Genomic DNA, 53,027 nt, shown 5'->3' with positions numbered 1-53,027 from the left:
TTAGCACATTCTAGAGAATCATTTCTCCAACAATAGAGCACCACCTTTACTCATACTTTCTTCGATTTTTCAGGCAAACACGAGTGTAAAAAGATGTTTTGACATATACCTCAGATATTAGAGAAACGCAATATATAAAAATGGGGTAGTATTTTTAAAATTGTTGTAAATTTTTATGCTTTGATTTTTCAACGAACCGTAACTTATACGTAAATAGGAAAGTTCGCAATAATTTTAAAAAATGTTATTTTTTTAAAATATTTAAGTAAGTGATAGAGATACAAGCTTCAATTGTTTATAAAATTAAAACATATAATGAAATAAACTTCGGTTGCTCAAGAATCAAAACTTAAAATTTAACAAATTATTTCAAAAATGTCACTGAAAATTTAAAATATTTTATTTTAGTGGTATAAATTTAAGTTTTTTAAATGACCGAAGCCTATATCATAATAGGCTTCAATTATTTTAGAGAACCAGAGCCTATTGAAGTATAGGCTTTGGTTTAACCTAGATCGGAAGCCTACACCCTTTGTCATGACATTCTTACTACTGCAATTAGACAGTCTGAGCATCTTGGATGAGTGTGTTGTTAGATCAAAAGTAAGTATTCGCCTCTATTTTGGAGGCTTCCGTCGCTAGTCTTCTAGCACCCACAATGTTAAGTATGAAGAAAGGTTGACAGAGAAAATCACTCACAAAAGTCAAAGAGGAACTCTATGATCAAGTCACTAAGCAAGTGACCGAAAGGGTTATCAGCTAGTTATAACAATAGTTCGATAGTTATGTCATTTCTATCTGCTTCATGAGAACCTTGTGTACCTCCCACAGGTAAAATTAAGAATCATTTTGTGCTCAATTATGAATTGAATAATTGTTCTTTAATGAAATAACACTAATCTTGGCAGTAGAAGCTAAAAAGGGAATTGTTCAGGTTCACCCCTACCAAAAGATGACATGGACGACACTCGTCCATTTCAGTTATATGTTGTGGATGGTACAAAGAGAACACTAGTGGCACGTGGAACAATATTTGAGGCAACCACAATTCTTCATGGTATGGAGCTATCAGACAATAAGGTTAATGTCACGATAGAGGAAGTTCTCGTAGCAAATACTTTAGTTTTTGTGCCAACAGATCATGTATATATTGTGACACATACATTTTAATATTTTTTTTGTCTGCCCTATTTGGTTGGCTATATTTCCGACCCCCTAGTACGAAGTCTTAAACACATACATAGGGTATTAATTTTTGTTTTATTAGTAATTTATATATTAATGATTATTTGCATGATTAATTTATATAAAATTGTGAAGATAATAAGCAGAATGTACATTAAATAAAACTCAACTCATTGCAATAGTCATCAAAACATTTTGTGTGAAGAAAACAAATGAAAACATTTTGTTTGAAGAAAACTCAACTCATTACAACACCAACCATAGCCACACAATAGTGATATACCACGAACAAACTCAAGTACACACCAAGGTAGGGTTTTATAATACACATTCAAATGGAACCCATATGTTGCGGTATTGAGATGTTTTACCTGGTTTTGAAGAAAGAAAACACCAAAGTTGGATATTAAATTATTAATTGAAAATATATTTTGATTAAGTGATACATTATTCTTTCGGTAGAAAAACAAAAGATACTAAGCTAATGAATGAAAAGTGAGTCAATTGATCTAAAATGAAATCTGACATTACAGGAGATTGCAATAGGGTATCAAAGATTCCAAAGATTCATACTTGCAAATAAGTTGATCCAAATGAAAATAGTCATATGCGGTATCAGATGCAACAAAATCAATGTCGCAACAAGCTTGGGTCCTCTATATACTCCACAATTTGTTCAAGCTTCACATTTAGTAGCTCATGGGTATCAACATCCCTAATAGTGGTCATTTCCTAGTCCAAATCGCTCTCCACTAGACTCAAAAATACACCCTTGTATTTACCATCCAACATAAGCACAGGTCCCTCACGTTTTGGAATTACTGTCTCCAATGAATGGAATTGATTCCATGCTCAAGGTAATCGATTCCCAATAGAATTCATGTGCATTGGTTCCAACTTCCTCAAGAACTGATTCCACCTCCTTCACACAATTCCAAAATCGGGTATAACACAACCCATAACTGATTCTAATGCTCAAACGTGGTTGCATCTTAATCCCCATGGAATTGCACAACATGACCCGCCATTCCTCCATTATTGCTATGGGTTCTTCACCATGAACCATGTATCTCAAAGACTCTCTCAACCTCTAGGGAAAGAAAGAAAAATATACATATGCATGAAACATGATATTAAAACAAGGGTATTTTTGCAAAACCTCTTTGGTCACCCTTAAATCTTCACAGATATAGCGGGATGGGATTATGGAGTAATCCTACGATTCATCTCTCACCATCGCCTCAAAATACTGTGAAATGAACACACTTTCACCACACCAATCCGCGCTTCCAAATTTGTTTATACAATAAATCACTTCAAAAGAACACAACATTAGTCCATTATATTGTTGTGTAAGTGTAGTTTATTGACTTGTAATTATAATCTATCATTTTAAAGTATAACAATGAAGTTATTTTCAATTCAGGCGTCATTAACAACTACTTGTGGTTTCTCTAAAGGACAACATTACTATGTAGTTTTGCTCCTTGCAGAAGTCTCCCCCAACCATCTCAAACAAGTAATAGATTGGTAAGAACCTCAATGTTATGAACTTTCTTTGTTATATAAGTGTATCATAAAATATTCCCTTATTCATCGTTCAATTGTTGGACATAACATGTTAGGAAAATCAACTGCTAAGGCAAAAAAACTTGCATGGTTTTCCTTCCAGGTTTGTTATTTTGGTCTATATATAATTGTTTCATTCATTTTCTTCCTCAATTATTTATAATTGTGTTGATATATTATAGTGTAATAAACAAACTGACTCATATGAGTGTAGTTATTATGTAATGCAATGGATGATAATCGTTGTTCATGCTCGTATTACAGCTAGTTGGTAAGCAACAATAATTGCATTGAATCAAATACTTTGCAACTTTATATTTTTATAAACTAATTGAAATTATTATCTTTTTGTGTAGAAATTCAAGGGTCCTACACCTATTCCCGTGACGTCCATATAGTTAATAAGGATGCTTTTTGCAAAATATATAATACAAATGTACAATAATATTTAGCACATTTACTTGTAAATTTTGATTCTGTCTTATTGTAATATTTAGCACATTTTCTTTTCATTATTTATTTGTGGTTTTATGCTTTATGCTTTGGTTCTAAAAGAACTGAAGCCTAATATGAAAGTTTATGTTTCGATTCAACTGAAGCCAAAAAGTTATCTTTTTTACCTTGTCTAAATATGTTTTGATTGTCAAATCGAAGTACAATGTTTAAAATAATCAGTGTTAAAATCTTTTCTTGCATGGGTGAAAGAAATCTTCATCGTCAACGTCATGGAAAGTTTTACAGAAAAGTAACCATCAACAATTCAATATAAAATCACAATGCAAATTCATGGAACAATTCGTAGACAACATACACTCCACTCATTCCCATCCTAAATTCAATAAATTAATTCAAACAAAAAAATTACACATATATTGTTATAAGAATGCACAACTTCATTTCTAAATTCAATAGAAATCGTTACTTCATTTCATTTTTTTATGAATCAATAAATATTTTAGAGATGTCAAAATCTTTATATAAATATATGAAAAATTTTGTAGGTGCCAAATATATAAAATATAATAAACTTTTAAAAAAATATTTTAAATTATATATTAATTTATATATATTAAAAAATTTGGGGGTCATTTAGAGCTGTCAAAATGAGTTGGAACCCGCAAGCCAAACCGGCTCATCATGGGTTCGAACCGGATTGTGTTGAAATTTTCTTACAAATTTCAATACGGATTGATTTTTGACCTGACTCACCTAGAACCCGACTCACCCGGGTTGAACCCATGGTGAGCAGGGTTGGATTTTGCATTTGGATCATGCTAGGTTGTTTTTTTTAGCCAACACATAGATAATTTTTATTTTTGTGATTTTAGTTTTTATTTGGATTGTATTAAAATTTATTTAGATTTTAATTAAAATTATAATTTTGTTTTGACTAAAACATAAATAAATAATTGTACTTTTTTTAATTAAGTGAATCTTCGAGCCAACTCGTTTAACCCACCAACTCGTGGTGAGTCGGACCAAATTCATTTTTTTTGACTCGCTAATAAATGATTCGGATTAGATTGACTTATTAAATAATCAACCCATAATAAATTAAATTAGGTCGGGTCGGATTATCCATTTTAAAAACTCTAAATCAATACCTCCCTCGATCTCCATTCGGTTGTCCCAATACACGACTTCACATAAAAAAATATATATAAACAAAGTCTGCTAAATGAACATGATTAGGGATGTCAACGAGGCGCGTCGGATATCCATTATGCGGGTACCCGCCTATTTTTTTCATATCCGCGGGTATCCATGGGTACCCGCGGGTATTTGTAAAATTATTTAAAAAATAAATATTTAATCATAAATTTAATTAAAATAAAATAAAATATATCATTGTCATAAATTTTAAATAAAGTTCAAATAAACTCAAGTTGATACAAGTCCAAATAATTGTAAAAGTAAATATAAAATGATGTTAAACAAAATAAACAAACTCACTCTCTTAGATTGATTTCTGAAAAATAAACAAAATAAACAAATAATAAACCTCAATTGTCACGTGTCAAGTATTCTTATTTTAATTCCATCATTTAACAACAAACATACCATAAACGTCATTGTCTATATAAGGTTTGATGTATATGTCCAATTTCAAAGAAAGAAAAGAGAATAATGTCAAGGGGTGTAAGTTTAGCGGGTACGGGTATCCACGGGTACAGATATTATGATACCCGTACCTGCCCCGTTAACATGCAAGTATCAAAAATATCTGTACCCGCGGATAACGGGTATCCATTTTTAATATCCATTTTCTACCCATTGCGGATTTTATCCGCAGAAGGTTACGGATTTTTTTGACATCCCTGAACATGATTTCCTTTGTCACAAAAATCGTCTCTCGCTTGACTTATTTATTTATTTATTTTAAATTGAAACTGAAATTATCAATTAGGTACATTACATCCAAAGTTCTTCGTGCTCAAAACTCATTATTTTTTTTTTCAAATTTATCTATTCTCATAATATTTAATAAAAACACCTAATAATAGACACACAAGTTAAAGTTACTCATTTTAAATTATAAAATTAAAATGTCCAAAAAACAAATGGAAACTTTTTTTTGTTAATCATATAAAATAGACAAAGTTAACCGTATCAGTGTTAAACAAATGAAAACAATAAAGTAAACCAATAAATAACTTTAAGAACATACAGTAATATATATATATATATATATATATATATATATATATATATATATATATATATATATATATATATATATATATCATATACAAACTATGAAAATATTCCAACGACACTATTCGATGTGATTTTATTTATTTAGGTATAATTACTCGGATCATACCAGTTTGGTTCCAAAATTTCAAAATAGTATCCACTTTTAAGTTTGTCTCAATTTAGTACTCAAATTCGTAATGTGCATCAACTTAGTACCCTCCGTTAAGTTTTCGCAAACACCGTTAAGTACTTTGTCATGTATCAGCCTCTATTTTTTTTTTTTGTTTTTCTTAATTTTTTCTAATTTAAAATAAATTGCCATGTGTCAAATCCTTGATGTGACACGTGGCATTGTCAGTGACACGTGGCAAGGTACCGTCACAGTGCCATTATCTTGATTTCAATCTAGTCCCCACATGTATCTATTTGTAATTTAGTACCTATATTTGTTTATTTGTTTCAATTTAGTCTCTGCCATATTTGTTTGAATTTTGTTTAAATATATATATTTTTTAAATAGAGAAATATTATATCTCTTTTAAGACAAAATTTATTATTTATATAAATGTTATATTGATATTTGTTACTAAAAATGACTTATAAAATTAAGTATTGAAAATTATATTAAAGTTAATGATAAAAGTCATGAATAACATATTTATGTTTTGTTACATTGATATTTGTTATACTCATGAATAATACAGTTTGGGTAAATTTGTTATTCATGACTTTTACCATTAACTTTGATATAAATTTCAATATTTAATTTTATAAGTCATTTTTAATAACAAATATAAATATAACATTTATATCAATAATAAATTTGGTCTTAAGGGAGCACAATATTTTTCTGTTTTGTAAAAAAATATTCAGACAAAATTCAAACAAATCGAACGGGTACTAAATTGAAATAAATAAACATATATGGGTACTTGAAACAAATAGATATATATGAGACAAACAAATAAACATATACGGGTACTAAATTGAGACAAACTTAAAAGTGGGTATCATTTTAAAATTTTGGAACCAAACTGAGTATGATCGGAATAATTAAGCCATTTATTTATTATGTGTTTTTTTTATTGTTTTTATTACTAGAAAACTCATTTTTATGATCATTTTATATCTATTGTTTAACGCTGCTCTTTTATTGGATACAATTGCTTATCAATTAATTTTTACTTTATTATTTTTTTCAAAACTCAAATAAATCTATAAAAATTATTTATTTAAAAACTATTTTTTATTAAAATATTTTTTTTAATAATTATGATAAAAATTATTTTCTTATCATCATAAAAAAATATAAATACACATGTATATGTGTTTTAACTAATTTATAATACAAGTGTTGGATTTAAATATTGAGTTTGCTTTCTATCATACCAAATATATGGATCTTTCTCCATATACATAATACGAAATATATACTATTAAGTGTGCTTTTTATTCAGCTACCAAATTGGGCCAAATAGTTACTTATAAGATGAAAAAGTAATTGGAATAGAACAACTTTTTTCAAATTTAGAATACGATATTTCACGGATACATTAACCAAAATTTTAAAAGTATTTTATAGTAATATAAAATATTAATAAATAAAGAAACACTGTTACTTCCATATTAATCCATAATGGCGATTATTACAATATAAAAAGGTATTATTTGTGATTATATTATAACAAAGAAATATAATTATTTATATTATTATAGTAATAATTAATTTTCAATAAGTATCAATAAAAAAATTATTGGAGAACTTTAAAAAATATTAACTTATATAATAACTCTTAATTTAGAGATATTATTAAATTTCATAATTATACCTTTCATTCATCGTAAGTTACTACTATTTAAAGGAAAACTAATAATTCTAAAAGTTTAATTATCAAGAAAGAATTCTACTAATACCATTATCATATATCTCATTAAAATTCCACAATCTTTTCTCTACTTTTCTATGCAATAGTACCCTTAAATCCATCTAAAGAAAAATAAAAAGTTTTGGATACCACAAAGAAAATATTAAGTTACATCTTAAAGAAATAAAAAAACAAATGGATAATGATTGAATATTTTTAGATTCTGGTCTTCAAGTGTTCCAAAATATACATGTATACTAGAAAAAAAAAATTGAATACTTTGAAATTACTGGAAGTATTTAAGGAATATTGGTGTGATAGAAGGGTTGGTTATACGGTTTTTAAGGAGGAGAAAACAAGGATCATATATGGTTTGAAAATCAATTATGGAGAATTAAACGGAATCCTGGGAAGCACTTGCTGTGTAATGCCGCCCTATACAGAAGAATCAAAATATTGCACAATCCGCAAACAGTTATCTAGACCAGGATTAGAAGTACGTCAAGATATACTTACTTGACAGCATTTTTCCCCTTTATTTGGGTGTAGAATTTTTATTTGTTGGTCTTCTACAAGATAGTGCACTGACAAGGATTGGAAACTATAGGTAGAACGTTGCCGCTCCCTCTTATCGTTGTAGGAGATCGAGCGGTTGTAATGCTGGATTCATCTATATATAGGCTCGGATCTATATTGTCAACGTTCTCACCTGGCTGCACAATAACAGGCCACTTCACCTTAAAGTTCATTGCCCTGAATGGTGCATCCTCTAGACCTGTCTTTGACCTCAACATTTCAAGTGCAGCCTTGCTCTTGCCTCTTATCTGTCTGTTTCTTTCAAACATTTCATCTATAGCCTTGTCCTCTCTTGCTCTGCTGCTCTCACCTCCTACTATTTCTTTACATAGCACTTTCGACACGTCATTTCTTGTTCCGCTCCCACTTTCTACTTCTTTCTCTTCAGATATACGTATACCTGCTCCTGTCGCTACATCTCCCTGTTTCCTTGCCTCTGCAACTTCTTTAGGTGCCTCCTCTACAGCCTTGCCCTTGCCTTTTATCTGTCTTTTTCGCAGCTCATTCTCGCTTTCAGACATTTCATCTACAGCCTTGCCCCTGTCCTCTTCTGCTCCGCTGCTCTCAGCTCCTACCGTTTCTTCACATGGCCCCTTGGACTCCTCATCTCTTGTTCCGCTCCCACTTTCTACCATTTTTTCAGATTTCTCTTCGCCCTTGTCCTGTCTTGCTCCACACCCAGCTTCTACTTCTTTCTCTTCAGATATACGTATACCTGCTACACTCGTTGCCTTTTGCTTCACCTCTCCTAGTTTCTGTGCCTCGCTCTTGCCTTCTGCAACTTCTTTAGGTGCCTCCACCGCTTCCTCGCTCGTATTCCGTTTTCGGCGGTTTAACAGTGCTACATTTTCGTCGTCTTCTTCTTCATCATCATTATCCAACACCATGTTCAAAAACTGGGTCGTCGAGCTCTCGCTTTGTCTTTGTACTTGTAATTCAGCTGCTTGTGATCCTGAAGCTTCTACCGATGAGGAGGGAATAATAGAAAAGATAACTTCTCCAGTAGTGCTACGTATGTTGATTCTCCTTTTACGACAAAGATCAACCATCTCTTGATAACAGGCCTTAAGATCCTCCTAGAAGAACAGGATAGTATAAAAATATAATTTGGCATAATTTACTAATCAAGACAACAGGTCATAAGCTCCCACAAGAAGAACAGGATAGTATAAAGTTTCCGTTGCATGTACCGAAATGCGAAGTGATCTCTCAATTGAGGTAAATTCTGAGGAATATCCAAGGTAAGTAGCAGCCAGTAAAGCGGACATTGCAATCTCAGAAGGTTTGAATTGAGCGAAGTAGACCTCTGTAGACATATGAGAAAAAAATGTTCACTCAGCACCACTACTAGCGAATATACAGATTCAAACAAATTCTTGTTATGTTACCTCCTTGAGACTGGACTATGATCTCATTAATGCATCGGCGTTTAAAACCCCCGATTCTTTTGAAGGTGGGATAATAGTGATCCAGGAAGTGAAAGGGAGTTATAGATCGCATTCGCCAGTCAAGTCCGCTGAGAATGCGAAATTCCATTCTCATTACAACTTCGCTTTTGTAAACCGCTTCTCTTCTCGTCTGCGCAAAAGATCAGTGCATTTTGTGGTGTAATTTTCGTTAACTAATGTGAGCTTAGAATTCAACGTCATTTTAATTTCAGTGGAAATTGTGGTTTACCAGAATGTCCTTTTGGAAGAAATTCTTTGTCCTCATCTTGGCGGAAAGTGTGTAGCAACATATTGCAACCAAACGAATTTTATCAAGTAAAGAAGACCCTTGTAATTCCTTGAGAAAAACAAGGACTTTAACACAACAAATCAAAGAAAATACAATGAAAAATTTCAAAACTTCTTAAAGAAAGCCTTAAAGAAAGAAATATATTTACTGAAAGCGAATTCGTTGAAATAAAGCGATCGAAGTAATTCACTGCAACATACGGAATGTACGTATCCATAGTTTCGGTGCTAGCGAGCTGTGGCAAAACATGGAAAAGAAATCAGCGCAGACAGTAAAATTTCAATCCACGGTGACAGATCTATAAACAAGATTAAAAAACAGTGCAAGTTATGTCCAATTCTCTTCGTGTTTTAACGCGAAAATTAAACAAACATTCAGTTTTCCTCGTGTTTTCTAGGTAACCAAACAGGGAGGAAAATGAGTTCATAACACAGCCAATAAAACAGAGAGAAAAAAGAATCCGACAATAATTAAGCAAATTTGGAAACAGACATGCTTGGACGAAAGAACCGGTTTCGCTTCCGAAAATTATCCAAGAACTTAAAGAGTAGCGGATAGTTAAATTTTACTTCACAGCAGTTACACAGATCCATTAATAAGATTAAAAGATCTACGCAAAGATAATACATTATGTTTTCCTCCTGTTTCACGGATGAAATTAAACGAGCATTCAAATTCTTTAGTATTTTCTAAGAATCCAATCAGAGACAAAAGCTCGCTTATAAACGCTGCCTAGAAAAAGGAGAGCAAAACGAAACGAACAATGACGGATCAGATTCTTGCACAAAAGAACAAAACCGTAGCCAGACAGATTGAACGAGAAAGCCAAAAACCCAGCGTTGAAAATGAAAGCTGAAAGAAATGGATTAACTGCCGAGAAAGTAAAATCTGAGAAACAAACAGAAAATTCATTGATGCAAGAATTTAAGATTCTCATAAAAGCAAAGCAAAAAGAAAGGAAAAAAGAATCTCGGATTTTCGCTTACCTTAGCTATCGTCGAAACCGCGTGCATCCGATTCCGAGCGTTGGATGATAATGTGTAAAACGACCTAGGAGCCATGAATTCGTGCTCGACTCTGAGGAAATCGGTTATAGCTTCTAGTTGTCTTCTAGAAAGCATGGGGAACTCGGTATCGAAATCCATCGTGAGAAGAAGCTTCTGAAGATTCAGGGAAGTAAAGGGTTGTGTGTTTCTCAAGAAAGTGGAAAGAAAACGAAGGAGAAAGATTGAGCGAAGTTTGAAGAATCTGAAGCGTTCACCCTCTCTTTTATCGGTTCTTTGTTTCTAACGGAAACTCGCTCGGAAGCGCGCCAGTTTTGAACTTTGCAATACGTCGTCGTAATGGGAGAGTAACTTTGCAAAATAAGTTCATAAGGGTTATTTGTGGATTTTTCATTTTTTTTTTTGGTATAACTATTAACGAAGATATTAATTTACTTTTAATTTGTGAAGAGCAATTAATTAAGAAGTTAAACTGGTTTGGTTAGTGGGACAGCACGTGGTGACAGCATGCATCATCACAGTTCTTTGAAGGTCTTATCTTAATTAGATGGCAACTAGCATGAGACCCGTGCATACGCACGGGTCGTTTTTTTTATATATTTTGTAATTTTTAAAACAAAATTTTTGTTATTATATATAAATTAATTATTTGAATATTTATTATTAATTTAATTATTTTAATATATATTATAGTAAAATGTAAATAGTCTATAAAATATTATATAATATGAAATTGATATTAAATTTTTTAAATAGAAACACATATAAATATAAATACAAATATATTTTATATTAAAATAAGATAGGTATCTATGGATCGTTATAGGAAATAATTAAAGAAATTTATAATATTTAAAGAAGTCAACAAATAGGAATGTATAAACTCAAAATCTTCAATTTAATGTTAAAGAAATTTAAAATATTTAAAGAAAACAAATAAGAATGTATAAACTCAAAATCTCCAATTTAATGTTAACAAAATTTAAAATAATTAATGAAATCAACTAATTGATAAGAAATCTTTACATACTAAATATGTAATTATTAATTACAACTATATAAATTTAAAAGATTTCAAAACCTATGAAATAAATTATAAAATTAAAATAATTAATAGAACTAATTGGTCAATTGATGAAAATATTTAAAAACAGATCATATAATTGATTGCAAAAATAAATATTTTAATATTTTAAATATTGAAATCCGGTTTTGAAATAAAATAATTATTACTTTGAAAATATTAAATTTTTAAATTTTTTAAATTAAAAATAACCAAATACACTTTTATTATTTTCGCAATACGAAGGGCAAGAAATCATGAAAGTAAAAGTGGAAAGGACCAATATTTATTTGATCAACCGAATCTGAAATAACAGAGTAAATCACATTTTTGTTATAATTATTTAACTTGTTATCATATAGTACTTGTTTAAACTACAATTTTTTGTCAAGTCTTATATAAATAGCCTATTCATACAGTAAAATGCTTATAATACAAAATCATCACATAATCTCCTCAAGAAAAACTATTGTTGAGAGAAAATACATAAAAAAATTTATTAACTTTCTTTTATTTTGTAAAAAAAAAAACATTGTTATGAAAACATTGATATTTTAATTGTCCGAAGAATAACACAATTATAATGTTTTAAAGCAGTGTTTTACAATATAATGTTTTACAATGTTTTACTAACACATTTACAATGTTTTACTATAGCTTCGTAACCATATACAATATAATGTTGTTACTTATTTTTTTTTTGGTGAAAAACAATATGATGTTGTTACTCATATTTTTTTTTTGGTCAAAAACAGACTATGGTAAGTCTTTATGTTCACATCATATTATTTTACTTTTAAGTTAAAAATTAACGTTAATTATATTTTTTTGTCTCAAATATATTATATAAAATATATGTGTTATATTTTATTTTATGACTTTGTTTATTATAGTTGTAACAATATTTAGTACAATTTTAAAAGATGTATAAATTGATTGAAATTATATTAATGGTTAAAAATATGTATAAATTGAAAAAGCAACACTACCGAATAAAATAAACATCACAACCTTCTTGATCCTATATGGTGCCAAGCAAGTATGCATATAACATCGCTAAACAAACACCCCAACCTTCTTCATGACGTCAATGTCAATATGTGTAATTTAATGTTCCAATAAAGTCTCATAATTATAACTCAATCGATTATACACCACTCACTCAACTATGTTTACCATTACTCTCTCCACACAACCAAAAAAATAAAAAGGGACATAAAATGCTTAGGCTCTACCAAAGAAAATAAAATGGAGTACATGCTACTATTTAAGTTAATAACAATACACCCTTTTTTCATTGATATCTTTCTTCAATACTATCTTTTCTTCTTTAGTAACGCAACTTATCTTTTGATAAAATGTATAATAACAATAATATAAATAGTTAACAATTATAATGATAATATTAGCAAAAGTAATACCAATTATACTAATAGTAATATAATACAATAATATTAATAATATGCGCGGGTGGTTGCTGTTTTTTTTTTATATTTCAAAAATAAATAATATTGTTATTATATTTAAATTGGCAATTTTTTTGGAATAATCATATTTATACGGTTTAATTATTTAGTGTATGAGATTAATAGCTATCAAGCTAAATCAAAATTTTCAACCGTAAGTTGTCTAGATTAAGTAACTAAATATGACTACAAACAATTTGAATATAAAATAATTGAAATAAAGTAAATCAAATACCACAAAATATATGACTTACCATCACCCTCCAACAACAACATTAACACACGTCCAATTAAACATTAGCATAGGAGAAAAAAAGTAAAGAGAACCACACACCTAATGTTATTCGTAGCTGACATTGATTTTCATAACAATAATATTTAATAAAGATAATTTCTTTTTAAGTCTCTTCATAAGAATAATATTTAAAGAAACATTATTTTATATATTTATCTATATTATTTTTAAGAATAACCATATTATTTTTTGAGATATAAATCGTAAAATTACATTAACATAAATATAATTTAATAATATAAACGTAAATTTAAATTTAGTAATTAAATGTATCAATTTAAAATGATGATTGTGTATCTTTTAGATTATAAATATATATTATATTATAAGTTATTTAGGTATTTCGCAACAGGTGCTAAGAAGATAGATCGTTTATTTTATAAATGGTCTGAAATTGTTATTCTACTAAATTAATTGTTCAAGTTTTATGTATTTACCGGTCTAATTTTTCAATTTCAGGTACTTATGCTTAGTTCAGTGTCAAAAAATAATACTAATACTATTAATATTAATACCAATATTAACAACAACACTAATAACAATATTAACTATTATAATAATAATAATTATTATTATTATTATTATAATGATAAAATAACAACAACAATAATAGTAATAATAATCTATAACAATATATAAAGACGATATCTTTTTTGTATGCACATTTTGTTTTTTCAGTTTTATCCTCAATTATTATTTTAAATATTAATTATTTTATAAAGAGTTTACTTTTAACAGTTATTCTAAAATTCTCTTACGTCTTTAACAGTTATTTTAACAGTTTCTTTTGTGTATATAATTTTTTTTTCTAATTTTACATTTAACAACTATTTAAAAATTATTTATATATTTTTTATTGATCTTTAACTCAAATTTCTATAAAAGTTATAAAATGCTAACATAAGTCGCGCATGTGTTTTCAATAATAATAATAATAAAAGATAAATAATAAATTATGAGTATTTTTATTTAATAAATTAAATAAAATTAAATATTTTTTTTAATATTGATTTTATTATGTTAAAATAATACATTATTAAAAATAGAATTAATAATTCCAATAATAATAATACAAATAAGATTAAAAAATAACATTTGGATATGATTTTTTGTTTTGTTTTAAATTATAAATTGACACAACAATTGGTTAGTGATGCGTAAAGAACAATATTGTTATATAATTAAAATTTACAATAAAATTTTTAAGTTATATATTATATTAAAATGAAATTTCTATGTATTGGTAATTGTTAATAAGAAGGAAGGCATATTTTGCTAAAGGATCTCTTTCAAAATAAATCTAACATGTTGATGTTAAAGTTTTTAAATAGAAACGTAAAATATTTTAAATAAAAGTAACGTGTATATATATATATATATATATATATATATATATATATATATATATATATATATATATATATATATATATATATATATATATATATATATATATATATATATATATATATATATATATATATATATATATATATATATATATATATATATAATATCTTTTTAATATATTTTAAAACGTCAAAATTAGTGACAATTAATGTATTATGGAGACACAGTAAAAAAACAGTATCAAAAAAATTCAACATAGAATCCAAATTCATAAACAACTTAAAACATAGACAAAAAATATCGAAAATGTATTGACCATATGAAATAAAAAAAATGAATTAAACTTCAAATATTTAAACAAAAGTGACATGTATATGTGAATAAAATGCAACATATTATGAAATGTAATCCATATTAAAAAAGTTATAATAATTTGAATTTGAGGTTAAAATAATTTTTTTCAAATAGAAATAAATAGAGATATTATTATTAACGTATACATTGACATTATAATAACTAATTATTATTGCATATATAAATTTTTTTTTATCCTAAATTATGGATTTAACATAGTGATTGAATAGTGATGTGTAATAATACAATATTATTATAGATTATATTAAAATAAAGTGTCTATTCATAGGTCGATGTTAAACTAAAATGTAAGTAAATTGAAATTGACTTTGTGATTGAAAGTAATAAAATGTAATAAATATTTTTAATAAATATTACTTCAAATTGTTTAAGTCATAAATGAATGAATAATTTCAAATCAAATATTTTATTGATTCAAATAATAATAATAAAAATAATAGTTATATAATAGTATTACCAACTACTAATAGAAAACTCCGGTCATAATTAAAGGAATTTAAAATAATTAATAAAATTAACTAATTAATAAAAAATATTTAAAAATTAATCATATAATTATTAATTGTAAATATTTAAATTTAAAAGATTTCAAAACCTATAGAATAAAAAACAAACGTTTCACAATTAGAAAATTAAAAATAGTTAATGACATGATTAATCAATTAATAAAATAAATTTAGAAACAAATGATATAATTATTGATCCCAAAATAAATGTTTTAATTCTATAAAAATATGACAGTTAAAGATACTTTATTTTGAATAATAATAATAATAATAATAATAATAATAATAATAATAATAATAATAATAATAATAATAATAATAATAAAAAATAACACCAATGCTAATATCAATACTAAGGGTAATGTTACTATTATTATTAATATCACCAATATTAATATTATGTATTATGGATATCGTATATCATAAATACAACATCAAAATTGAAATTGAGCTTAAAATGTGATAATATGAACATAAATAGATACAAACGACTTAAAATAATATTTAAAAAGAATATACTATTACCTTATTGTATTTGTAGTAGACTAAATTACAATTTTTTGACGTGTATTAGGTAGTATTGAATATTAATAATATAGGAAATAAATATTAATATTTATGTAATTCATATTTTTGTAAATAAATATTTTTAATATATAATTATATCATGATTAAAATTCATAATAAATGCCTTTTCCAATTTTAAGTATATATTTTTTAAATGGTTATATTGAAAAAAAATCTATTACCTTGTATGGTGCCAAGCAATTCTTAATAGTCGATTTAAAATGGTTATTCAATTGGAAAAATTGATCTGAACTTAGTAAACATGTTAGACAACTGGTACATTGGTACGCACAATTTATGAGAAAATGCAAATTACTAAGGGGTACATTTCTTTAGCAAACTGAAGCGCGATATTTAGAAATTTATACATTTTGCTCTTTAATGTTTCTATTTTCACCGTTTTCAACAGTTACCGTAGTACTAAAGTCTCATAAAAAACAGTACATTGTAATAGAGTTCTACTAAAAAAAAGTGCAACGGTCATATAAAAATATTGCCCTCTATATTACTAAGCAATGTTTAATACCAGTATCATAGTATAAGAAGAAAATATGAAAGACCTGCATCAAAGTTCAAAAAAACAAAAGACATTCAAAAGTTCAAGACGTGCAATGATAGCCCATGAAACCTAATCAAATTACATATTCAAATGTCATATTAATGCATTTTGTATTTTGATATACTTGAATACAATTTTTTTGTTTTTCCATATTGTGTTTATATTTTGGTTATAGACATTGGAAATAAAAATATAAAGCATTACTTATTTTTAATATGAAAACATGAAAAACAACTTGATCTGCTTTTTTCAAAATTTTTATTTCAAGTTTTTCTAGACAAAGATGCAAACCAACATGAGTGAAGTATGCGTTAATGATTGGAAACATATTCAATTCTTCTATGTAAAAAAATCACCACAATCTAATGTCTCTTGGATGGGTAAATCCAAGGAAGTAAAATTGGCTAGAATCATTAACACAAACTGCTCTATCAGTGTAAATTTATAGTCTAACAAAACCTTTGAGAGCAAGGGTCATTTCATTTCCACAGCATCCATAAAGCATATATGTACATAATATATGGTAGAAAAATTATGAAACATGAAACAGCCATAGAAGATGAAGATAAAAAGCCTTTGCTTTTGTGGCCACCTAGCAGTGTCAAATATCTCTTATAGTACATCACGCTCAATGCATGATTGGATGTTCTACCAGTAAATGTAAATTTGCTCATCCATCATCATCACCTCAGAATAGATAGAACATAAGACCATAAAATCTTCTGTATTTAAATATAACCCCGTCAATACATGTGCACCTATCAGTACATAAAAAGATGAAAGAAAAAATTTAATAGTTAACACAAAGCATTTGAGTGATGAATACATATAATATAGTAGTATATACTCAAATAGATACTAACATGAAAAGAGATGAAAAAAGGAGTTGTGTTTGGCATTTGATAACAGGGGGCACTTAAGGGAATTTCCTATTCTAACATACCAGATAGTCGAATAAAGGAACAATTTCACATAAAAAATGTATAATATACATACACAGTTTCAATTCAACCTAGTTGTTATCCAAACTACAAATTTTTTATAGTTACTAAATTCATTAATTGTGGAAGAGGAGGGAAGTAAAAGTTTATAGGAAATATCTAATAGAATACAAAATAAAAAGCCTCTAACTATTAATCAATGAAATAAATTTCATTCATCTCAATGAATAACTAAAAGAATACAATATAAAATAAGTTTCATTTATCTCAATGAATATAAATGACGTCATGTGAGCACCAATATTCATAATACATGTTGATAATCCATTTACATGACTGCTGCAATATCGGTCAAGTCAAATAAAATAACACCTTATGAAAATGTTAGAAACTAATTAAGAAATCCTGACAAAGAAATCATTTCCAATTTTGTCAGATATTGTATTGATTGTTCTCCACCAACCCCGTCCTACAAATAAATTTCATAATCCATCATAATCACAATTCCAGATATAGATTAAAGATATCATGACCATTATAGCACAAAGGATTTCTAAATCAAGAGAATAAAGTTTGAGAGTACGAAAATATGAACAAAGTGGTATGCAACAACTTCCCATTGTAACACTTGGTTTTATTTGGAAAGTAAGGTTACTGTTATAAAATAAAGGTAATAAGAGAGACAAAGGAGAGGAAGAATAGAGAATGAGAGAGTAGGGAGCAACTTCTGTTTGTATGTGTGTCTTATTACTGATAGGACGAGTCCTATTTATAGATACAATATGGTAACCCAGAAAGGATATAAAATCAAATAGTAAATACAAAATATTACATAAAGAGTAATGAATAATATGATTATCAATCATATGAGTAATTGTATAAATCAATGGACGACCATTAATTCATAACACTCCCCCTTGGGTGTCCATTGATAAAAGAATGTGCCTCGTTAAAATCTTACTAGGAAAAACCCTTTGGGATAAAAACCTAGTGAAGGAAAAAGAGTACATCATTCTATATAATATTGTTCTTTGCATCTTCTATTTCTCCCCCTCATGTAAACTTACATCATTAAGATGTCGGAGTCCAATCCTGTGAACCAATTGCTCAAAAGTTCTCCTTGGCAAAGACTTTGTAAATAAATCTGCTAGATTTTCACATGAGCGAATCTTTTGGATCTCTACATCACCATTTCTTTGAAGATCATGAGTGAAAAAGAATTTTGGAAGAATATGTTTTGTTCTGTCTCCTTTAATATATCCTTCTTTCAATTGAGCAATGCATGCACTATTGTCTTCATATATCATTGTTGGTTTCATTTTTCCCAAGGATAAACCACAAGTTTGTCGCACATGTTGAATTATAGACCTTAACCAAATGCATTCACGACTTGCCTCATGTAATGCTAAAATTTCTGCATGATTTGACGATGTTACTGTTATTGTTTGTTTCACAGATCGCCATGAAATCGCTGTGCCACCACATGTGAACAAATATCCTGTTTGTGATCGACCATTATGAGGATCTGATAAATAACCTGCATCTGCATAACCCATTAGATATAATTTTGAATCATTTGGGTAAAACAAGCCCATATTCATAGTGCCTTTAAGGTAACGAAGTATTTGTTTTACTCCATTCCAATGTCTTCTTGTAGGTGAAGAACTATATCTTGCTAACAAATTTACAGCAAATGCTATATCGGGTCGAGTATAATTAGCAAGATACATTAGTGCTCCTATAGCACTAAGATATGGTACTTCAGGACCAAGTAGTTCTTCATCTTTTTCTTGAGGTCTAAAAGGGTCTTTATCAACATCTAATGACCTCACCACCATTGGAGTGCATAGTGAATGTGATTTGTCCATATAGAACTTTTTAAGCACTTTCGTTATATAAGCTTCTTGATGTACAAGAACACCTTTGTTTAAATACTCAATTTGTAATCCCAAACAAAACTTTGTCCTTCCAAGATCCTTCATCTCAAATTCTTTCTTTAAACAATCAATTGCCTTTGTGAGCTCATTAGGAGTTCCAACTATGTTTATGTCATCTACATAAACAGCAATTATGGCAAATTCATTCTCGGATCTTTTCATATAAATACAAGGACAAATAGGGTCATTTTTATACCCTTCCTTTAATAAGTACTCACTTAGACGGTTATACCACATACGTCCTGATTGTTTCAATCCATAAAGGGACTTATTCAATTTTATTGAATAATCCTTTTTAGAATTTGCTTTGTTGGGCACATTAAATCCTTCAGGGAGTTTCATATAAATATCATTTTCCAAAGAGCCATACAAATAGGCTGTAACAACATCCATGAGGTGCAAATTCAAACCTTCTTGTGCAACAAGGCTAATTAAATATCTAAATGTTGTTGCATCCAATACTGGAGAATATGTCTCCTCAAAATCAATACCAGGTCTTTGTGAAAAACCTTGAGCAACTAACCGTGCTTTGTATCTAACAATTTCACCATTCTCATTTCGTTTTTGTACAAAAACCCATCTGTACCCAATAGGTTTTACACCCTCAGGTGTGCGAACTACAGGTCCAAAAACCTTTCGTTTAGCAAGCGAATCTAATTCTGCTTGGATTGCATCTTTCCATTTTGGCCAATCATTTCTTTGCCGACAATCTTCAATTGTCATTGGTTCTTGATCATCATTGTCACTTATAACATCCTTTGCTACATTATATGCAAAAACCTCGTCAATATTGACTTTATTTCGATTCCATATTTTATGATTCATGACATAATTTATTGAGATCTCATCATTTTCAACAATTTCAGGTACCTGAGGTTCTTCTGGAACCGAATCATTGATTATGTCAAAAGAATCTTTTAGGACTTTTACCCCATCGATTAGGCCATCTTGCCTTTTTTCCCTTTTTCTCACACGAGGATTTTTATCTTTGGAACCCAAAGGCCTACCACGCTTTAGGCGTGTTTGAGATTCATTTGCTATATTAGATTGTCCAACAGGAATATCAATTATGATTGGAGTATTAGCAGCGGGTATATGCGACTTAGTTACCCTTTTTGTGTCAGTAAAAGCATCTGGTAATTGGTTGGCCAATTTTTGTAAATGAATTATCCGTTGAACTTCTAGTTCACACTCTTTTGTACAAGGATCAAGATGAGATAATGATAATTCATTCCAACCAATATCCTTTTCCAATTTCTTTCTTTCTCCCCCTAACGTTGGAAAAATTGATTCATCAAAATGACTATCAGCAAATCGAGCTGTAAATAAGTCACCTGTTGATGGTTCAAGATATTTTATTATCGATGGAGAATCATATCCAACATATATTCCCAAACGTCTTTGAGGACCCATCATAGTCCTTTTTGGTGGGGAAATTGGGACATATACAGCACACCCAAAAATTCTTAAATGAGAAATATTTGGTTGTTGACCAAACACCAACTGTAAAGGAGAGTATTTGTGATAACTTGTTGGTCTGATGCGAATCAATACTGCAGCATGCAGAATTGCATACCCCAAGTAGTCATTGGAAGATTAGCTTTCATAAGTAAAGGTCGTGCAATCAATTTTAGACGTTTTATCAATGATTCTGCAAGTCCATTTTGAGTATGAACATGTGCTACTGGATGTTCAACTTCAATTCCAATTGACATACAATACTCATTAAAAGCATGAGATGTAAATTCACCAGCATTATCAAGACGAATTTTCTTAATTGGATAATCTGGGAAGTGGGCTCTTAACTTGATCAATTGTGCTAATAACTTAGCAAATGCTTGATTTCGAGTTGATAGTAAACAAATATGTGACCATCTAGTGGACGCATCAATTAATACCATGAAATATCTAAATGATCCACATGGTGGGTGTATTGGACCACAAATATCACCTTGTATTCGTTCTAAAAATGAGATTGACTCATTTCTAATTTTTTCTGGTGATGGTCTTATTATCAATTTTCCCTGCGAACATGCAGTACATGAGAAATCATTGGACTGAAGAAGCTTTTGACTTTTAAGTGGATGTCCACATGAGTTTTCAGCTATTTTTCGCATCATGATATATCCAGGATGACCCAACCGATCATGCCAAACAAGGAATTCATTCTTATTTGTAAGCTTCTGGCTTACAATAACATGCGTCTCAATCGCATTAATATATGTGTAGTACAAGCCATAAGAGAAGGCTGATAATTTCTCCAATACACATTTTTTATTTGACTCAATTTGAGTGATATAAAGATATTCAACATCTCCTTCATTATTTGTCTCAATATGATATCCATTTAGACGAATATCCTTGAAACTTAATAAGTTTCTATTGGACTTAGGAGAATAAAATGCATTTTTAATATGCAATCTTGTACCTCTTGGCAGAAGTACTGTAGCTCTTCCAGAGCCTTCAATTATATTTGTAGTACCAGAAATAGTACTAACATTGACTTCTCGCATTACCAAAGTAGAGAAAAATTTATTACTCTTGAGAATTGTATGAGTTGTTGCACTATCAGCAAGGCACAGATCCTCATCATTGGTGTTAATGCCAATATTCATTCTTCATATAAACATAAATATCAATATTAGAGATTACTTTGTAAGAGGAGAGAAAAAAAAATAAAAAAATAAAATAGAGGATTTTATTCATAAAAACATAAAAACTTGTACATATAAAAGCAACATGAATTAAATATAAAACATTGTCTTAAAATTTAATCATAAAATAAAACTATTTTCTAACACTCCCATCACCAATAAGGTGATCAATGCTTCCATCGGGTTTAGAAAAGAAATCACCAATATCAAGATGAGTAGTATCCATATGACCATAATCAGAATCACCATCTTCATAAGCAAAGTGTGTTTCTACATTCTTCTTTTTAAGTGATTCTTGGTAGAGTTCAACAAGATGCTTTGGTGTATAACAGGCACGGGTCCAATGACCTTTACTACCACAACGGTAACATATATTTTCAGCCTTTTTGCCATTATTTTCACCCCTTTCTTTTTCCTTTTTCGCATTCTTGTTCCACTTCTGTTGATGAAGTTTCTCTTTGAAATTTCCTTTATAACCATGTCCACGACCATGATTAATAGCACGACCACGACCACGACCATGGCTACGACCACGGCCAAAATTACGACCACGATTATTATTATGGTCTTGACCTCGTCCATGATTATATGGATCAGATGTTGCTGCATTCACTTCTGGGAATGGAGCAGAACCAGTTGGTCGGGCCTCATGATTTTTCATCAAGAGCTCATTATTTTGTTCAGCCACAAGAAGGCATGAAATCAATTCAGAATATTTGTGAAAACCTTTTTCACGATACTGTTGTTGCAAAAGCAAATTAGTTGCATGAAAAGTTGAGAATGTTTTTTCCAACATATCCTCATCAGTAATTCTTTCTCCACATAGAGTCAATTGAGAAGTAATTCTAAACATTGCAGAATTATATTCACTTACAGTTTTAAAATCTTGCAACCGTAAATGCATCCAATCATAACGAGCTTTTGGCAAAATCACGGTCTTTTGGTGGTCATATCTTTCTTTTAAATTTTTCCATAATACAGAAGGGTCTTTTATAGTAAGGTATTCAATTTTCAACCCTTCATGAAGATGGCGACGAAGGAAAATCATAGCTTTAGCTTTATCTTGTTCAGATGCTTTATTTCCTTCTTTAATAGCATCACCCAGACCCATTGCATCTAGATGAATCTCAACATCTAAAATCCATGATAAATAATTCTCCCCCGAAATATCAAGGGCCGCAAATTCAAGCTTTGCAAGATTTGACATGTTTTAGAACTAGCACATAAAATATTAATATAATCAAATTTCATGTATGAAATTATTAAAATCAAATAATAATAATAATAATATGACAGAGAAAAATAAATCAAACAATTATCATTACACAAAAAAAAATGAGATAAAGTTTGTGAATGAGAAAAAGATTAGAAAGAACCTCGGTTAAGGAATGTAGAGCGTTGTTCTTAGGGAGAAAAAAAATATGCCTTCACGCTCAGTTGGATAACCCTCGTGCTGATAACGTATTATAAAATAAAGGTAATAAGAGAGACAAAGGAGAGGAAGAATAGAGAATGAGAGAGTAGGGAGCAACTTCTATTTGTATGTGTGTCTTATTACTGATAGGACGAGTCCTATTTATAGATACAATATGGTAACCCAGAAAGGATATAAAATCAAATAGTAAATACAAAATATTACATAAAGAGTAATGAATAATATGATTATCAATCATATGAGTAATTGTATAAATCAATGGACGACCATTAATTCATAACAGTTACAATATTATCAAGAGCAGCAACAAAACAATTACAACCACAATGATGAATGTGTATCATCTCAGTCATTAATATTAATAGTCATTTATACCTGCAATCATCATATGAAGTTATAACAGCAAGTCCCTATATGGGACAAAAATTAAGTTTGGGTCCATTCTAAAATGAATTCAAATAAAAAAAGAAAGTCATTAATTGATGTTAATAACCATGTCTACCAAATAAAAAATAGCTATAAAAGTAGCAACAAAACAATAAAAAAAATGAAAAGAGAATAATAAAATACTGATATGATCATTAAATTATACTTACTTTCAAATCATTAGCAAGTTTTAAATTTTCTTCAAGATAACCTTTTCTTGAAGCCAAATCATTAGACGCACAGAGAGATAACTTCATTTTGCTCCTCATCAATTGCCTAATAAAAATGTAACATTCAAAGTTTAAGATTGATATCATATAAGTAAGATGGTAAAATACAACAATAATTTACAAACATATTTACTAATCATTTTTAGTTTAGAGAATTGTCTCTCTAGTTTGCATTTCTATTCAATAGCTGTAGTTCCTGCTACCATTAAATTTAGTTAATTTCCTTAAACATAAGTGACACATTTATATTTTTTGTACCTTCGTGCGGGAAAAAACAATTTTTTCATGGAGGGATCTCCTATTCTTGCCTGCTTGCCTGTGAATAAAGAATTTTTGGGATCTTTTTAGAGTATATCTATCATTGCATTCATACATATTAAGAATATATATGAATTTAGAGTGATTTCAATCTAAAACCATGAAGGAAAAATATGGAGAAGGCAAACTTACAGTAAACCTTCAGCAACTCCAAACACGCAGATCAAGGATTATGCTCCCTAAGGTTTCATAAGGACAAAGAAAGGAAAAACATTAGATACACATTCACATGGAAAGGCTTTTTTGGATTATAAAACATATTCAAGATACAAAACAAATAGAAACATCAAGATAGAAAACAAAACCTTAACAAAAAAAGCCAAAGCAAACCTTAACTGCAAAAGCTAAAACAAACCTTAACAACAATCATCTCATGAAAGAAAACAAAACCTTAATAACAAAACCAACAAACAAACCAACCATCAATATAATAAACAAATATACAAAAATAAAAACAAACCACAAACCCATTTGATAGATCCACGAAAATACGGTAATAGGAAATGGAAACAAAACAATCAGTTGATTAAGGAGAACAAAACCTTAACAGAAAAAAGCCAAAGGAAAAATATATAAATTTGGGGTTTCAAAAATATGAGCAGGAGAGAAAGGAGAGACTGTTCGCAAGTTCATTCCACAAAAGCACCACAAAATATAAAATTTCAGTCGTGGCTAGAAGCTTCCTCGACAATTGATCTGCAAAGGGCCTTAGATCCTTATCCATGAGTCTTATTTTCTTTGACGTCAAAGCACTTCAATCTGCAAAAAAATCAAAACTTTCATAAAAAACAGTCACCACAAAGTAAAAAAAAAATAACAGAACACAAAGTAAAGAAAAAATAACAGAGTATGAAGAAAAAGAAAGAAGAAGGATCCACAAAGAAGAAGAAAAAAAAGAAAAAAGGATGAAGAACAGCAAAAACTTCTGTAAACCTTCAACAACAACAACAATCACAAAAAAAAAAGACCAACAAAAAAAATAAATAGAAGAAAAACTTACCTACACCAACCAAAACTTCTGTCAACATGCAACAACAACAATCAACCCAAAAAAAGCATTAAAAAAATATCTTCCACCCAAAACTTCTGTTAACATTCAATAACAACAATCAGCCAAAAAAAATAAACAACCAAAAGAATATTTAAAACACTTACGGTGTTGGTATGAAGTAGAAGAAAGAAGAAGCAATGGACTTGAAGAAGAAGAAGAAGGAAAGCAAAAGACGGAGAGGAAGAAAGATAATGGAAGAAGAAAAAAAATCAAATACCTCGATCAACTGCAATGGCTTGAAGAAGAAGGCTCCGCCTGTCAGCAAACGTCAATCACCATTTAATGCTTTCAGCTGAAAAAAAATAAAACCCAAAAGACAAAATTACCCTCAATTTGAGACAGGTGTCAATTAATTACGATGTCTATCTCAGTAAATTACCTATACTAAGAATTTCTTAGATATATAGTAGATAGTGTATTTTAGTTACAGTATCAAAACTGTGCAGTGAGTGGAACGAATTTTGATGGTTTTCAATATATTTACAAAGGAAAAAACAGAAATTGATACAAGAAATTTAAGAAAACGGTGATTAAAATTGTAACAATTATTACTCAATAAGTCATTTTTTCTATTTGCAGCGTTTTCAAGTTTCAGAGTTGTCACCCCTTTTCTTACATTTGAGTAGCCTAGTTATATTCTATCCATTTTTTTATTAGTTAAGTCAAAATAAAACAAAGGAAAAAAAATATAAATTGTAATAATTGTTTCAAAATCGCCCATGTTACACCATATGATTCTACTCAATTAATGTTTTGCGGCAATTATCGTATGCTAACTTCCTTTTGATCTAGCGTTGTTCCTTTTTCGATTTTGTCCAACAAACATCTTTCTTAATGCCACCTATCTTGATGCCTACTCAAATTTTTGATCCAATTAACATGATTCTTTGTTCACTTTAACTCATGTATTGACTTTTCTTTCGATATCTATTCTCAATACTCGTGTCTCGATTTCCTTTTAATAATGTTCCTCACATACTTCTCTTACTTACATCACGTCATTCTTTTTTATGTCTTCAACCTTGAGATGTCTAAATTTCAATACCCTCAAAAGATGTATATTTAATTAGGTATTATTATTATTATTATTATTATTATTATAAACAATTATTTGAAATTAAAAAAGTAATTATTAAAATGACAAAACTTAAAAAAACAATTGTGTACACAGGCAAATCTCTTTTAATAGTATAGACAAATTTTATTATGTATAACTATTTAAATTAAAAAAAATAGCTACTAAAAGATAAAATTGAAAATTACCTTTTTTGTTATGAAAAAATATTTAAATTTAAAAAGTAGTTATTAAAAAGATAAAACTAAAAAAAATTATGGGACAAATCTCCTTTAATATGTATAACATCTCATTTAATAATATAAACTAGTAAATAAAATATTATATGGTCTGATAAAGCAAAACAAATAGCTAAGAGAATATAAAATATTTGTGCAGTTATCCAAAAGAAATAACTATAAAATATAATATAAACAAATTGCACCAAAAATCACTCAGAGTTTACACAATAGGAAACTAACTGTAGACAACTTCTAGGACCCCACACTACTCAGTGGGCTCATTGTTATACATCAAAAGGGTATCATTGCTTGCTTTCCCAACCACATACAAGGTTAATCCCATTTATGCCTAGGGCCCAATACATCCTACGATTAGAATCTCTTGCTACTCTCATCACATAACTCATTCTACTCTATTTGAGTGTGAATGATTATTAGAGTTCATGATACCTTCCTTAGTGACATATCATATATCAAGGCATACACTAATAATACCATCACCAATAATTTATGCTTGAAACTCTTTAAAACATCATAACTTCTCATTCCATACCAATTATCATCTTGCATACTCAAAACAACAATTTCACCTCAAATTATAATAAAGAAAGCCATAAAACATGCTTAGTACCAATTATAGATGAATTAAAATACCTAAACAGTGAAACAAACAAAATAGGGCATGTAGCGTTAATCGCTATTTGCCTCGTAAAAATGGGCACTCAGTGCCAACATTCCAATGCTCAGCACTATGGAGCTCAAATGCTCCTAGACATGCAGGAGTTTCCAGCGCTCAATGCCACCTGGTCGATGCTCAAGGCCAATCAACTCGTAAAAGCTGGCACGACATTCAACGGTGTCATTGTGAGGCTTATCGTTGTATCAGAAACTCATAAATTTTGTATTGATTTAGGAATATTGAACCTGTCCAATGAATCAATTTAGTACTCTTCTTTTATTACTTTGAGTCAAAATAGTTTTTCATCAGATAAAACTTGTACCAAATGGATCAATTGCTCAGATTTCCATTACCTCACTAACAAACCAAAGCAATTCACAAACATTCAATATAAAATTATGAATTCAAATTACACAAGATCACAATTGTCATACATGTTATATCGGGTTCATCAATCATAACCAAATTTCATCCCTAATTCAAAAAAGCAACAACATAAAAACATCAATTTGATAAACTGACACCACACAAATCATGAAGACTAGCTTCCCTTACCTAAAGAAAAGCTCAATTGGCTTAGTAATATCAACACCTTTCCTAAGCCACATGGTACTCTATCTATACATAGAAATACCACAGAGATGATCACATCATACCCTCATAACCATTGATAAGTAAATAACCAAACAGAAGACAAAAGGAGCACATGCAATCTCAAAGGAAGACACTTGCAAAGATTATCAAGATTACACAAAAAGAAAGAGCTGAAAACTAACTTACTCAAATGGAGGAATTGATCGAATGGACTTGAAGATCTCATCACAAGGATCATACAAGTTGTCTCTAATATTCAAACAGGTGATCACATGATTAGATAGCTCAGAGAGGGGGAAGAGAGCTCTAAAAAAATTATTTTTTGAAATGTTTGAAAGTAATAAGATCTCTTTATGAAATTTCTATTTATAGTTAAATATTTTATGTTTAAAATAGTAGAGTCTCATAATTTTAAATAGTATCACTCTTAAAATACTATTTTCTAGATTCTCACGATATACATAATTATTTAAATTTGGGAAAGTATAAAGATAAAATTGAAAAATAATTTTTATCATAAACAATTATTTAATCTAAAAATGTAGTTATTAAAATGGTAAAATTGAAAAAACAAATTGTATATACATAGTGAATCTTCAACAATATAGATAATAATAAAATATTTTCTAGTTTTACTATTTTTAATAATTATTTTTTAAATTTAAGTAATTACTACAATAAAAAAAACTATTTTCATAATCAAAAATTATGTATAATAAAATTACAAAAAATCATTTATATATTTTTATAAAAATTATTGTATAGTATATTAATATTTTGTATTTTAATAATCAAAATTTATTTTATGGTTTAATAAACCTTATGTTATGGTAAAAGAAGAGTGGGATACATACAGAGGCATGTATTTCTACTAATATATACAATAGATTTTTTATTAAATAATTAAAAAGAATTACTGTACCAAAAAGATATTTACAAATTGTTATAAATTTTAATGATACTTACTCTAATAAATGAAAACGACTTTTTTTTCTCAAAGAAGTAAATAATTTCATGAAAAAACAGAATGACTTCTAATTTTAATTTATATATATATATATATATATATATATATATATATATATATATGAATTTGTCAAATTTTAAAACAAAATAGTTTTATATAAACGATTGTCTCAAGGCTACCAATTACAGCCCTGCATATCATCACAGGCATACTTTCGAGTGATTCTTTTAAAGAAATTTTAAGGGTGAAAAAGAGAAATTGGATCCTATAAGCTGAAGTTAATGTGTATATAAGCTAGTATCTTACATAACTTTTTTAGTTTTAAATTTTTAATTTATTCATAAAATAGTTTTAATTTATGAAAAAACACGTTTAATATATATTTTTTTTCAAATTTTATAGAAACTTCTCCAAAAGACTCTTGGTAACCTTGCATATAAATTATAAATAATAAAATTGTTATTGTTTACAAATTAATGGCATCAAAACTGATGTTTTATTTTTTTTAATAAACATGAAAAAAGTTCTTCTAGTGTTATATATGATATTTTTCTAAAACGTTTAATCACAACACAAGCTATTGAAAGAAACAGGAGGAATAGTTAATTAATGAATTAATTATAGCATGTGAAACATGCAGGTAGCAGAGCCAGGTGTAATGAGCTTAATGCTATAGACATGGAAAATCTTCATATGTTCGGAGTTTTATTTTAGTAATAAAAATAAATATAATTGAATAATATTTGATTTTGAAAACACAAGATAGTGATGTACAGTGTAATAATACTCACAGTAGGTTGGTCAAAACTTTGAAGAACAAGTAGAAACGTAGACGTAACTTTGGTGCCTCATGCATTAATCTTTATTTTCCATTCACTGTTGCCTTCAACCCTAATCTTTTCCACCTTTCAATTTCTGCATCACTTTTGAAGTGGTCCCGAACTTCTCAAACATAGAATCGGACACAAAAGTATGCCACCGAAAAAAGAAAAACTAACATGTTTTCAGACATTGAAACGATAATATAGACAACTTTGTGTTCTGTAAAAGCTTAAGGAACAAGCCTTTCACTTTCTTCAAATTATTAATAAAAGACTCAGACCCATTTTATGATCAGACAGTGTATATGATGATAAGAAAGTAATCAATTTTATAATGATTTTCTTACTACTTTGATTTTATTTCAATCATTACAATGTTATTAAAAACTAGTTAAATCAGTATAATTGTTATAATAATTATCGATAACATAGCATTCGACTGATTGTAGTAGTAATTATATTATCAATTTTTCTATAATTATTTTTTCAGTTGAAACTATTATTTCAAACCAGTTAACAAATTTTATACCCAATTTTCCTATCAGATCAATCTTGCAGTCAAGCTTTGGAATTGCGTTTCTGACTGATTGAACTGGCCAATTCCATGTGGTTAGATTGCGTAAGGCGAAAATATTATATTTAACGTTTTCTCTTTTTGATTATATGATATTTTCTCTAATAAAGTGAATTTCTCTTAAAGTGGATAGATAAATAGAGTTATACTACTCGAGTTTCTTTGTAAATATTAACATCGCTATATTTCAAACTAAATCAATAAAAATAATAATGATTTTTTTTTTAAAAAAAAAATTATAAATGTTGTAAACAAATTTACCTTCTCTTATTTTACACATGTAATTTAGAGAGTAATATTGAAAGTGTTCTTATATAAAATTATCAAAATATAGTTTATCATTTAATTTGTTGTTAAAATTTACTAATTCAAATTTTTTCAACTGATTTTCATAAATTTTATGATTAAATTTATGACATTTTTTTTTTTGTAAAAGTGTCTGCGAAGAATATTTTAAAATAAACTAATTATCGATTAAAATTACTCAAATTCCATTCACATATTTGGAAGAAGGAAATACAACAAGTTCTAATTAAGTGCATGTTTAAATTTATATTAGATATAATCCACAATCACATTGAAATATAAATTGTGATTTTAGATAAATGAGTAGATGAAAAATGGTTAATAGCACGTGTCTACCTAAGTAGTTCCAATATATAGTTTGCTTAAACTTTTAATAAATGGCAGAATCATATATATGGGCAGTGTTAATTAATTAAGCCATTTAATTGAAATTTTATGAGAAATAATTCGTGTGCTCGGTTATAATTTTGACAATTAATTCTAGCATGCTATTCATTTATTCTTGCCACCTATTTAAGTTAAGTAGCTAGGTTAACTTAATATCATGAATGGACAAAGTTATATATTTGTTTAATATAATTTGAAATATATGAATATGTATAATGTATAACTCATTTTTCTCTAATAGTTTTTAGTTATTTATTTCTAATGTTTTCATACGGCCACGAGACAAGACATTAAATATTTAAGGAAAATTAAACATATAAACTCTCAGAAAAAATGGAATGAAAGAAGCTAGAAAATATATAGTAATAAATAAATATTTCATACATATATGATTGTAATACCAAAGTCTGAACCGAAATAAACAAATTTTGAGATACTAAAACAAATCACACAGCTGAACTAGCAATAATGGAGTTGAATCACAAAAGTCCAGAGTCATTCAAGCCATTGGAAATGTTGTACATTAACATGTTGCTGCCGTAAGTGTCTCTTTCATCTTCTGTGGTTCCGTTGACAAAGGTCGTGGAAGATGATGAGTTCAAAGCACTTGGGCTGGAAGATGAAGTTGTGGAAGATAACAGTGAGCTTAAATTGAAATTCGGCACCCCCTCGTTGTTACACAGATTCTGATTTTCCAAGAGACTGTTGAATATGGTGTTGAACTTGGGTGAAGAGAAACACTGCATAGCTGATGATGATTGCGCAACTGATAGGTCTGAAATGTTGTCTCCATTGTTACAGTGCCACAGATTTGGAAGGGTGTTTTGGTGGCTAAAAGAGGTAGGAATCGGAGAGGTTTGATTCTCTAATTTACTTTTCATGAGTTGGTGGAGTTCCATGTTCAATGGATTAGACTTAGAAATCAGGTTTTCTTGAAGTGAAACCTGGTTTGGTTGGAAGGTTTGTAAGGTATCATGAAGCTGCATTTGGGAAGATTGGGGTTGATTTTGCAAGAGTTGGTTATCATTTTGGTGGAAATTACTATGGTTGAATACATTATCAGGGTTAACGTTGTTTCTGGTTTGACACGAGAGAAGAGTGGAGAGCAAACTCAGAAGCTGGCTTGGGTTTATCACTGATCTTCCTGAAGGGTAGTTAAATTGGGGTGATGAATTGAACAAAGATGTGTTGAGAATGGAGGCAAGTTGAAGAACATCAAGGCGTGGTGCGTGAGTCACAGGATCAATCCCCATCTTGAAAAGCTTTTTCTTGATGTGGGTGTTCCAATAATTCTTGATCTCATTATCTGTTCTTCCTGGCAAGTTAGCAGCAATTGTAGACCACCTGCGCAGGACAAAAATTTCCATTTAGAAATCAATAATAATTAATTTGCTGTGCTGCAACCAGACAAAAGAAAAGAAAATATTGTTTGTTATTGTATGCATCATTGACTTTGCATAGTTGTCTAGCTACTACAAAATGAATTTTAATGGTTCACAGGGTCTAAAGTCCATGCATTAGTTGGCGATTCTGTATACCATACATATAAATTCAAAAAGGGTTCTTTTTTTAAATACATTGTTAAAGTAGACTGAGGAAATATGCATGTACCAACAAGAAAAAAAAGGTTATTAGGACAAAAAATAATGCAGGACTTACTTGTTTCCCAAAACACTGTGTAACTGGATTATGGCTTCTTCTTCTTCAAATGAGAATCTCCCTCTCTTTATATCAGGTCTCAAGTAGTTCGCCCAGCGAAGCCGACAACTCTTTCCACATCTTCTTAGTCCTATATTTATGTTTTTGCAAAACAAAAAACACAAAGCTTTATGTTAGGTTAATCTTTTTCTGGTCTGACTCGGTTTCCAGCAATATTTTATTAACAGATATATAATACAAGATTCATTTGAAGTTTGTTCGATAACTGTGTGAAGCAGAAAGTTGGCAAAATCTTGCATAAAGCTAGTTAGAACCACTAGGTCTCTTAAGAATAAAGTATAATTACTGTTACCTGCATTTTTGGGTAGGGTTCGCCATTTGCCATGTCCATGTTTTTGAATGTAATCGATGAGTTTCTGATCTTCCTCTGGGGTCCAAGGACCCTTCTTGAGGCCATTTTTTTCAGTAGAGGACTTGGTCATGATGAAGATGATGGAGCAATAATCACAGAAAATTCCGAACACGTCTCTGATGATGAAGGGTTATAGTTTGTGTCTGAAAAACAGAAAGAGAAAAAGAAAGGAGCGTAATTAGTAGCTGTAGGATAATGAGGGAGAAAGCGTGTGTATATATAGTAGAAGCTAAGTGGAAGGCAATCTACCTAAGAAACATGTTGAAGTCAATGGGATTCGGTACCGTCCTTTCACTCCTATGTTTATTACTTGCTTGACGTGTCTATAATCTTCACAAAATTTACAAATACACTCCCACGTAGGATCAACATTGAAATTTAAAAATTTATATTATGAGTCAAGATGAACTTTTTATATGTTCCCCATTTTTATTTTTATTTTCTGATTACACCCTCATTTTTATTTTTATTGTACAGTAAAAATTAGCTGAGTAGTAAATGTTCTTTTTTATTTCAGTGAAATAGAAAGAGAGTATATATAACTTTGAACTTATTGAACAAAATGAACAGAGTACAAACTGAGGAAATGAGCTCACTTTCGTAATGAACCGAGACTATTCTTGTCGTGATGAGTTTGAATTTGACTCAATTTAATTCACTTCAACGTTCACTCTATCACTAGTTTCAGACCCTCACCATCATAAGTTTGAACTATATTAAACATTGCTACTTAAATATTATTACAGCCATCACATTCAATATCTCACTGTAGTTTGAGAGGTTATTTAATAGTTAAAAAAATATTTTGAGAATCCAGAAATATATACTTACGTTTTGAAATAAATATTTTTATCGTACTTTGTCTAAGTCTAAAGTTAAAATTTATATTCACTTATAAAATTTTATTTGATGTTAAATCTCTACCACATTAACAAAGAACAAATCTAATTTGGATAAGTTTTTTAATAGGTTAAATATATATTTTGGTTCCTAAAATTTGACACAAAATTAAAATTTATCTTTATTTTAAATTTTGATATAATTTTGTTCTCAAACTTTAAAAATAAATAAATATAATATTTCTAATCCAACTGAATTAAATTTCTTAAAAGTATTAAATGATGGTGTAGCCCGACTTTTGAACTATTTGAGACATTCCAAGACATTTCAACTCAAATGTTAACTTAAAATATTGATTAGTGCATATGGATTAATGCATAAAAAAATTAATGTCGTTAGGTTAAAAAGATTATAGTCCATATTTTTAAAATTTAAAAATTGAAATGTATCAAAGTTTAAAACATAAATGAATTTCAATTCTGCATCAAGATGATTATAAATATATTTAATATTTTTTAAATAATTCCAATACTATATTAAGATTAGACTTCAAATCTACCTTAATCCTAGAAACTAAATTATAAATTAAAAAGTGAGGTTCTTATCATTTATATGATATAAATTTGATTTTTTAATCGGTATGGATCCCCAATAAAATGTGTTAAATAAATTCTGTAAGAAATTGTTAACACTAGAATAACAAGTTTGAGTGAGTCACTGTGCAGCAGACATTGTTATAGTTGTTGAGCATGATGAGAGGGTGAGTTTAGCGTGGATTGTGTTGTGCATGATCGATGAACATGCAACAGAATAACCCTACCATAATAGACTGTGCTACAGTGCAGCACCGATATGCTACGTATTCATCGCAAGCTCATGCATATAACTAGCCTCAGCTGTTATGCAAGATTTTCACTGTTTGAGGTTGAACTTCTATCAACACCACATCGCAAAACGTCTTCTTCAGACTATATCTACCTTTTCAAACACACAAATAAATAACACCCTTTCCTTTTATTTTTACATGTCACTTCATCAACAGTGTCTTCGATTTCATTTCATTAATCTTTGTTCATGCATGACGCGTTTCTAAGTTCTAACTTTGTTCACAGAAACTGTATGGTCAAATAATTGTTTTATGTTCGTATATGAATTGTTTTATTCTGCAAATTATAGTTTTTCCATTAGAAAACAGAAATATATCTTTGAATCAAGTGTGAAGTATTTTATCAGTTTCAAAATAAGTTTTCTAACACAGAAAAAAGAACAAGCTTTCCCATCACTGGTTTTTGACCATCTTCTGTCGCCAGCTTGCTATCTGTAAAGTAAAATCTTATCTTTTTTTCGCATTTATTCTTCATCATGTGGAAACTTTGTTTCGCTCCTATGAGTTTGAGATACCTTGATTGCTTATGGAAAATGAACTCTGCAGTAGGTTGGCTGCACCAGTAACTAAATTTCAAATCACGTGGATTTTAAAATTATGATAATAAGTCATAGGTAATATAGTAACGAGTCCTAAATTTATACTTTTATTGATTGTGAAGTAAAAAAAAAATTAAACAACCGTACTAACCGAAAAAAAAAAAGAAAATTTTAGATATATATATATATATATATATATATATATATATATATATATATATATATATATATATATATGATGTCTTAAATATAATATAGGTGTGGCGAGAGAGAACAACCGTGAACAGTTATCCATTCTATTCACACTGCAAGAATGTAAGGGAAGAGTAAAAGTTGACACTAATGGAAAGATTAGCGTCAGTTTAGCGTTCCGACGAAAAAAAATGTGGAAGCTAACCTTAGTAGCATGACTCATGAGCCAGCTGTGGACGCTAGCTTGAGTCACGAGTAGTGTCGACTAAGCCGACGCAGATATGTACAAAAAAATAAAATAATTTACGGTATGTAACATTGGTTGGACCGATACTAACAAATTAAAATTCTGGACTAGATGATGCTATAAAAGGATATTAAATTATTATTTTTAATGTAGCATCGGAGTATCATCGGCTAGCCTAACGCTGATAACAGAAATCATAATTAGAGCAATCTCATTTTTCTAATAGTCTGGATTTCACCTGCTTAAATCCGTTTTATTTAGAATCCATATTCAACAACTCATTTAATCCATTCGAAAGTCATTTCAATTGCGATCAACAAAGAATTAAAGTATATTCAAGCTTGCTTTAAGTTACAGGGATCAAATTACAACATAAACACGTCTATAAAAACTAGGTAGTTATGGATAATGCATCAATGTATAAAAAGTTATAAGTCATAATTTGATTTGAATGTTCACCAGATAAATAAGTTTACTAACTAAAATTGGAACTGAAACAGAGGAAGTTGATGTCACAGTAATAGTCACACGACACTGGAAGAAGTCCACTAAAACAGTACTTGTAAAATGAAAAACCAATATGTAAGGTATAAATATGTAAAGCTTAAAAACAATGTACACCCTATACTTGAGTAACACAAGTTGAAGAAGACACTATATAAAAGTTGAACAAGGAAAAAGGTGTAACATAGGTCACATACTGAATTTCAATACAATAATTAGTATACTTCCAAGTATTGATTAAATTAAAAAGAGTTATAGCAGAGCTACAATCCAACAACAACAAATCATTCAAATTTTGACCATAGTGAACTTTAAAATTAGGAGTGGGAATGTTGTTGTGGTATAGCAAAAGATGAAAGCATATACAATGTGATTTACCTCATGAAGTTCATGATCAAAGGAGGAGCTGATCGTCAAAGTTTAGATCATAATGTGGGGCACGTGACTTTATGGTCTATCTTTCTAACACTAAGGCTAATTGTTGTTTTATCAACTTCATTTCTTCTTCCATCATAACGTATTTCTTATTTGTTTCAACCAAACCCTCTGATATTGCAACAACTCTTTCATCGGCTACAGTTGCTCTCTAATTTGCTATAGAAACTCTCAGAGTGACTTGTCTTTTTCCCGAAGCCTCTTTGCCTGAAGCAATATTGTTCCTGTGTTGGAAGAATCACTACAAGAATGTAGACTATTTTCGTCGGCCAAAAACGGACGCCATCAGTATAAAATCGACGTAAAGAGGACGAAGGCGACGGTCCAGCGATGACAACATGTACCACGCCCATTTTATGGATGCAAAGCTCATTTGCGTCGGCTAAATGGGGACGAACATTTGTTGCGTATTTATCGTCGGCTTAACCGACGAAAACACATAAAAAATATAATAATAATTGTATATGTGTGGGTCAAGCCCACGAACACTTGAAATTTTTGCGTGGGCAAATGATTGAAAATTAATGGCTGAATCAGGGCTTTGCATGGGTTCAACCGACGCAAACAATTTACACTTTAATCGTTAACGTCGACCTAGCATGGGCTTAGCCCACGCAAATGTCTATTATTTTGAAAATGAAAATCTCTTTCAAAATATATCCCAGAACCTCTTCCAATACCAATTCGGTAACATTTCAAGTAGTGCAACATATCATTTAATTCATTTATAATTGAAATTACAAAAATAAAATTGAGACATTCTTACTTAACTAATTAAACAGGATACAAGTCCAAGATACATCCAAGATAAACATCCAAGTCACAGATAATACATCCAAGTCCAACATAAACATAATACAAGTCTAAGTTTGATCATCTATACAGGGGAAGATGAAGACTATCTTTAAGCTCGGAGAAAAGAGAATATGTAGAGGTGTTTTGGCAACATTAAATACAACAGTTTCCTTTAAAAATTGTTTAACTTATTAAACAGTGTAAGTAAAGCACTATTAAGGTTCCATTAGACTCTCTATCTCCTCACACTCATTTTCAACAAATTTACTTAATGATTTTTCTCTTCTAGAACCCCTCAAGATTCCACCTAACAAAGATACAAAGCATTAAAGTTTAATATCAGAAATGGTATAAATATACACCATGATAATTGAATCAAGATTCAAAACATTGATTGGAAAGCCTATTTTTTGAACTGTTGATCAAATTGTCTCATGAATCTAAAGTTCATTACCAATAATAATAATATTAAAATAGCATACATAACTAACATTGAGTATGGAAGCACAAATTCATGATAAAAGGAAGTAGTTACTTAACAGGGTTTAATTTATAGTTTAATGAGTAAATGGTTCAGAGAGCATATGCACACAACATGATATACTGATAACAATGGGACACATTCACGCCTCACTAAAATTCATATTTCAATTTCATTATTGGATGCACCTGGTGTCACTTTGAACAATTAAAAAAATTGTTGCCAATTTCATCGATACATATTAACATGTAATAGAAACCAACAACATTTTAATCCATAAAGACATGTAAAGACACCTTCACAAATGACAATGAGGCATTAAAATAATTCCAGTAACCCATTTAAAGAAAAAAAAAACCCCTTCATGTTCAAGATTCATCACACCCACTCAAATGCAGGAAGCATTGTGTATTTACAAAGGAATTGCAATTCATCATACCTAGTACCACAAGGCGCTCTTCCAAATCCTCTTGGTACATTTCCTTCTTGTTCTTCTTACTTACGAGAATATGTGCATCAAAACAAACAACTTTTGTTCAATAATCTATTTACAACAAATTTACAAAATTTGAAGACACTGAAAGCAAAAGGAAGTTCACAACACATTATCCAACAAATCATCAAACTCATGTATAATTCGAAAGAAACTTTGATGCACCTAGGTTCAAGATTTGAACTCGCCAAAAATGCATCCCCTTCACCTAAAACTCTTAGTCACCAAGAACTAGTTGGGAACCCTAAACCATAAAATTAATCAGCAAATGGGGCTTTAATCAACAATCAGTAAATGGGACTTCAATCACTTACTTGGATGCTTCAAAAATACACCCAATGCGAACAAAAACCCCTCATCTTGCAAAGTCCAGGTTTTGCCAATTAACATGCTCTCATCTCTCTGTTGTAGAGAAGGGAGTCATTGTTCGAAGTGAAAGGGGCAACGCTGCGCTCACACGGAAATGGGTTGTCACTCAAGCTCATAGAGAAAGTCAATGCTTGCTCAAGCCTCGTCGCTCCTGCAGAACCTCGTCGCTCAAGCTACTATTCATTCGCATTCGCACTCGTAGGAGTTCTGTCTCAAACTCGTGTTTGGGAAGAAAGGGGGAACTCGGACTTGTAAGAAGGAAAAGTGAATGTTCAAATTTTCCCACCTAATATTAATATAAGTAAACTTAATAAAGAAATGTTTTTTTAAAATTGTATAACCTTTGCGTCCGCCATCCGACGCCGTTAATTTCATTTTTCTGCGTCAGCCGTCCGACGCAAACGATTTTACCTCTTATTTGTCGGACGCCACACTAAAATTACAAATAAAAGCATTTTATTAAAGTTGGCTGGTATGTTTTAAAATTATTTTTTTCTATTATAGTCGGATTTGCGTAGGTGAAACCGATGCCTTTTGCGTCCTACACTAATCCAACGCATTTTTTGGAAGCTAATACTCAACATTCTTGTAGTGAATTGTGTGGGATAACATTGAAGCTTGAGTGAGGGATGACACACTGTGATGAGTGTTGGAAGTCAAGTACCAAGTGCTATAAACTCTACCTCTACTCTTCCTTCCAACAACATCTTTCCAGCATTCAACCTTTATTGTTGTAGATCATGTTGAACTATTTGATTCCTTATCTCACACATACGGCTGATATGTTGCCTATTCAACTATAATATTTGAGAAGTGTTATAATTGTATAGAAAAAAATTTAAAAAAAAAGTTGAGTAATTAAATGGATAACATACATAGACTCACATGCACATCTACTTAGGAAATGTCCTTTTTCTTTTGAGTGGCAAAAAGTAACTCATCTGGATCCACATGACGACCATGTTTTCACTCCTGACAAATATTTTTCATTTAGTAATATTATATTTATGAATACATAAATTTCAATAATGTAAGGAAATTTGGAGATGTTCTTAATAAAACTTATATGTCCCAATGCAACCTTAAGGTAGGATTTGCACTCGTAGAGTGCAGTGTTCCACTTCTGGATGAAGATCTGTTTGTTTTATGATGAGAGAAATTTTCTTTGAACAATTCATTCTAGGCCTATTTGGTCACTGATGACTATTTTTTACTTATATTTGAACTACTCTAAATTCTCTCAACATCCATTTCCCAACAAGTGCACGGGTACATAGTAATATCAACAATTGTCATATCCACAGGGATTTAACAAGTATATTGGTAGTTTAATTTTTAGGTTTTTGTTTTTGATAAAGAGTGCAAATAAATATAGATAATAGTAATTAGATAGATTGAGTGGAGTAGAGGCTATGAATTGATTTCATCTCATCTTCTTCTACTACTCTACTACCATCTTGTTTACTTACTATGCAAATCATTCAATGTCCTAGAAGTACTTTTTTTATGTAGATATAGGTTCATCCCTGAATCACTAGAACCTAAGGACTTCAAACCTAGTGTGATTCATCAACTTCTGGTAAAATGAATCATTGCTTTAATGTGCAAGACTCGTTGAATGAATCCTTGCCATGTGCAGGACCATTTCATCCAATATCTCATTTAGCATGCACTGAAACATCTAGTACATGTATGATGATTTAATTAGAACAAATGAATGATCAAGTCAACATTAAGCATAAATCAAACCATATACAACTAAATGAAAGCAAAGATAAATATCCAAGAAATAGAACTATATAAAATTAGAATTGACAACCATATGTAACCATGAACACTCCACATCTAGCATGGTCATGCCTGACACTACAAAAAAATTGATAATTAGTGGAGATTTTTATTTCAATCTGCAGGGGTTTTCACCATCTACTAATTTGTGAGGGTTTTCAAAGCCTCTGCAATTAGAGTCGTCACAAACTATTTGCAGAGATTTTGGACGATCCTTGGTATCTGAGTTATATTGTGAAGAGTTTTAACTTCTTTTATTGCCTACTTTTATTTTGTAGAGATTTAAAACCTTCTTTATTTATAATTATCCACTTGTATTTATAATTTATTAATTTAATGAAATCTGATTTTTATAATAATAAAGAAATAAAATATATAAATTTGTAAAGTATAAAAAATTTATTAAAATTAATTTTATTGATGATTTGATGAAATACATTCTTTAACCATTACATTATAAATATAAAAAAAAATACATAATGTTGAAAAAAGAAATATTTAAGAAACAAGTTTTATCATCATTATCATCATCTCCTTCGAGCTCTCTAAAATGTGTCATTGTGTCCAAATCTTCAACTTCATCCATGACGCCATCAAGTTGCCAAAGAGAAAGATAACTCTTTAAATCTCTTACAAATAACTTTTGTAATGTTAAGTTAAATTTAATATCAACTTCTTTACATTATAATACTAAAGTTCATCTATATCTTCTATTATATACATATCGAGAACAAAGAAAAATTTACGAAGATCAAAATTCACAAATCTCTTAGACGAAAAAGATCCATGTGATTTCTGAAAGGCGATCTCCATTTTGTTGAAATAATAGCATATTATTACTGTCTCCCACGGTTGAAAATGAAACATAACAATGAAACTTTTGCTGTCTTCTGCTAGCGTCTGATTTTGCTGTCATTTTTTTATCTATATTTTTGTAGACTTTCTATTTGTGAAGTTAGGTTCGTGGGAAACATTTGAAACTACCAATTTTCTTCATCAAAATCGCTTTCTTTGCTGACTAAAGAAAAAAAAAACAATAGTGCCCACAGCACCATGCAGTACTTCATTCAATCATTAATTATTACTCAGGAATTGTTGAAAATCGACGATGCAAATCACTGCGCATTCTTCACTATTCTATCATTCTATGTCAATAATTCTACCTATCTACCACAATAATCCGATTAGTCATTGCTTGATGCCTTTTATCACTGGTTTTCTTATTGCACAAAAAAAAAACTGGTTTTCCTAGAGAATATAATTAAAAATGCAGTAAACATATACAAATTAATATTTATATCATATTTAATCGATTATAATATGGTATATAAATTATTTTAGCAATTTTTAGAGCTAATTGAGTTAACTCTAATTAATCAACATCAAATATTCTTGTTTTGTTTAATAAATAATTATTTATATTAGTGTGAAATTAATGTTAATTTCAACAATATTAATAGAATTAATTTGATGTTAGAAAACTTAGTTAATTATAAGACCACGTTAATTATTTTTAATCTCTTTTTTAAGTTCTTTTGAACAAAAATGTTTCTTCTAAGTGGTTGGAAGAAAGAAACTTTTTCACTGTTGACGTTTAAAGACTAAATAGGGTGGGTTTATCATATCAAGTTTATTATTACGATTTGTGGGAGATTACTACTATTTGAAGCGAAATTTGGAATATGTTATAGTTAAAAGAGGTGTTTGCCTTTAATTTAATAACATTTTGTTGGACTAGAGTGGTGACTTTTGAATATTGAGACGTGTGTAACACGTCTAATGAGTTAAAACCTAATTCAATTCAACTACAAAAAAATAAATTTTAAATAATTGGAAACTAACTGATTTAACTGAAATATAAAAATTTTATAGGTTTCATTACAAGAATAATAAAGTGTTACATGTTATAATTTTGTTTAATAATTTTTTTACGTCAGTATAAATCGATATTAAATTGAGTAATTTTGTTTTATTATGTTAAATATTGTGCCAAGTAAATAAATATTAATAAATATAATTGTTTAGTTAAATTTTTTCTTGTGTTGGTTAAGATAGGATAATACTCTATTTATCATTTTTTTTAAGAGATTTTAATTATTACACACCAATTATAGTGTGGAGTGCGCATTTCTTTCTTTATCTTCTCTCACTCTTCTCTCAAACCCAAATATAAGAAAAAAACATTTGAATTCGAATAAACTTTACAATTTTTTCCGAGAACTTAGTGCCACGGAGTTTTTTATTTCTTATTTTGAAATCAAATATTTCTAAAGTTATAGATAAAATTCAAAATATGATATTTTTAGTTATTTACTCCCATCGGTGTCTCTCAATTAGGGATGTCAAAAATATTTGTATCCGCGGGTATTCGCGGATAAAATCCGCAATGGGTAGGAAACGGATATTAAAAATGGATACCTGCTACCTGCGCGTACGGATATTTTTGATATCCGCATGTTAACAGGGCGGGTACGGGTATTATAGTATCCGTACCCGTGGATACTCGTACCTACTAAACTTTAATTCACAGAAATACCCTTATATATATATATATATATATATATATATATATATTAATAAAAAGCATTCTAGCCTATTTTTTTTCTGAGGAATCAATCGGAGAAAGTGAGTTTGTTGATCAAAGCACTAATTAAAAAATTTTCATTTTGTTGAATGTTATTTTATATTTATTTTTATGATTATTTGGATTTGTATAGACTTGAGTTTGTTTGAACTTTATTTAAAATTTATGACAATGATGTATTTTATTTTATTTGAATTTAAAATTAAACATTTATTTTTTAAATAATTTGGTAAATACCCGCGGGTACCCATGGATACCCGCGGATATGAAAAAAATAGATGGCTACCTGAATAACAGATACCCGACATATATGGATACAGGTACGGGACAGATATTTATCCAACGGGTAAGGTACAGGGAAGCTACTATCCGTACCCTACCCGCCCCGTTGACATCCCTACTATCAATAAGTACCTCAACTTTTTCTTTTTAGTAAAATAAACTATTAAGTAATAGAGTACTTCGATCATATTAAGAAGATAATTTTTGTTGTGAAATTCATTTAATGAAAATTTGTAATCCATTTTTTTATTTGAAATTATCGAATGAACCATATAACATTATTGAAACTAATCCATGATTAAATGAATTAATACTTTATTTAGATTGAGGAGTGAAAAGATAATTGAAATGGACTTAATGAATTAAAAAATTATAAAAAATCCAAGACTTACAGAAAGTGTATTTTATATTAGCTGTAAGATAAAAAGAAAAAAAAAATCTATCAAAAGACAAAACTCCACTCTATTCAAATTAACTGTAGTTGGTTATCTATCCAAAATCACTTGCAATTGGAAGTACTTTGAGGTGCAAAATACTCTTTTTTTAACAACGAAAAGAGGACAAAATGAACTTCTTCACAATATTGAGATCACACAAAATTATCACTCAATTTAATAAGAAAAAAAGTTACAAAATATATTTATCTCATAATTATGGATCCAGCATCCTTTTCATATAAAAAATCGACTATGTCTACCAAGAACCTCTCTTTTTTCTATACAAACAACTTCTCTTCCCACATCTACACTCTCCCCATCTCCCCCCAAATATCAATTATTATTGGACTAACAATCCATGTTATGTTAAAACTATTAACAAACTCAGACAGAAGGTTTATATAGAACATTTAAGTCCTTCTTATATCAAATAACGTGCATTTAAATAACCAAAACTTATAGTAAAATAATATATTTAGTCACACATGTTCTGTATATAGTAAAAAGTAGTTGTTGTAGTAAAAAGTAGTTTTTTTTCGTAGTTGGAGTTTCCATTCTTGTATTTTTTAAATTAATCTTATTTTTCTGTTAATAAACTGATTATTGAGAATAAAATCAATAATGTTCTTAATTGATAATATTATTTTCCAACAATATATATATATATATATATATATATATATATATATATATATATATATATATCATGTAATTAGTGTTACGTGACTTCACTAAATTTGCTTGAACCCTTACAGTAAGTATTATTTTTTACGGATTTTTTTCATGAAGATTTTCCAATTATTGATTGAGATTTTGGTCCATAACTATATAAAAGTGTTTGTAAATCACACACACAACAACTATATAATATAGGAGGTGTTAGCTACGTAATGCGTATAATTGATAAGATTACTCTAATGTGTGTGTCTAGCTCCTTTGCACCACATTGTTTGAAGAATTAATTAACATATCCATGAAACTGCATTACATCACTGAATCTTTCAATGAATCATTGGAAGTAACAGTTGGTACATGAACTCCAGAAATTTCTTGTGCCTTCTGCTTGAACATGCAGAAGAAGCGTGGAAGCATGATGAAGCCATCAACCCAGTTTTCAAGCTACTACAAACAATTTGTTAATCACAAAATTAACACGTATGAAGGTGTTGCTGACTCACACTCTGTTTAGGTGAGACAGAGTCTCCTCCACGCATACACACAACATAATTCTTCTTACTCGTAGTCTTACATTAATTATTAGTTAAAATATAAGACAATTTAAATTATTTTTTTTTAAATATTTTTAAAGATAAAATCGTGATGGTAGACATATCTTAAATGTATGGTGATCGATAATAATTCTATCATTAAACTTGATATCAGATCAATAATAATTTTAAAATAAATTATAAACAATAAAAATATTGATATTCTATAAAAATTTAAAAATTTAAAATTTAAACAATATGTTTTTTAAAAATAAATATTTAAAAATAATGATAAAATATGCACCATGACTTTCTGCATTTTTTATATGTACTTCTGATAATTCTTTTGGGATCTAGATCGAGTTGATTAACTAATCATAAATCAGCAATTTTTGGGGTGTCATTAAATAAGCATACTTTTTTGGATACCAAACATGCTTTCATTTTTAATTAAATTGGAGTCAAATTCAATGCCGTATGGTATCTCAGTTGTCACCTACCAATACTTTATTTTAATCAATTAAAGAAAAAAGACAGCAAAATTTCGTGTCTCCATCTCGTGTATCACAACCTAATGTGGTCTTTCTTTCCCCAAATATACACACCTTACTTTGTCTTAACCCCATTTTTACCAATTAAGGAAATTATTATTTAGCAGAGAAAACATTTTTATCATTTTATTCAGCAAAAAGATTAAGATATTAAAAAAATAGTGGTTTCAATAATCATAGCATATTCTGCTATTAAATGCAATATTTTGCATTAGTGGATGTTTGATTCTTGACTCCTGCGACCCCTACCATTTTTTTTAAAAGATCATGCTTTTATGTGATTTTTTATTTTAGAAAATAATTGAAAATCTTCGATTAATTTACCTACTCATACTAATTGTTTACATGGAGTCTCGGGAAATCTAACTGGTCTTCTTCTCATATTCTATTTGATGTATTTCTGTTTCAAGGAATTTTTACACATTGTAAAAGACAAGAACACATTTTTAGGTGCATGGGTCGTCTTCCATGAATTATTATGGTATATGAATCATCATCGTTAAATTTTATCCTCACATCATCTAAATGATAAATTTCTTACTATTACACCTGCCACTAGATTTCATGAGATTCAAATGATTTTATTAAATACCCGCAATATTATTGACAATTTCAATGTCTGTTTTATTAAGTATATTTTTATACGTCTTAATTCTGTTTAAAATTACTATAATATTTTGTAAATAATTAAATAAAATTTTTTATATAATAAAAAATTTATTGTCTTCATTTAATAATATCCATTTACATTAATAACATTTGTAAAATTTATTAGTTCTATTTAAAATTTCAAAATTTGTAACAATGAGGATGTACGAAATATGATTAATAATTATATATATATATATATATATATATATATATATATATATATATATATATATATATATATATATATATATATATCTTGATTGGGTTTAGATCAATTTAGGTAGTACCATCAAGTAATTCTAGTCGATCCAGGTCCAGCAACTTTTGGGCTCTAATAAATGGACCAAAGGGTTCGGCTTTATCGAATTCTGAGCCTATTTATCGTTTTTCACAAGTTGCACAGGCACTACTTTTCTTTCTTCTTTTTTTTCGTAAATGACGTTTTAAAGATATTCTTATGCATCTGTTTAAATTTTTTCAAATGCATTTTTAACAACTCACAGAAACGTGTTAAAAAACACTTTAAATACTCTTACAAAATTCTTTCAGACTTTATATATACAATAAATATATATATATATATATATATACAATAAATATATATATATATATATATATATATATATATATAATTTTGGAACTACAGTTAAAATTAGATAAATGACATAATTATTGAAAAAGGTTGTGAATTTTGGATATAAGGACATACACTAATATAAAAAATAAAGGAAAATCGAGCCAGCCCAGGACACTTAAGGAAACGATGTTGTTAGTGTAGGAAAAAACGGAGTACACACGATCCTATGTACAGTTAGTCCTAGACATAATCGGTTCAGGGCACAATTGATCCATTTTGGCATATAGAGGACCTTAAGTGTTAGATTATGAATCCAAAGATCATAAGAAGCATCAAATTATCAATATAATAAATTCTTTTAAATACTAAGAGCAATTCCTAATAACAATAGTAGTATGCGGAAGCGTACCTGATGATCAGTAATTAAGAACAATATAGATGAAAAGTGACATCTGATCATCCAAATAAGCTAGATACTATGAAAGATTCAAATTGTTTATGTGTGAGACAATATTGTTCTCTTTCTGGTAGAAGGTTATCCTATAAGGTATCTTACAAATGTGTTGTTAGGTCGTCTCATAAAAATTGATTAATGAACTAATTTTATATCCTTACCAGCAGAGACCAAGGATCTCTCAACAAGTTCCTGAATACTTAAGTTCATCACAGACTGTTCATTGAACAATCCAATCCATCATTGATCGTTCATCAGAAACCCAATATATATTATCCATAAATTAATAACAATTGTATAATATAATTGATATTTACAAATAATATAATTTATTAATTAATCTTAATCCACAATAATAATAGAGAATAATAATTTTATATAATAAAATTATATAAAATACAACACTAAGTTGACAGTGACAAAAGTGGTTGGTGTAGTGAGGGATCGGGAACATCTCAGCCCAGGGAGGCTAAGTACATCTCAGATCACAAAGACCAATTACATCTCGACCTAGTAATGGGCAGGCGCACCTTAACCCGGTGTTGGGATATGTAGGTAGGAACGTTGAATATCAGGTGGGATATGCAAATATAAGGGTGTATTTAGATCTTGGACAATCACATGAGAGTATTCATGAGGTTTATTAGTATTTATGAAAGAATGAAAACGACTCTGAAGGTAATGAATCTAGGATCAAGGCTAGGTAATATAAAATAAGTATTCAGGATCCAAAGGTAAGATAGACTAATCTTAACTCAACTTTAGTATACGCACCATATCAAAGTGTCACTGACTTCAGCATTAGAGTGTCTGCAAGTACTCCACTCCAGGAGACTTCCCAGAAACAACTCAGGGGTGAATCTCAAGGAGCAGAGAGAAAAAAATAAAAGACTCTTGAGACAATTCGGTTCCATATAAAAATACAAAAGAATATTTATGTAAGTGCATCGTGAACCAAATTAAATAACATATAATATTTTATGAAAACACATTTTAAAAATAAAAAATTTGATGTAATTATAAAATAAATCTACTGTTATTGTTCTATTAACTTTTATCACCAATGTTTTGAGTACACATGATATTTAATAAATACGATGTTTAATTTTAATGAATTATTGATTTTACTTATAATGATTATAAAACATATTAAATTAAAATTATTCTAATTATTATAGAATTTAATACTTTTTTCTCATATATATTAAAAATTATATTATTTAATTATTTTGAAAATAAAAAATATTTTAAAATAGGAAAGTTAAATTATGTATGAATAATTTTCTATTGAAATTCAAAAACCATTTTTTCGACACACAAAATTAGTTGAAGACATCTTCTTAAATATGCTATTTTCTCGAGATTTTAAAATCAGACTGGTGAATACATGACTTTAAGATTAAAAAATTTAGACAAAATTAAAGTAGTTTCAATAACATAATTATTATTATTCTTTTAACTTCTTTAATATAATACTATAATATATGAAGTGGCATAATTTAGTAAAGATTAGAGATCAATTGAACTAGCCTTTGAATCCAATTTTCCCAAAAAAAAAACTTGTATTTCTTTTCTTCTTATACCAAACATTAATTTCAAATTTAGTGCTTAATTTCAGTGTCCCAAATTCATGCTTTATGACATTTTTTTAAAACAAAAATAAAGTTAATTTTTTTATTTTATGAAAAAAAATTTAAAATTTTTATAAAACCTACTCTATTTAGAAAGTTAAGTAACTACATATGTTTTTATCACCTTCACTGTTTTCTTTTATTTGACAATTTTATCCTTCAAAGTATATCCTTTTTGTTTCCTATATATGATTTCTAAATATAGCTGTGTAAACCGTTTATCAAATATGATAACTATTTAACTTCTTCACTTAAAATAAAGTAAACATATATTTTTTAGTTTTGAAATTATTTTTTTTAAAATTATATATTTTCTAAAGTTATGATAATATACAGACGGCGCCGCATACTTATTTATGCTAGTTAAAAATATTACGTTTTTTTTTTTTGAAAAAGTGGAGAATAAGGGCACTTTGCAAAGGCTGTTTTGGAAAACAATTAGTTTTGTTTTGTTGTTTTTGTTCTGTCGGCACTTATGATCCAAATCCGTGGGATGAAGCAAGCCACCTGAAATTTTTAAAGCTCAACTCATATATATATATATATATATATATATATATATATATATATATATATATATATATATATATATATATATATATATATATATATATATATATATATATATAAATTGACCCTATACCAAATTTTCTAGATCCGTCACTAAGAGGTCAAGTGGGTATTTTGTTTTGACCTTGATTAACTTTTCCAAATATGGGTCAATTTTATTATTTTAAAAGAGATATGTAATTAGAAATCACAATTAATAATCATTGGGTGAGTTTGTGAAAATTTTTAAAAGAATAAAAATTTATCACTATTTATTTTTTATCTACAAGACTTAAACTTAATTCCTATTTAAAAAGGTCTATTTACCAGTTAAATTAACAGAAGTTGATATACTTGCGGTATTAAAAGATAAGTTTTGTTCCTAAATTTGAAGATCCAAATATTACATTGTTATTTTTTGAAAATTTTATTTAAGTTCTTATACGTTAAATGATTAATTGGTAAGAAAAACTCAGAAATTTGAGTTTTTTAATTGGTCCTTTGTTTTTTTCATTTTCCCTGTTTTCTTGTTTTCTGATTTCCTCCATTTTTGACTCTGCCAAAGGTTTTCAGCTCAAATACAAGCGAAACGGTAACATCCGGATTTTGAGCTTAAGGCTTGGCTGCACTCAAAAAACCAGAAAGAATAATTATAGTATATTCTTCCTCTTATTTAGAAAGCAATATTATTTTCCAACTAAATTGTAATATTCTTTTTATTTTTGTTTTTCTACTACGTTTTATTCCTTTTATTTTGTTTCAATGGAAGTTTTTAACATGTTCATTTAAATACTAAATATTAAAAACCAAGTTAACTAACTAAAATATAAAAATAAAAAATAGAGTGTTGGACTAAAATTGGATTATTTTAAATATGAACTGGAACTAAATAATAAATAAATCTATAATTGAATCTAGTTTCCAATTTGCATAAATTGCAAAAGTGAACTTTACCTTCTCGTTAAAACTTTCTCTATACAAACAAACAGAAAACTTTCATACCTAACAGTAATTTTTTTTGTTATCTTATATAAAATATTAAAATTATATTGTACTGATATTTTAAATATATTTTAAAATATTAAAATTAGTATTAATCAATACATTATAAAAACATAATAGAAAAATAATATCCAATAAATCAGTAAAAAATCCAAATTCAATCTAAACTCATTATTTCTCACATAAAAATGGAATGAAATTATTACATAATTTTTCACATGGAAATAAAGTAAATACCAAATGTCGAAACTATTATTAACCGTAAAAAAATAACATAAGAAAGTCATTAGTAAATAATAGAAAAAAAGCAATGGTTGGTATGAAGAATCCTAGGGTGAATTCACTACAGTACAAAATTTAGTATCCCAAAATTCACACTTACCAAGTTTCCAAGACTTGGTGCGAAACACTTGGAGCGCACCTTGTTTTGGGTTTCACCAGTGGTTTCATAGACATATTTAAGGATCCTTCTCTTCTCATACGAGGTTCAACGAAACAAAAGCAAAGCAAAGCAAAGCAATTTTTGAGGTTGTGTCTGATTCCAATTAAGAATCAGCATGAGTGCATCAACAAAAGCATGGGTGGTGGCTTCAAGCATTGGAGCAGTGGAAGCCTTGAAAGATCAACTAGGTGTTTGCAGATGGAACTTTGCTCTGAGGTCACTGCAGCAACATGCGAAGAACAACATCAGATCCTATGGTAAAGCCACGAAAGTGTCCTCTGCTGCATCTTCTGCTTCAGTTCCCAATAAGATGAAGAGAAGCAAAGAAGAGTCAATGAACAAAGTCATGGAATTCAATTGCTGGGGTCCCTCTACCACCAGATTCTAGATCTGCATGATTCAATCCTCATTCTGTATCTACTTTCAATCTTCTTCCTCTGCAAAAACTACTTACCTAATTCATCCAATCCTAGCTACTAAAATGGATACCAAGAAAAGTTTAGCTGTATTTTCCACTACCCTATGGCTAGAGGATTCTGGATTTGTGTTCAAGTGTGTAACTTTTTTTGTAGTTTACCCAGAAATATTTCCCAATAGACACTACACTAATCTGTCATTCACATCATCATCTACCTTCTTGCAATCTCATAAAGGCATCTTCTCCTATTACAGAACATATATTATTAATATGTGCATTATAGTGAACTCAAGAGACAATTTCATATTCATAGAATAAAAATAAACTAAAAAAGGTATTTTAAAATTCAAAATTTAATTTAATTTTGAAATTTTCTTAACTTTATTTTTCTTGTGATTTTTGTAAAATTTGTCCTTATTATTTTATTGGCTTAAATACTTCATTGGTTTCAATTTTCGTAAACTTTCTTCAATTTGGTTCTCATTTTTCTTAAAATGTTCAAAATTGTACTAATTCTTGTTAATTGTGGTCAATTTGGTCATTTTTATAGATGTCGTTTAAATTATTAACGGAGATTGAACAATAACTGGTACATGTCACTTCATAATTGTTTTTTGAATTTTAAAAAATGTTGTCCATATGACGAGCCATAATTGTGACACGGGACAATATGAGTGCCACCTATCAAACTAGTATCACTATCACGTGTTAAGTTAGTATCATTGACATGTGTCAGTATCTCGTTACTTATATTTAATTTAGTCTTAATTTTCATTAGTTTTGTTCAATTTAATCCTAATTTTTGTGATTTTTTTAATTTAATTATTAGTCGTCGTCAAATGTCTTTTATCGAGAGTGATTCAAAATGAATACAATATTACATGAATTAAAATAGAATACAATTATATTTCATTTAGAGATACGTGTTTAAGTTATATATATCACGATTACATTAGTAAAGATCGATTATAACGAATTCTTAAAATTTTATAATTTTATAGAAAATTTAACATCACATTTTAATACTATAATACTATTAAAATAAAATATTTTATTAGAGTGTGACGTAACTTTACTTGAATCCATAAATCAATATATATATATATATATATATATATATATAATATTATAGATAAAGGAATTCTTTTATAAAATTCTCTTATCTTCTATA

General features: G+C 28.9%; 4 protein-coding genes and 1 long non-coding RNA gene across 5 annotated transcripts; 1 reads left to right on the top strand and 4 right to left on the bottom strand.

The window, feature by feature from the left end:
* Positions 1-7,683: 7,683 nt before the first annotated feature.
* Positions 7,684-9,467, bottom strand: LOC114183617. The gene is made up of 3 exons (XM_028070698.1): positions 9,281-9,467; positions 9,083-9,198; positions 7,684-8,968 (listed from the first exon to the last, which is right to left on the bottom strand). The coding sequence occupies exons 1-3, from the start codon at positions 9,432-9,434 to the stop codon at positions 7,886-7,888; spliced, it is 1,353 nt and encodes a 450-aa protein (XP_027926499.1). The 5' UTR covers positions 9,435-9,467; the 3' UTR covers positions 7,684-7,885.
* Positions 9,468-9,533: 66 nt separating this feature from the next.
* Positions 9,534-10,867, bottom strand: LOC114183618 (cyclin-D2-1-like). Its single transcript, XM_028070699.1, has 3 exons — positions 10,616-10,867; positions 9,778-9,864; positions 9,534-9,677 (listed from the first exon to the last, which is right to left on the bottom strand). Exons 1-3 carry the CDS (start codon positions 10,772-10,774, stop codon positions 9,549-9,551), a joined length of 375 nt encoding a protein of 124 aa, XP_027926500.1. The 5' UTR covers positions 10,775-10,867; the 3' UTR covers positions 9,534-9,548.
* A 6,438-nt stretch (positions 10,868-17,305) lies between these two features.
* Positions 17,306-25,474, bottom strand: LOC114182950. Its single transcript, XR_003604276.1, has 4 exons — positions 24,888-25,474; positions 24,696-24,753; positions 24,378-24,483; positions 17,306-17,572 (listed from the first exon to the last, which is right to left on the bottom strand). It is a non-coding gene; the product is annotated as an uncharacterized LOC114182950 (long non-coding RNA).
* A 6,311-nt stretch (positions 25,475-31,785) lies between these two features.
* Positions 31,786-33,673, bottom strand: LOC114184126 (transcription factor MYB41). Its single transcript, XM_028071377.1, has 3 exons — positions 33,442-33,673; positions 33,090-33,219; positions 31,786-32,774 (listed from the first exon to the last, which is right to left on the bottom strand). The coding sequence occupies exons 1-3, from the start codon at positions 33,569-33,571 to the stop codon at positions 31,910-31,912; spliced, it is 1,125 nt and encodes a 374-aa protein (XP_027927178.1). The 5' UTR covers positions 33,572-33,673; the 3' UTR covers positions 31,786-31,909.
* A 17,798-nt stretch (positions 33,674-51,471) lies between these two features.
* LOC114185729 lies at positions 51,472-52,066 on the top strand. The gene has a single exon (XM_028073611.1). The coding sequence runs from the start codon at positions 51,554-51,556 to the stop codon at positions 51,824-51,826; it is 273 nt and encodes a 90-aa protein (XP_027929412.1). The 5' UTR covers positions 51,472-51,553; the 3' UTR covers positions 51,827-52,066.
* Positions 52,067-53,027: the final 961 nt, after the last annotated feature.

Source organism: Vigna unguiculata, chromosome 5 (genome assembly GCF_004118075.2).
Source record: "Vigna unguiculata cultivar IT97K-499-35 chromosome 5, ASM411807v1, whole genome shotgun sequence".
NCBI lineage: Eukaryota > Viridiplantae > Streptophyta > Magnoliopsida > Fabales > Fabaceae > Vigna > Vigna unguiculata.
This window is presented reverse-complemented; position numbering and strand designations above follow the sequence as displayed.

What these genes read in the sequence shown, in the direction of transcription:
- LOC114184126 (XM_028071377.1), bottom strand. Translation starts at nt 33,571, where the DNA reads ATGACCAAGTCCTCTACTGAAAAAAATGGCCTCAAGAAGGGTCCTTGG. An exon ending in AACCCTACCCAAAAATGCAG is followed by an intron (nt 33,220 to 33,441) that starts GTAACAGTAATT and finishes ACATAAATATAG; the next exon opens with GACTAAGAAGATGTGGAAAG. An exon ending in CACAGTGTTTTGGGAAACAA is followed by an intron (nt 32,775 to 33,089) that starts GTAAGTCCTGCA and finishes TGTCCTGCGCAG; the next exon opens with GTGGTCTACAATTGCTGCTA.
- LOC114185729 (XM_028073611.1), top strand. Translation starts at nt 51,554, where the DNA reads ATGAGTGCATCAACAAAAGCATGGGTGGTGGCTTCAAGCATTGGAGCA.
- LOC114183618 (XM_028070699.1), bottom strand. Translation starts at nt 10,774, where the DNA reads ATGGATTTCGATACCGAGTTCCCCATGCTTTCTAGAAGACAACTAGAA. An exon ending in CGGTTTCGACGATAGCTAAG is followed by an intron (nt 9,865 to 10,615) that starts GTAAGCGAAAAT and finishes GTTTTGCCACAG; the next exon opens with CTCGCTAGCACCGAAACTAT. An exon ending in TTTCAACGAATTCGCTTTCA is followed by an intron (nt 9,678 to 9,777) that starts GTAAATATATTT and finishes GTTTTTCTCAAG; the next exon opens with GAATTACAAGGGTCTTCTTT.
- LOC114183617 (XM_028070698.1), bottom strand. Translation starts at nt 9,434, where the DNA reads ATGAGAATGGAATTTCGCATTCTCAGCGGACTTGACTGGCGAATGCGA. An exon ending in CATAGTCCAGTCTCAAGGAG is followed by an intron (nt 9,199 to 9,280) that starts GTAACATAACAA and finishes ATATGTCTACAG; the next exon opens with AGGTCTACTTCGCTCAATTC. An exon ending in AGAGATCACTTCGCATTTCG is followed by an intron (nt 8,969 to 9,082) that starts GTACATGCAACG and finishes CTGTTCTTCTAG; the next exon opens with GAGGATCTTAAGGCCTGTTA.